The following is a 70,462-nucleotide window of genomic DNA, read 5'->3' on the forward strand; positions in this document are numbered from 1 at the left end:
GTGGCATTATCACAAAAAAAGTTTTAACGGCTTAACAATATTGTCTACTATTCAAGTCCGAAAATGAAGTTCTGTAGCCATAATCTATGAATGGTGGCCTCAAAGCATGCCACAAACTTAGCTTCCATAGTTGAAGGAGCAATGATTAATTGCTTTGAACTTTTCCATTAAATTGCTCCTCCAACTAATAGGAACAAATAGCTAAATTGGATTTTCTAGAATTCAAGCATCCAGTAAAATCTTAATCTTAGTATCCTATTACCTCAAGATGATCATATCTCTTGTAGCTGAGCATGTATTCTTTCATCCCTTGTAAATACCATAAAACGTTCTTTGCAGCTTTCCAATGATCTAATCCTTGATTACTTTGATACCTGCCCAGCATTCCAACAACAAAACTGATGCCTGGTCTAGTACAAGCGTGAGCATACATTAAGCTTCCAATGATAGATGCATAAGGAATTGGTACAATACTTGTAGACTATTTTTCCATCCTAAATCTCTCTAGAACTTTAGTAATATATGATTTTTGAAACAACCCTAACATTCCTTACGATTTATCACAAAATATTTTAATTACCATCACATAGAATGTCTCACTCATATCTTTCATTTCAAAGTTTTCTGAGAGAAATTTCTTGGTCTCATGTAATCAACCAAGATCATTAGCAGCAAGCAAGATATCATCAACATGTAAAATTAGAAAAATAAACTTACTCTCACTAACCTATAAATATATAAATCCAAAGGAAACTATAGTATCATTCAACGTAAGATATTATTGTCAGGAACCTCGTTTAAGTCTATATATTGACTTCTTAAGCTTACACACTATGTGTCATTTTCCTTTAATTGAAAACCCCTTAGGTTGGTTCATATAAACCATTTTATCTAAATCTCTATTCAAAAAGGTGGTTTTCACATTCATTTGATATAACACTAAATCATAATGAGCTACCATTACCATAATAATTCCTAGTGAATCCTTTTTTGAGATAGGAGAAAAGGTCTTTTTGTACTCAACACCATCTTTATGAGTAAAACCTTTGACAACAAGTCTAACCTTGTATTGTTCGATATTACCATTAGAGTCACGTTTGGTCTTAAAGACCCATTTACATCAACTGTCTTTAACTTTTCAAGCAATTCAACAAGGTTCCAAACTTTATTATGATCCATTGATTTCAACTCTTCAATCATAGCATCAAACCACTTAGAAGAATTAACACTTTCCATATCTTGTAAAAATGACACTAGATCTTCATCAATACTTAAGTCAAATTCTGACTCTTGTAGATAAACCACATAATCATTTAGAATAACTAATCTTCTTTCCCTTTCAGACCTTCTTAATGCTACTTCTTGTGGTTCATCAACATTAGGTTCATTCTGAACTGTTAGGACCGAAAAGTAGCTAGAGGGGGGGTGAATAGCTCTTCGCGTGCTCGTTGCTCGGCGTTGCTTGTTTCTTCAAGGATGCGCAGCGGAAATACAAAGAACAAATACAAACACGCTAACACTTGGATTTTACTTGGTATCCACCTCCAAGGGAGGTGACTAATCCAAGGATCCACACAACGCACGCACCCTCCACTAATGAAACTCTCCTTTATGGTAACTACCAAGGGCGGAGAAGCCCTACAAGACTCAATACAAGAAGAAGAAAGGGTAGTAAAGAAATACAAGCTTACAAGCTTACAATGAGTGCACAAACCCTAACCCTAGTTTCTTCTTCTTGCTTTGATCCGCCTCTTGACTTGGAAGAGCCTCCAAGAACCTTCAAGAACTGGCGATCTCGAGCTTGAGAAGAGTTGTGGAGCCGTGAAGATCCAAATGAATCTGAAGTGATGCAAGGAAATGAACGCTGCGGCTTAAATCGACTAATCCGAATCCAATCGATGGAATGCTCCCAATCGATCGGGAGGCTTTGGATCGATCCACGGATCGATCCGGCGCCTTCGCGGAAAATGCCCGGATCGATCCACGGATTGATCCAACGCTTGCTGTAAGCCGGCCCCAATCGATCCATCGATCGATTGGGACCTCTAGATCGATCCACCGATCGATCCGGAGGGTCCTCACGGACTCACCGGATCGATCCATGGATCAATCCGGATCGGATCGATCCACCGATCGATCAGATCTCTGGATCGATCCACGGATCAATCAAACCTTTGGATCAATCACGGATCAATCCAAAACCTGTTGGATCAATCACGGATCAATCCAGGATCAATGATCAATCGCGATCGATCTTGGTTTTGCCCAAAACCAAGTCCGAACCCCTAAACCAACATCTAGTCAACCATGACTTGTTGGTACATAAGACCTAGCATCCGGTCACCCTTGATCAGCTAGGACTCTCTCACCAAGTGTCCGGTCAATCTTTGACCCACTTGGTCTTTTCTCTTCTTGCCAAGTATCCCGGGTCCCTCGACCTACTTGGACTTTTCTTTCTCATGCAAGTATCCGGTCAATTTCGACCTACTTGGACTCTCACTAAGTCGGTCAACATTCGACCCATTCTCTTCTTAGCTTCACTCACCGGACTTTCCCAATTGCCTAGCTTCACTCACTAGGTCTTTCACCGCTTCAACTATCACGGATTTTCCTTCTGCCTAGCTTCACTCACTAGGACTTCCCAATTGCCTAGCTTCACTCACTAGGTCTTCCGGCTTCACTCACCAGGATTTTCCTCTTGCCTAGCTTTACTCACTAGGACTTCCCAATTGCCTAGCTTCACTCACTAAGTCTTCACCGCTTCACTCACTGATTTCCTCGCTTCACTTCACTCACTAGGACTTCCCAATTGTCTAGCTTCACTCACTAGGTCTTTCACCTGGCTTCACTCACCAGGATTTTCCTCCTGCCTAGCTTCACTCACTAGGACTTCCCAGTCAAGTATCCGGTCATCCTTGACCTACTTGACTCTTCTTCAATCAACCTTGCATTGTCAAACATCGAAACCTAAACCAAGACTCAAGCTTGGTCAACCAGCTCAACCTTGACCTGAGGGATGTTGCACCAACATGAACAACATCATAGAGTGTTTGGTTATTCATTTGTTCTTGTAGGTTGTCAAAATATCCAACATGTTGGTTGGTCCTAGGAAGATCGTACCAGTTCCACTGTACAAAATTATTGTACAAGTGTCGAACCTTTCCTAACAACCTATTGTGTTCTTTAGTAATTAAATTCGGAATCGCAAACGGAACTTAACATTATTGATTCCAAATTTAACTTATCTATTTTTAATGATTTAGACTTGGATCGCAAATGATACTTAACATTATAGATCCAAATCCACCTAGGTTACAAATTTAATTAAATATTTATTTCGAAAATCGGCTCCCAGGTCAAACATGGCGAGGCACTTGGCCTTCTTGGGTATAAGAACATCCACCACTGCCTCGACAAAACCTCTTAACGAAATTCAATATTTAATTTCCTTATATAACTCTAGGTTTAACCAAAAGGAACAATCGAATCACAAGATCGGAAAAATAAAACAAAAGAAACACAACTTCGAATATCTAATCCGAAAATCTAGAATCTCTAGCCTCTTGTGTTTGGAATTCATACAAAGAAAACTAGTATGACGCGTAAAACAATTACTAGTTATACCTTTCTTTGTAAGTAACGACCTCTTGATCTTCTACCATATTCCTTTTCTTATCTCGGATGTTGTGTGGGCAACGATCTACCAAGATGAGAATCCACCAAGCCTCCTTCCTTCTTCCAAGTTTCAGCCAAGCTAATTTCTCCAACAGAAAGCAAGTCCCGGCCACCTCCACCAAGCTCCAAGGGATGCTAGAAACAAAGTCACCTTTTTCTCCTTCTCTAAGCAAGATCCGACCACCTTCCAAGCTCCAAGAGATGATGAGGTTCGGCCAAGGAAAAGAAAGAAAAGGGAGAAGAGAGAATAAGAGGGTCGGCCACACCAAGGAAGAGGGGGAGGAAAATAGAAGAGAGTTCTCTTTGTGAAGGCACCCCCTCCCTCTCTTTTATAATCATTGGTCTTGGCAAATAATAAAAGTTTTAATAAAAACTTCCTTATTTTCTTTGTCATGAAAAGGAAAATTTAATTGATAAAAAATAATTTCCTTTTCTTTTATTAAAGTGGTCGACCACCTCTAATTCTCTAAGCAAAGAAAGTTTTAATCACAAGAATTAAAACTTCTTAATTTGTTTCCAAAAATTTTAAAATAAAAATTTCTCTATTAATATTTTCCTTCATGGTTGTTTATAAAAGGAAATTTTATAAATTAAAATCTCTCTATTAAAACATGTGGATGATTTTCAAAAAGGAAAGTTATCTTTAAAATTAAAATATTCCTCTCTATCTACAAATAAAAAAATATATCAAATCTTTTCTTAATCTTTTGTAGAAACTATAATAGGAAAAATTTAATTTTAAAACTCTCTTTTAAAATCATGAACATGGTTTCATAAAAGGAAAGTTTTATCAAAAATTAAAATCTTCCTTTCAATCTACAAATAAGGAAAGATATCAAATCTTTTCTTAATCTTTTGTAGAAACTATAAAATGAAAGATTTAATTTTAAAACTCTCTTTTAAAATCATGAGAATGGTTTCAAAAAAGGAAAGTTTTATCAAAAATTAAAATATTCCTTTTAACTACAAATAAGGAAATATATCAAACCTTTCACTTAATCTTTTGTAGAAATCTATAAAAGGAAAGATTTAAATTTTAAACTCTTTTTTAAAACCATGGTATCCATATAAGAAAGATTTAAAAAATAAAATCCTTTTTAATTTAATGTGGCCGGCCACACCAAGCTTGGATTCAAGCTAGGGCCGGCCACACAACTTGGCTCATCCTATTTGCTTGGTCGACCCATGCTTGGGTTCCAAACTTGGTTGGCCGGCCACCTTAGGATGGGTATAAAGGTGGGTATAAAATACTTTATTAATAAGAGGCTACGATAGGGGCCGAAAGGAGAAATTGGTTTTGGTCTCCCGATGAAATTAAGCTTCCCGTGTTCGCCCCGAACACCCAACTTAATTTCATCAATAATAATTCATTTCACTAAAGAATTATTATTGAACTACCGCACCAATCCCAAATTATATTTTGGGCTCCTTCTTATCATGAGTGTGTTAGTCTCCCTATGTTTAAGATGTCGAATGTCCACTAATTAAATGGGTTACTGATAACTCTCTTTAATTAATATCTTAGTCCAAGAGTAGTACCACTCAACCTTATCATCATGTCGGACTAAGTCCACCTGCAGGGTTTAACATGACAATTCTTATGAGCTCCTCTTGGGGACATTATCTACCTAGATTACTAGGACACAATTTCCTTCTATAATCAACAACACACACTATAAATAATATCATTTTCCAACTTATCGGGCCTTTTGATTTATCGAGCTAAATCTCACCCTTTAATAAGTCAAAGAAATAAATACTAAATATATGTGCTTATTATTATATTAGGATTGAAAGCACACACTTCCATAATAACTAAGGTCTTGTTCTTTTATTAAATTAGTATAAAAAGAACTTACCTTAAATGGTCCTGCTCAATACACTCAGAATGTACTAGTGTAATTTATCAATCAAGATAAACTAATACCTAATTACACTACGACTATTCCAATGGTTTGTTCCTTTCCATCTCAGTCGTGAGCTACTGTTTATAATTTATAAGGAATTGATAACATGATCTTCTGTGTGTGACACCACACACCATGTTATCTACAATATAAATTAATCGAACAACTACACTTAACTTATAAATGTAGATATTTGACCAATATGATTCTTATTTCTAAGTAAATGTTTATACAAAAAGTTAGGCTTTTAGTATACATTCCAACACAACAACCATAGGAACAACAACTTGAGAAGAAGTAATAGGAAAAGGTATTTGTACCTTAACTTCTTGAATTTCAACATCATGTGGTTTAACACTCCCACTAGTTTCACCATTCTCAATGAACTTAGTATTCCCAGTTTCAATTATTTTCGTAAAATGATTAGGGCAATAAAATCTATACCCTTTAGATTTTTTTGGATAACTAATGAAAAATCCACTGCTTGTTCTTAAATCAGTTTCTTTTCATGTGGATTATAAATTTTTACTCCCACCAAGTAACCCTAAATATGTAGGTGTCTTAAACTAGGTTTCTTCTAATCAACAGTTCAAAAGGAGTTTTTGAAATTGCCTTACTAGGAGCCCCGTTTAACAAGTACATAGCGGTTTTTAAATCATACATCCACAATGATAAGGGTAAAGGAGAATAACTTAAGATACTTCTAACCATATCCATTAGAGTACGATTACGTCTTTCTACAACACCATTTTGTTCTGGTGTCCCAGGTGATCCCATCCAAAAGTTGTGAGAGATGGAATGTTGGTGAGGTGTTGTTGGTGTTGACCAGGAGAAGACTTCAAGTTAGAAACCAGGAGGAGAGGGTGAGTTGTCCCCGTCGTCGAAAGAGTCTATGAAGAGTAAAATAGTGAAGGAGAGGTTGGAATGGAGACCGAGCTGCCCTGGGCTTCCACTCTAATGCTCAAGTTAGTGTCCGACGATCTCAAGAATGAAGAAGATAAACAGTGTTGGAGAATAAATAAAATCAATGACAAAATAAATGCATGTCGTAAGGAATCTCTCTCCCTCCTCTTGGCCTACGGGGGCAAGGCTTTTTATAGGAGGGGCATGTCCAGACAAAAGATGTTAAAGGGTCATGTTACTCATATCTAGATGTCAGAGGGTCATGTCTAGATAAAGATGGCAGAGGGTCATGTTACCCATGTCTAAGTGTCAGTATATAAGACAAAGGGTTGATGGGCCTAGCGATCTAACGAGCCTTTAATGGATCATCTCGGTTCTACTATGCTAGGCAGACTGGCGGATTAGCTTGGTTCTGTCCTGCTAAGTAGAATGGTCAGTTTGGCTCTACTCTACCAGGCAGACTAGTCGACTCTGCTCTACCAGGAAGACTGGTCGATTTTGTTGGTGCATATTGCACTAATAATCAATTTTGATGTATGACAAATAGGTTAAAATTAGATGTATTATTTGTCTAACCCTTTTACCAAGTGATCCTGTCGGGAATCTGGGAAGACGGGGTTGCCAAAATGACATGTCTGGAAGGTTGACCGCATCTCCATGACCTGGATGGTGAGTTGTCCTCTATGTTGACCAAGTTGTCCGGAGTCCTCTACTCAACAACACCTGCAGCCAGCAACCGGGTTGCCCCGATCCCTGGTACCTCGATGCTCGAGGTGGGTCCCACGAATATATGAGCAGCCAGATAATAATAGAGAAATAAATACGCGAGTAAGGAGTGTGAGAACGTACCCTGGCACCCGGGGGAGGGGGTCGCCCTCGGATAGGTGGGTGAGCTGATCGAGGCGTCATGACCCTGAATAGTAGATAAATGTCCACCAGGCGAGTGGCTGGCTTCGGTGGCTCAAAGCCAGGTGCGATATGGATCCGCAGGGCGACGCACGGTACGACTACAGCCTCAGCTCGCAAGCCGATATGCAACAATGGCACGATGGTCGAACACTCCATCGGCTCACAGGACGAGATACAATAGCGGCACGAAGGTCGAACACACTCTCGGCTCGCAGGCCGGAATATAGGGCATAATACGATACCTGAGCCCTCGGACGGGGGCTGCTCGGCAGGTGACGACGGCTACCAGGAGGTGTCGGCGGCTGCGGCAGTGGCTGCCAGAGGTGACGGCGCTGAACGCTGGAGACACTGGCCGCCAAAGGCGGCTATGGCGGTGGCGGCTAGAGGTGGCAGTGTTGAACGCCAGATACGGCTGTGGCGGTGGCTGCCAGAGGTGGCAGCATTTGGCTACCGGAGGCAGCTATGGCGTGCTCTCAGCGGTGGCTATAGCGCGAGGAGGTGTAGACGCCTGATGGAGGCGTCAGCAACGACATCCACTACCATCGGGGCGACGGGAGGCACCGATGTTAGAGGAGAAGGGAGGAGGTGACCCCTCGTCGCCGGCGGATCTCTCCAGCGGCAGTAACGAGGGATCCAGAAGAAGCCTTGGCTTCTATCCATGGTGGTGGTAGCAGACAGCAGAAGCACCCCCTGTGCGCGAGGCGGCGGAGAAGATCAGAGAGGAGAGGAGCGGTGGCGACTTCGACAGTGCTTGAGATCGTGGCCTTCGGCGAGGGAGGAAAAAGGGGAGAGCTCATGAGGATGTTGGCGAAAGGCGCGAGGACGAGGCAGAAGCCTCTCCTCTCTGCGGCGGCGGAAAAAAGCTCGAGCCGCCTCTCTTCCTGTTGACGGCGCTGAGGTGCAGGCCAGAGGGAAGGAGGGAGAGGAGCGGAGCGACCGGTAGACGGCGCTGGCAAGAAGGGAGGAAGAAGCTCCTCCTGGCGGCGGACCAAAAATGCGCCTCTCATCGCGTGAACAGTGCTCCCCCTTAAAACAAAAACCTAATCACTCTCAAATGTCCAAAATGCCCTCCCCTCTTATCTCTTCACCGTATCACAAGCCTCCCCCTCAACTCTAGTCGAAGGAGGCTCAAGTTCGATTGACTGGACAATCTATCACAAAAGGCTGACCCACTCTCGATAACCGAATCAAATCACTGAATCCATAGTGTACTACCACGTGAGCGATCGCTATAGTAATGGTGTCGCATGAGATGGTAACAGTGCTGAGCAGACTACGAAAAATAGTACCAAGCCAATAGCCGGATAGATGTCAAGTGGGTGGCAAAACGAGTGACGAGTAAAATGATAATCAACCGAACAACATGCAAGATGACGAGCAGACCGAGCAGACGAGCGATGCCGAGTGCGCGATCACGAAGATACCAACCAGACGATCGGAAGGATGCCGACCGGACGATCGGAAGAGTGTCGATCGGGTAGATAGATGCCGGGAGAACGACGCTGGGTGTGTGACCACGAATATGCCGACCAGGAGACTGTACCACGCGACTGGGCGACCTGTCGCTCGCAAAAGGCTAACCAGGCCATTTAGAGAATGTCGAGTGTTCAACTAAGTAGTTCATGCATGCGGCCGATCGGACGACCAAGTTATACCGGTCGAACGACTACGAGAGTGCTGACTGAGTAGCCCAGAGAATGCCGAATGGGCGATCGCAAAATGTTGATCCGTCAATCGAATAATAGCAAGCGAGATAGTGCTGCCTGGGAGATGATCACGGGAGAATGAAAAGTACAGAATTGGCATCTCGAGTGGGTGCGACGGCTCGACCCCGAACGGGGGAGATAGAAGATTCGATAAGCTGGTCCGAGACCAGTGAAGACACTCGACCCCGAACGGGGGAGATAGAAGATCCGATAAGCTGGTCCGAGACCAGTGACGACTGCTCGACTCCTAACGGGGGAGATAGAAGATCCGATAAGCTGGTCCGAGACAGTGAAGACACTCGACCCCGAACGGGGGAGATAGAAGATCCGATAAACTGGTCTGAGACCAGTGAAGACACTCGACCCCGAACGGGGGAGATAGAAGATCCGATAAGCTGGTCCATAAAGACGGTCTTCCGGGTGTTTATAGTCGCCGGTTCGACTCTAGGGTTTAACGTCGCCGCTCGACGGTCTTCAAGCCGGGGTTTTTATAGTCGCCAGTTCGACTCTGGCATTTAACGTTGTCGCTCTGGCGTTTAACGACGCCGCTCGACGGTCTTCAAGCCGGGGTTTTTATAGTCGCCGATTCGACTCTGGCGTTTAACGTCGCCGCTTGACGGTCTTCAAGCCGGGGTTTTTATACTCGCCGGTTCGATGTCGGTTTTATAGTCCATTCGACTCTAGAGTTTAACGCGTCGCTCGACGGTCTTCAAGCCGGTTTTATAGTCGCGACTCGATTGCGCTCGTCTAGCGCGCTTGTCACTGCGTCTTAATGTTGCAGGGGTTTTATAGTCGTCGGTTCGACTCTGGCGTTTGACATCGGCGCTCGGCGGTCTTCAAGCCTGGGTTTTTATAGTCACCGGTTTAATTCTGGCGTTTAACGTCGCCGCTCGACGGTCTTCAAGCCGGGGTTTTTATAGTCGCCGGTTCGACTCTGGCGTTTAACGTCGCCGCTCGACGGTCTTCAAGCCAGGGTTTTTATAGTCGCTAGTTTGACTCTGGCGTTTAACGTCGCCGCTCGACGGTCTTCAAGCATAACTCAAACCCGGTCGATCGGCACGGGGTCTTCGACATCGAGCCCGTGGCTCGGATAATATACGCCCGGCTGATCGACACGGGGTCTTCGACATCGAGCCTGTGGCTCGGATAATATACGCCCGGCTGATCGACACGGGGTCTTCGACATTGAGCCCATGGCTCGAATAATATACGCCCGGCCGATCGGTACGACCTCATGCCCGTGGCTCGGATAATATGTGCCCGGTCGATCGGCACGGGGTCTTCAACCTTGAGCCCATGGCTCGGATAATATACGCCCGGCCGATCGGCACGAGGTCTTCGACCTCGAGCCCGTGGCTCGGATAATATATGCCCGACCGAACGGCAAGGGATCTTTGACATCGAGCTCGTGGCTCGGATAATATACGCCCGGCCGATCAGCATGGGGTCTTCGACATCAAGCCCGTGGCTCAGATAATATACGCCCGACCGATCGACACGGGGTCTTCGATATCTAGCCCGTGGCTCGGATAATATACGCCCGGCCGATTGGCACAGGGTCTTCGACATCGAGCCTGTGGCTCGGATAATATACGCCCGGCCGATCGGCACGGAATCTTCGACCTCGAGCCCGTGGCTCGGATAATATACGCCCGACCGATTGGCACGGGGTCTTCGACCTCAAGCCCGTGGCTCGGATAATATATGCCCGGCTGATCGGCACGGGGTCTTGGACCTCGAGCCCGTGGCTCGGATATAATGGAAACCCGGTCGATCGGCACGGGAGTCCTTGCTCGAGAAATTATGATATACTCTATGACCGAAAGAGAACATAACTGAAAGACTAACCTACAGACCAGCGGAGGATCTGACTCAATTTCTCGACTTCCGAATACCCGTGGAGTGAGGAGGATACGATATACTCGTCGAAAACCACCAAGGTCATGAGGAAGTGGAATTTTTCGGGTCGTCCGTCTTCACGTTCTCGATCAAGTGCCTTCCCATAGACGGTGCTAAATTGATCCTGTCGGGAATCTGGGAAGACGGGGATGCCGGAATGACGTGTCTGGAAGGTTGACCGCATCTCCATGACCCGGATGGTGAGTTGTCCTCTATGTTGACCAAGTTGTCTGGAGTCCTCTGGTCAACAACACCTGCAGCCAGTGACCGGGTTGCCCCGATCCCTGGCACCTCGATGCTCGAGGTGGGTCTCGCGAATATATGAGCAGCTAGATAATAATAGAGAAATAAATGCACGAGTAAGGAGTGCGAGAACGTACCCTGGCCCCAGGGGAGCGCCCTCGGATAGGTGGGTGAGTTGATCGAGGCGTCGTGACCCTGAATAGTAGATAAATGTCCACCAGCTAAGGAGCCGAATCTGAGGACGACGACCTAGAATCCGGTGCGGCAGGGATCCCAAAAGGTTGCACGTAGGCCGAAATATGCTAGCGGCTCGCAGGCCGGCACACGACACGCAGGCCGAATAATACCAATAACTCACAAGCATAATAATGGTGCGAAGAGTGAAATATCACGGCTCGATGGTCGGAACCACATCGGCTCGCAGGCCGAACATCATGTTAGCCCGAAGGCCGGAGTAAACAAACCTGAGCTCGCCAGATGGCGGCTGCTAGAGGTGGCAGCGCTGAACGCCGGATACGGCTGTGGCGGTGGCTGTCCTCCTTTGTGAGGTATGCGATATATCCTGGGTTCCCTGTTTATTCCACTACTTCTTCACTCCTCGCCGCCACAGCGAAGGACTTTTTCACCTTCAGGCCCGCCTCCGAATCAATTTTTTTGCTTCCCTCCCTTCTTCATGCTCTGACTGGAAGGATAAGTATTTCTTCCTGAGCTTTTCTTGAGCTGTGGAATGGCTGACCCAACGGTGCATAGCTTTACCTTCGGTGTCAGTTCTGAGAGACTTCCAAATGGATCCTGACTTCATAGATGCCTTCGTACAGTTGGAATGCTAGCGTTTGGACCTACTCAGGCTATTGACAGAGGACATCCTGTTCCTATTCAGGCTGAGGCGCACTCCCTCAGAACTACCACGCTCCCTAGGTATGGTTTATTTTACTCCTGCTGACCCTTAGTTCCTTATTCTGACTTTACTATTCTCCTTGCAGCCGACAGCCTAGCCCAAGTGTCCCCGGTCAAGCCACTCCCCTTGAGTGATATAGAGATATAGCGTCGGGGGCGAATAATATTGGACCGGAGGAATGCATCGCATCTAGCTCCCCTCCCCTTGGAGGCCCCCGTTTCCGCTGCTCCCGGTCATCCTCTCGAGCAGCTCCCCAGGTTCATTTCGCTACAAGGCCTTCCCGACCTACTCCTACTGCGCCCCGCACTCACTGGCCTAGGACCCCGCTAGAGGAAACAGATTCGGATGAACAACCACTCTCACACCGTCCCAGATATCGACCTGGGAGACCCGACCTAGTTTCTAAATCTCATATGGCTGAGTCCGCATCCCGACCGACCCCTACACCTACTCCAGGACAACCTTTTCCATGAAATTCCGCAATGGCCTGTACGACTCGAGCTGGAGCTGGGCGGGGGAAGGCTTCAATCATTAAAGAAGAAGTTATTGCAGAGCCTTCTCCTGTTCCAGTAGCTCCTGCCTCAAATGTCCCTTTTCAGCCCTCCTCTCCGAAGATGCCTCACAGGACGAGACCAGATGACACCACTGTGACTCAGGCTGGACCTCCTACATCCCATCCTTCCACCTCTGCGCATCCTCCTGTCAACGAGACTGACGCTGGTCCATCAACCTTCCCTCCTCCTCATAAGGCCAGGGCTGAACCATCTCATTCGAAGTCATCCCAACAGTGGTCTGTAATAATCACCAAGGCTTTAGAATGGAACATGTGTGATCAGTTAGATGCTCCCACTAGTCATCTCAAGCTGAGGAGCCAACTGTTAACTCAATGGGAGGAGCGTCTTCGCCAAATGCAAGCTCTTCCTATACCTGCCCAACTGGATCAGTTATCTGAAGAGTCTGTTGCGGTAAGTTTTTACGACCCTTTATCATTCCCCTTTTCTCTTTATTTTGACCCTTCAATTCTATTTATTCGTTTTCCCGCCTAGACTTTTGTCGATTCCATGGCGTTGGGTTACGCACTCTCCCTCCTTCATCAGCAGAATAAAACCCTGAAAGAAGCGGTGGCTGACTTGAAACTTCAATTGTTTGATCCAACCTCAGCCGGGTACTTGCTGAGGGGAGAAGTGGCCACCCTGAAGAGAACAAGCGCTACTCAGCAACAGCTTCTCAAGGAGACCCAGCGAAAGGCTGATCACCTTCGGGATGAAAAGAGCAAGCTTGAATCTCTTTACAAACGTCCGAGATGAAGTATCAAGAAGCCCAGTCAAATCTCTCGAGAGCCTTGGCGGCCCTGGAGACTTATAAGGCAGGGGAGGTTGATCGGCTAAGAGCGCACCTAGAAGAATACTTACGTTCTCCAGAGTTTGGTATGCAAGTGGGGATCGCTTTGCTACGTTCGTGACTTATGGGGTGGTAAGAGCGCTTAGGCAACTCCACAAGGGAGGGTACCTATCTTTCATTCCTCTCGAGAATTTCCTAGATCACCGGTGCATCCCTAGAGAGATGCTCAATGATGTGTTTGATGCCTTTAAATGACTTTATGTGAAAACTATATGACAACTTTAATGTGCTATGATATTTGAATATTACACCTTTTACTTGGTGATGACATAAGAGATCCTGAGCTATTAAATCTCAGAATTTCCATGCCCGACCTATCACATTTTCCTCTCACCCTTATGCTTTACCAATCCTATCCTAAACTCAATAAGGCTAGAGATGGTTAGCGCTCCATGGGCGACTCAGTAGTCTACCCTGAGCATCTTGCCCTATCCTAAACCCGATAAGGCTAGAGATGGTTAGCACTCCATGGGCGACTTAGTGGTCTACCCTGAGCATCTTGCAAATAATAGGCCCCCGAGGTCAACTTTTTGACCACTTTATATAGGCTCTCCCACTGAGGTGACAACTTAGTCACCTCTCCTACGGGCTTTATCCGCTTCCAAACTAGATCCCCTTCTCCAAAGAATCAGGGGACCACCCTTTTATCATAGTTTTGGCGCATCCTTTATTGATACACTGTTAACCGTATAGCTGCCTGCTCGCGAACTTCATTAATAAAATCCAGCTCTGATATCGATGTTCCGTATTTCCTTCATCATACAGTATTCTTCTGACCGAGGGCACCCCAACCTCAATGGGTACCACCGCCTCGCTACCATAGATTAGATGGAATAGGGTGAGTCCTGTGCTTTCTCGAGGAGTTGTTCGGTGCGCCCAGAGGATACTAGGTAACTCTTCCACCCAATCACTTCCAACGTGATCCAATTTGACCTTCAATCCTCTGACAATTTCTCTATTAGTGACCTCAATTTGCCCATTGCTCTGAGGATAAGCTACAGATGTGAAAGCTTGAGTTATACCAAACCCCTGACACTAGGTTTGGATTTTGCGCCCTTGAAATTATCTTCCATTGTCAAAAACCAACTTGTGAGGAATCCTAAATTGGTAAAGGATGTTCTTCCACAGGAATTGGATAACAGCTCCCTCTGTGATCCTGGTCAGGGCTTCTGCCTCTACCCATTTGGAGAAATAATCCACAGCCACAAGTAGAAATCGTCTTTGTCCCAGTGCCATAGGAAAATGTCCTACAATATCCATGCCCCACTGATGGAATGGACAAGAGAGTATGGCAGTTTTTAGTGTGTCCGTTGGGCGGTGGGTTAGATTATGATATTTTGGCAAGATAAGCAGGCGTTTATCAGTCGTTGTGTATCCTTCTGTAGAGTGGGCCAGAAATACCCGGCCAGCAATACTTTCTAGGCTAGTATTTTTTTTCCCCCGACATGACTGCCACAACATCCCTGAGATACCTCTCGTAGAGCATATTCTACATCCTCTGCTCCTACGCACTTAGTAGTGGTCTAGAGAATAGTCGCTTGTATAGTTGGTCCCCGATCAGGGTGTACATATGAACCCGTTTCCTAACCAGCCTGGCCTCTTTCGGATCATTCGGCAGGATACCTCGTTGTAGATAATTGATCATCGTAGCCCTCCAGTCAATTGCTTTTTCAATATTATTCTACAAGTTTATTTGAACTATCAGGAAGGTCTGAGCTATCGACCTGTCCAGTACCCAAGTAGTTAAAGAGATAGTCATTTTGGCCAATTCATCAGCCCTTTAATTTTCCACCCGAGGAATCTTAGTGACTATGGCCTCCTAAAAGTCCTTCTTCATTTTCTCATAGGCCTCTCGGTATACTTGTAACTTATTACTAGTGACCTCGAAGTTGTCTGCCATCTGCTGAGCTACCAGTTGAGAATCTGAATATACAATGACCCAAGATGTCCCTACATGCCGAGCTGCTTGCAGACCAACCAATAGAGCCTCGTATTCTGCCTCATTATTGGTGACTCTGAAATTCAATCTGCCGACTAACTGTAAGATGTCTTCCTGGGGGGGATATCAAAAGGATTCCTACCCCGCTCCCCTGTTGGGTGGATGACCCGTCCACATAAACTTTCCAAATTTCTTCAGACTCTGTCTGATGAACTTCCATCAGAAAGTTGGTCAGGGCCTAAGCCTTAATCGTCGCTCGGGGTTGATACTGTATGTCATATTCTCCTAGCTCAATCGCCCATTTAATGAGTCAGCCTACCACTTCCATGTTAGTGAAAGCTTTAGCCATAGTGCTATTGGTCAGGATTGTAATGGGATGTGCTAAGAAATAAGGTCTTAAACGGCGTGCCATGAGTACCAATCTATAGACTAACTTTTCTAGGGATGTGTATTGAGACTCAGCCCCTTTCAATAGATGGCTGAAGAAGTACACCGGTCGTTGTACATCATCTTGGTCCTTGACCAACACCGCCCCCACGACCTCAGGGGTGGCTGACAAATATACCCAACGTGATTCCCCCGCTGTAGGTTTAAATAAAGAGGGTAAGGTCTCCAGGTGCTTCTTTAGTTCTTCAAAGGCCTAATTGCACTCCTCATCCCACTGAAACTTAGTTGCTCTTCTAAGAACTTCGAAGAATGGCAAGGCTCAATCTGTCAATCGAGATATGAATCTGGGCAACATTGTTATCCTGCCTACTAGCTTCTGAACTTCCTTTAAGTTTTGAGGGGCCTTCATGTCTCTAAGCGCCCGCACTTTCTCAGGGTTTGCCTCAATTCCTCGCTCAGTAACAAGATATCCCAAAAACTTTCCTCCCCTAGCCCCAAATAGGCACTTCAATGGATTCAGCTTCAATCCATATTGCCGCAAGGTGCTACAGGTCTCTTCAACATCAGTAATCAGATTAACTACTAGAATGGACTTGATGAATATTTCATCCACATAAACCTCTACATTACGACCTATCTGCTTTCTGAATATCTTATCCATCATTCTTTGACATGTTGCTCCTGCATTTCTCAATCCAAAGGGCATGACAGTATAACAAAAAGTGTCATTGGGTGTGATGAAACTGACCTTTTCTTGATCCTCCCGTACTAGAGGGATCTGATGATAACCTTGGTAGGCATCTAGCATGCAAATTCTTTCGCACCCCAAAGTTGGGTTCACCATTTGATCAATCCTGGGCAATGGATAACAATCCTTGGGGCTAGCACGGTTGAGGTCGTAGAAATCGATGCAGACCCTTTACTTATTATTGGGCTTAGAGACCAAGACCATGTTAGAGAGCCAGGACGGGAACTGTACCTCTCTAACGTGACCTTCTTTCCTGAGTTGATCCACCTCGGCTCGGATGATCTTATTCTTCTCGGTCGAGAAATTCCTCTTCTTCTGCTTAACCGGTCGGGCATAAGGCAGAATGTGTAACTTATGCTCAGCCACCTCTAGCTTGACTCCGGATAGCTCTTCAGGAGACCAAGCGAAAACGTCCCTATTGCGAGTTAAACACTGGACCAAGTTCATCTTAACCTCCCTGGGTAAATTGCTGGATATTCGGGTGAGACTTTCAGGGCGCTCAGGGTACAGTTGAACCTCCTCCCAGGGGAGGGGCTCCTCTGTTATAAGTAAAGGCTCTTCCTGGATGACGTGGATCCTCCCATCATGAGTTCTTTGGACTTTGTGAGCTTCTACCTTCACCATGTCTATGTAGCATCTACGAGAGACCAACTGCTCTCCTCTTACTTCCCCGACTTGGTCTCCTACTGGAAACTTGATCTCCTTGTGAAAAGTGGAGACTGTTGCTCGAAACTCATGTAACATCGGTCTTCCTAGGATGACGTTGTAGGAGGATGGTGAATCCACGACGATGAAGGTGCTCTTCCTTGTCCGCACCAGAGGTTCAGTACCCAATGATATCACCAGCTTGATTTGGCCCATGGGACGTACTTCATTATCGGTGAAGTCATACAATGAAGTGGCCACAGGTTGAAACTCGTTGGCATCGATCTACATGCTCTCAAATGCACTTTTGAACAACACGTTGATAGAGCTCCTGGTATTTACGAAAACTCTGGCCACGTGATTGTTGGCTATGATGGCCTTAATTATGAGAGCATCATCATGGGGAAGCTCTAACCATTCTAGATTTTGTGGCTCGAAACTGATTACGGATCCGGCCGCTTGCTTCCGACTATATCCCACAGCATGTACCTCTAGATGACGCTCATGAGACTTTTGTGCCTAGCAGAATCCCCATCAGTGGGCCCTCCAAAGATCATGCCGATCTCTCAGACGGCCGTGTTACCTCGATTTTCAGCCTCCCTGGCTTCCCTAGGCTCCTAGTTGTGACTGGGCTCCTTATTCCCTTGTCTGGCAAGATCAGGCTGAGGTTGGCTAGGTTGGCCTGCCCCGACCGCGTCCTGTTGGCTGGCCAGTATCCTTTGTTGAGTCTTGGGGGCAATTTCGGGCGGAGGTAGGCCCAGCTCAGTGGCAAGCCTAGAATCTCGGGCGAACTGAAAGTAGTCACTAGTGGCATGGGTGTGGGAGCGATGGTAAGTGCAGTAGTGCGGTCCCTACGACCCATGCATTGGGGCTTGAACAGCTGCCACACGTGGAACCGGTCGGGTATCCAGACCGGGATCAAAGGGGGGGTGCGAGCATCCCGAGTACACGGAAGAGGCTGGGCTGACAGTTGTGGTAGCTTCTTTTCTAGTTTGTTGGTGGAAGTAGACACCTTGTTTGCTTTCTGTCGAGCAGTCTGAGCCTCTTCCATGTTGATGTAGCTGGCAGCCTTTCCCAGCATCTCGTCGAAGTTCTTTACAGGGTCTCGAATGAGGTCCCGAAAGAACTCCCCTTCTACCAGTCCATGAGAGAAGGTGTTCATCAATATTTCTGAGGTGACGGATGGAACGTCCTGAGCCACCTAGTTGAAATGCTTGATATAACTTCATAAGGGCTCAACTGACCCTTGCTTGAGCGCGAAGAGACAATGATCCGTCTTTTGGTACTTCCTGCTACTGGCGAAGTGGCGTAGGAAAACTGTCTTGAAATCATGGAAACAAGTGATGGATCCGTTCGGCAACTCGTCAAACCATTTTTATGCCGAGCTGGATAAAGTATTAATGAACACTCGGCACTTGATAACATCACTATACTGATGCAATAGGGCAGCGTTCCTAAACTTACGGAGATGATCTTCCGGATCCTGACTACCATCATATTCACCGATAATAGGAGGCCTATATCCCTTGGGTAACTTTTCACCGAGCACCCTTGTAGAGAAGGTCACTTATTCCTCAGGGTCCATTTTGACCTCCTCCCTGAGAACTATAGCTTTATCATTCTTAGAATCCCTAGGCGGGGAGCTTTCTGCCTCAGAAGCCTACAGTTGCTCCTTCTTATTATAGCCGCTCGGGCCCTTATGATGGTAATCGAGGCCCAACTCTCGATAGAAGGCTGAGGGAAACTTATCGGGCTGCTTTCTTTTGGACCCTCTATCAGAAGCATGGGTTGGCTCCTTAGAAATTACCGGCATCTTGTAAGGTCGAGAAGCGGTGGTCTGCTTCTCAGAGGCTGCCCGCCTCTTGGCTTCTTTATACAGCTCATATTCTCTTGCCGTCATGGTTACGTTGATTCTGTCGGTGTCCTCCATCTTTACGCTCCAAAATAGGCGAAGAATAGTGTACAAAGGAAGAAGAAAAGTGTACGAAGGAAGAAGAAAAGTAGACAAGTGTGCGAGTGAGCGTACCTGCGCAAGGGAGAGAACATCCCTTTTTATATGACAATACATACCTTCTGGAGACTGACCCCTGTCAGAGGATGTCGGGTGTCAGGACTTGTTGAGTGGTGGTGGACACGTGGCCTTCTCCTATAGACTGGAGGAAGATTCTACTTACAGATGATCCTAACCGCTGGAATATTCCCTGACATATAGCAGATATTCTCTGACAGGTGGTTACGATTCCCTGATCTATTGTCGCGTAGTGCCTTCTATGCTACCCGAGTGCGATTGAAACAGCCCTGGTTAGTCTATTGGGTGTTGATGAATAGACTGGTCGAGCCCCTTCTGTCAGCCTTTATGATTTTGACCCCACTGAGGGTGATAAGTTTGCTCGTGTGGGCCAGCTTGACAGCCCCTGATCGGTAAAGTCAGGTCGGGTTTGGTCCTGACCGCGCTTCCTTCCGTAGCCCTGGTTTCCCGACTGGTAGACCCCTCTCTGGCTTCATACACCGGATGGCCCCGGGTGGGTTCACTCCATATATCGACTATCACATCTCCTTGTTTTTTAACTGTCACATCCCCTTGACTTCTGACTGCTATGTCCCCTTGACCAGATCCTACTACTATACACCGTATCAATATTCATATGAACTTTAAATGTATATTGAAGTTCTCCTTTGGATGATACTACAATACACATACATAATTGATGCTCAAATAAGATTTCATATAATAAGTAATTAAATAAGTTCTAATTAAATATGTTTGTTATCTTGGGATGTACTAAATATATCTAATAAAGCATATAAAGTAGTCACAATTATATTTATAATCATGAATAAAGTAATCAATTTTTGGATGATTCTTAATTATTTTATAATCAATGAACTTTAAATTATTTATAATAAAAGTTAAGTTTTTTCATCATATTATCTCATACTCGTGAATAATTTAATATTATTTAATTAATATCTAAACTTTTTAATTTAATCACTTTGATGACTAACATATTATGCATAATATAGACATTAAATTAAATAATGACAATAACTATTTAAAAGTTCATATGTGTTTAATTTTTAATTTTATGAACCGTCAAATATAAAGCATGAGTAAACATAATAATAATGCTCATAATGATCTAAATATAATCATACTCAAAGTAAGAAAACATTCATAACTCATATACTAAGCAATTATGTGATGGACATAATCATTCATTTCTAATGAATGAATATATTACAAAAGCATACAAAGATCTAATCAAACACAAAAAGTGTAACATGCTTAAAACATTATGTCCATTAGAAAGTTGAGATGCCAATAAAAACATACATAACTTTTAGTCCCAAAATTCTTTTTGCATAATTATTGGGCATGTGTAGTCATATAAGCTTTCTCAATTAAGTTATCATACATGTCAAGAACAATCATAATTACATGTTCATATTTATATATGTAAATCACAGTAGAAAAAAATATTAAAAAAACATTTAGCATATAATCGATCAAGAGAGAAAATATTTTTTAATGAAAAATCATAAGTCTTTAACAAGAGTTCTGATACCACATGTTAGCATAACATATATTGTCATGAATATAAATATGCATACTTAAATAAGTTTATCATATTGCATATTCCTTAATGCCTAAGATTTTGAACTAAATGACTTTCATAATATGATAATTAAAAGGAAAACATATCTTTAGCTCATGATGATCTTCAAGTATGAAGAAACTAGAGCACCTTAAGACAATTATGTTTCTCCCTCTTTTGATCTTTATTCTTAAATAACTTTTTTGATGGAGTAATGACCTATATATTAGATAGAGAGAGAACTATTTATGATCTTTTATTTATATATTTCATCAATAGATACATAAATTATCTCTTAATATTCATTCATTCTCATATTGCATAATGAGACTGATTCATTGCATCAATATAAAAAGAATTATCTTTTCATTAACCAATATAAAATACATTCATTAATTATAATTATAATTATAATTATAATTATTTAATCATACTATTTAATTATAATAAAATCAAAAAAATATAAAGCATCATACATGAACCATTAATAAAAAAATAAAATATTATTTTTAACATAGAAAACAAGATAAGTATTGATCACGAGCGGTTTGAATATTATAGGCGTATGAGTGGTTTAAAGGCATATTTCTTACTTTGATGTGTTTTTCACGTCATGTAATAATATGAAACTGATATTGGATTTATATTGTGATTGTATGTATATTTTTAAGAATAAGATATGTCTTACTAAATCTAAAATTAGGTATGTAGTTTGATAATTATCAAATTTGAAAATGGATTTTCATCAAATAAAAGTATGAATCTGACATAAGTTAAATTATTTTATTTTAAATCACCATCAAAACAATTATATTTATATTAATATTATTACAACAATAATAATTATGTTTTTATCTATTAAAGATAGATTATTGAGTTTGATAATCGTCTGTTTAATGATGATAAATTTTTTTCTAGACAATCCCTTTAAACATCTTTTATACATATATATTGATTCGACGGTAATGACGGGGGTCCCTTTGAGGGGGCCAATGACACGTAGAGGTCAAAAGTCAAAAGGGTCAGCATGAGGTCCCGTCGATCGAAGAAGGGTCGCCGGGCCGAGCGGGTAGTCCGCTCGGCCGAGGCATAGAGCAACACGGGCAGGAACAATATCAGCTGAGCACGCGACCGGGAATTTCCCCGGTCGGGCCAACACCTACGCCAGGTCGGAAGTGATGTGCTTGTCGAGCGGCTGGACGCTCAGCGCGGGGAAAAAGGAGATAAGGACAAGGGGACATTGGGGAACAGCTTCTGCCGTCCCATTAGAGAGGTGCTCGGACTGTAGCAGTATGGTGTCAGGCATGCTCCTCTGGTAAGCTCATACTAAAGTATGGTAAAGGACACGTATACGCCTTGGTAGGTGTGCATAAGCCTCCCCACAGCTCTATATAAGAGCCCTCAGACTTCGTCGGAGGGACGCGATCTCTCATCTTTGGAGCCACTTCATCGTTTTCGTCTTGCCTGACTTGAGCGTCGGAGGGTCGTCGCCGGGAACCCCTTCCCGGCTCGACCTGCATCCGAGCGGAAGAGATGGACGAAGCTGGACGACCTCACACCGTGATGCTCTCCCAGGAGGAGCTCGACGCTCTAATCGAGGCAAGAGCAGCTAAGCTCGTGGAGCAACAGAAACAGAAGGCACAAGCCGAGTGACTGGAGCAACAAGCGACGTCAGCGTCAGGAGGTCGAGCGGCAGCAGAGTTTTGACCGGAGAACATCTCAGCATAGGGCCGAGGTAAGGATCCGATCGGCATCCAAGGAGAAGCACCGCCTGCCCCGATTCCATTTCATCGGGCCCTATTCCGTACGCCTCCTGAAGTCGCACCAGCTAACCTTGATCGAGGATCTTCATCCGACGAGGCGCCCAGGCGAGACTACAAAAAAGGCAAGGCTCCCCGAACGGACGCCTCCCCTGAGCGGATCAACCGGCAGTTTTCAGAGGTCATCCTGCGGGACCCTCTGCCAAAGCATTATGTGCCCCCGGCGATCGGTAAGTTCGACAACACAGCTACCCTACATCAATACACAGATGGAGTAAAGTGCCGGGTGTTTCTCACTACCCTTTCGGGGTCGGCGCAACGATGGTTTCGGAGGCTGCCGGACGGATCCATTACAAGCTTCAAGGAGTTCCGCACGACCTTTCTCCACTATTTTGCAAGCAGTCGGCGCTACCAGAAGACCAGTGTCAGCCTGTTCGCCATCAAACAAGAGCCCAGAGAGTCGCTCCGAGCTTACATCCAACGATTCAACCGGGTGCCCATGGATATTCCAACGGCCACCTCAGAAACAATGATGAATGCGTTCTATGATCATATGTTGCACTGGGCCAATGAGTACATTAATGTGGAGGAAGCCCAAGCGGCCCGAAGAAAAGAAGCTCCAACTGAGCGGTTAGCCCTTGCCGAACAGAAGCTGCTCACTGGCCACCATTCGCCCAGAGGACCGCGAGCCGAAGCAATCCGCCCTCACCACGCAAGGTCCCACGCCATCCAAGAGGTAGCCGCCGAGTGGCCCAAACCAAAAAAGAAGATATGGACCCCTATGTTTTGCTCGTTCCACCGGACTGACACGCATAACACATGAGATTGCCGAAGCCTTCCCCTGATCGCCCACCCCGCTCCTCGGAGTGGCAGTCGTCGATCGACATTGCCCGACGGGCGACAGCGACACCATGAAGTCAGTCGGTGGATATCCAGAAAGTCTCCCGAGCGGTATCATCCTTAGAGGCACGAGGACAATCCCCGGATATCCAAGGAGCGGCCTAGGCCGTCCGCACGGGAGGAAGAAAATAGAAGCAACACGTCCCGGGGCGAAATCAACATCATCGCTGGCGGACTGACCGGAGGTGACTCCAACAGAGCGAGGAAGGCGAGTGTCAGGCAGCTCAAGATCCATGCGGTTGGCTGCAGTCAAGAACAGGCGAGCGGGCCCGAAATCAGCTTCGGGCCCAGGGACCTTGAGGGAGTCGAAGTGCCACATAGCAGTTCGGTCAACATCATATTCAAAAAGGTTTTCGACCAACTGCAAATTGATCGAGCTGAGCTGATGTCCATGACAACCCCACTCTACGGGTTTACGGGAAACGAAGTTCTACCGGTCGGCCAGGTCCGACTAGTCATTTTGTTAGGAGAAGAGCCGCTCAGGAGGACGAGGACCTCCAACTTTGTCGTGGTCGACTCTCCCTCGGCGTACAATGTTATTCTGGGGAGTCCAGCGCTCAGCGAGTTCCAAGCGGCCGTCTCCACCTTCTACCAAAAAATTAAATTCCCTGTCGAAGACCAAGTGGGAGAAGTGTAAGGAGATCAGCTGGCGGCTCGGCAATGCTACGTCGAAATGGTCCGAGCCGAAGCAAAGTCCGCACGGAAGGTGCCGCGGATCGAGATAAACGCTATAACAGATAAACCACCCTCTTTGGTTTATGAAGAAAAAGAGGAGGTACAGATCCACCCTTCCCGACCGGAGGCCACTACATTCATAGCGTCTGATCTGGAGGCAAGCCAGAAGGAGAAATTAATCAGATGTCTCCAGAAAAACTGTGACGTCTTCGTTTGGTCGACGCATGAGCTGCCGGGAATTTCGCCAAGTATAGCACAGCATGAGCTTCACGTCCGACCGGACGCTCGGCCGGTGAAGCAAAGGAAGAGGGACTTTAGCGCCGAACAAAACGCCATCATCCGAGCGGAGGTCGAGAAGCTCCTGGAGGCCGGCCATATAAGGGAGGTCCAGTTCCCGAGCTGGCTCGCAAATGTAGTGCTAGTCTCCAAGCCGGGCAACAAGTGGAGGGTTTGCATCGATTTTCGGGATCTCAACAAAGCATGCCCAAAGGATTTCTACCCTCTGCCCCGGATTGATCAACTGGTGGACTCCACAGCCGGGTGCGAGCTGATATGCATGCTAGACGCCTATCAGGGCTACCATCAGGTGCCGCTCGCCCGAGAAGATCAAGAGAAGGTCAGCTTCGTCACAGCCGACGACACTTACTGTTACAATGTAATGCCGTTCGGACTGAAGAACGCGGGAGCAACCTACCAGCGCTTGATGAACAAGGTATTCAAGGAGCAGATCGGACGCAATTTAGAAGTGTACGTGGATGATATTCTCATCAAGTCTGTCCGAGCGGCTGATCTTTTTACGGACATGGAGGAGACCTTCCAAACGCTGAGGAAGTATGGAGTCAAGCTGAACCCTCAGAAATGTTTGTTCGGAGCAAAAGGCGGGCGTTTCTTGGGCTATATAGTGACCGAGCGGACCAAGAAATCTGAGGGAAGTACAGCGCCTGACCGGGCGGATAATTGCATTGTCAAGATTCATCTCTAGGACTGCTGACCGGAGTCTTCCTTTTTTCAAGATCCTACGCAAAGCTACTAAGTTTCATTGGGACGAGGAATGCGATCGGGCGTTTGAGGAGCTGAAGACATACCTGAACTTCTTGCCCGTGCTAGCCAAGCCAGCTGTAGGTGAGCCGCTCTGTATTTATTTATCTTCAACCGAGCAGGCAGTAGGCTCGGCATTAGTGAGGACGAGCGGTGAAGAACAACCCGTGTACTTCTTGAGTCATATTCTAAAAGATGTTGAATCTCGCTACACTGGGCTCGAGAAGCTGGCTTTTGCTTTGGTCCTCGCCGCTCAGAGACTTCGTCCTTATTTCCTAGCACATACAATCATCGTCCGGACAAATAACCCATTGGGAAGAGTGCTGCTGAACCCAAAAGCGTCCGGACGGCTCATCAAATGGACAACAGAGTTAAGTGAATTTGACATTCAGTATCAACCCCGTTCGGCGATAAAGGCGCAGTCCTTGGCAGATTTTGTTACCGAAGTGCAAAATCCCGAGCCCGAAGCTATGTGGAAAATATTTGTGGATGGATCGTCCACTCGGCTCAGGAGCGGGATTGGTGTGCTATTACTTTCTCCCCAAGAAGAATGGATGCACCTATCCGTCCGGCTGGACTACAGAGCCACAAATAATGAAGCGGAGTATGAGGCCCTTATAGTCGGCTTGCAGGCAGCCCGGCATGTAGGAGTCGGTCGGGTGACACTCCATTCAAACTCTCAGCTGGTCGCCCAGCAGCTCTCGGGCACTTTTGAGATTAACAACGCTCGGCTCAAACTTTACGCTGAGGCCTTCGAAAAGCTCAAGACCCACTTTAGATAAGTCATTATCCAGAGGATACCCCGAGCAGAGAACCAGGCGGCAGATGAGTTAGCCAAGTTCGCAAGTTCAATATCACCGATCGTCATCCAACAGCCAATTGAGCAAGTATCCTTAGTGGCGCACGTTGACCGGATGGAGGGCCTCACATTCCCGAGCGATTGGAGGACAGCCATCATGGAGTTTCTGCACTCAGGTGCGACACCGTCCGATCGGGAGGAAGCCCAACTATTGAGGAGGAGAGCCGGCCAGTTCACACTCGTTGGAGACCAACTCTACAAGAAGGTTTTCTCCCGCCCATTTTTGAAATGTGTGAGCTCAGAGGACGCGGAGTACATCCTACAGGAAGTGCACCAAGGATCGTGCGGAGGACATCCGGACGGGCCATCGCTGGCTAAGAAGATCCTACTGGCCGGGTACTTCTGGCCAACCCTGCAAGCAGACGCCGCTCGGACCGTCGCGACGTGCCTCTCCTGCCAGAAGTACCACAACGTCTCCCACCGACCGGTGGAGGAGATGAAAGCATCTACAGTGTCCTATCCGTTCGATCAGTGGGGAATGGATATCGTAGGTCCGTTCCCTATGGCGACCGGTCAGCGGAAGTTTCTTCTAGTGGCGATCGACTACTTTTCCAAATGGGTGGAGGCCGAGCCACTGGCCAAGATCACCGAGCAGATGGTCAAAAGGTTTATCTGGCAGTATATAATCTGTCGGTTCGGCATTCCTCGCCGGCTCATATCTAATAACGGGCGATAGTTCGTCGGGAAGCAGCTCGAAGAATGGTGCAAAAGTTATGGCATCGAACAACACTTTATTTCCGTGGCGTATCCCCAGAGCAACGGCCAAGCTGAAGTAACCAACTGAGAAATCCTCAGAATTCTTCGGGCTCAACTTAACCATATAGGAGGAAGCTGGGTGGACGAGCTGCCGGGCGTCCTATGGGCTATCCGCACGACCCCAAAGGAGGGAACGGATGTCACGCCATTCCATTTAGTGTACGGCGGCGAAGCAGTTATCCCAGTTGAAGTCGGCGTAGAGTCCGTCCGGATCCAGAACTATGATGATGACAATGCTGAGCGGAGAAAGATGGAGTTGGACTTGATCGACGAAGAGCGAGCCAAGGCGTCTGTCCGGCTGATGGCGTACCGACAGAGAATGAGGCAGAACTACAATCGGCGCGTGATCCCTAGAGCAAAGCTGGAGGCTCCTTGGGCGGGCCCCTTCAAAGTCATCGAAAAGCTCCGCTCGGGTGCCTATTATTTGGAGGATGAAGACGGACGACAGCTGGATCGACCATGGAGCGCAAATCATCTCCAGCTGTACCGAGCTGGGTGAGAGGTGCGCCGATGTAATTCATTTTATGTATGTCTTGGTCGCCTATGTCCTTTTAATACAGGAAGCAAAGTGATAAAACGCATTTGGCATTATTCGCCGAACGGCCGACTACACGAAGACCCCGTGCCGCTCGGCAGGGTGTATATCATTCGTGTTGAAATTAGCCTTGAAGGTCGTCGAGCTCCGACGTTAAAAATCGAGAGTTGAACCGGCGACTATAAACCCTCCGGCCGGAAGACCGTCGAGCTCCGACATTAAATATCGAGAGTCGGACCGGCGACTATAAACCCTCCGGCCGGAAGACCGTCGAGCTCCGACGTTAAATATTGAGAGTCAGACCGGCGACTATAAACCCTCCGGCCGGAAGACCGTCGAGCTCCGACGTTAAATATCGAGAGTCGGACCGGCGACTATAAACCCTCCGGCCGGAAGACCGTCGAGCTCAGACATTAAATATCGAGAGTCGGACCGGCGACTATAAACCCTCCGGAGCTCCGACGTTAAATATCGAGAGTCGGACCGGCGACTATAAACCCTCCGGCCGGAAGACCGTCAAGCTCCGACGTTAAATATCGAGAGTCGGACTGGCGACTATAAACCCTCCGGCCGGAAGACCGTCGAGCTCCGACCTTAAATATCGAGAGTCAGACCGGCGACTATAAACCCTCCGGCCGAAAGTAATGCTGTTTAGCGGTAATTCCAGTAAAAGCTATGCATGTATTCAACTAAGCGGGTCCGGCCGACCAAGTGTGCAAGCGGGCGGGTTACCAAGAGTACCTCGTAAGCATCTAGCGAAAATCCCATTTGCAAGACGAGATATATTCAGCCGAGCGCCCTAGCTATACAAAATACTTCGTGAAAAATCCCGTTCAAACACAAGAGAGGCAGGATGAGAGGCGAATAACGAGGAGAAGTGAAGGAATGTAAACGATGGTAATTGATGAGCCGAGCGGACAGCACGCGTATTGATTAGCAAAAGAAAAAGCAAGCAAGAGGATAGCATATCATTAGAGGCCGTTAAGGCCGATCGGAGTGGTTACAAAATGCCTTCATTCCAAGAAATCATAAAGGTCTTTTGGGATGGTGCTGAGGAGTGTCGCTTGGTCTTGGGCCGGGATGAGGACGGAGTCGGGAAGCTGACCCTTGGACTTCAGGTAGGTTGTTGTGGCAGTCATAGCAAGCTCAAAGGCAGTGTACATCCGTTCGCAAACTTTCTCCGAGAATTCGTCCGAACGGATGTGCTTCAGCCTCAGGGCTGTGACTCGGCCGGGTTCCGCCTCTTGATATTCCTTGAAGGCAGCTTGGGAAGCTTCGAGAGACTCTTGCAAAGTCTTCAGTTCATCCTTATGTTTAATCGCCTCGGCCGAGCGGCTCGCCTTCTCGCCGTCCAGCTGCTCCATCAGCTCTTTGACTCGTTGCTCCAGGCCCCGGGCCTCGACGTTTTTCTTCTCCAGATCGGCGATAGCCGTTTTCTTTCGATCGGTTGCCAGACTTATTTTTCGGTCCAGTGATTTGACCTGTCGTTCGAGTTCGGCCAGAGTATGGGCCTGGTCGACCATCTTCTTTTGCTCAGCCGCCAACAGATCTTGGGTCTTCTTGAGCTCTTTCTGCAGCTCGGCGTATGAAGGATCCTGGGAGGGCGCGCCGCTCGAACTCCTTAGCCTCTTTAACTCTTCGTCCACCATGGCCAGACGATTGGAGACAGCGATCTCCTCTACCCATCTCTGACATAAATAAAATCATTAATAGCCGATCGGAGAAAGCGCGTAGAAGACTCCAAAGAAAACATAGTTACCCCAGTGGCCTGTTGCATATGGCTGTTGGCCAGATTGCCGAGTGGAATCATTGCGACACGTGCCCGAGCGTCAGCCCACATCTCGGCTAGGGGCCCCTTCATGGTGATCATGCGCTTAGGCGCGGTTGGCCGATCGGACTCGGGCATCAACTCTTCGGTGGGGAGATGCAGGGCGACCCTGATGGGACTCGGCGGGGAGAGGGCGGAAGGGCGCTGACAGGTATGGCCTCGAGGGGGTCCGCGGACGCGTCCAGTTGGGATGGGGTCCGATCGGACGAGATCGCCTCAACCGCTGGGGCTTTGCCGCGAGAATCGGCGGTGGTCCTTTCGGACGGCTGGACCGCGAAGTGGCCGATCGAAGTGGTGTCTCCGTTCGGCGCCTCTTTTGTCGGAGTGGGAGCTCTTCCTCCTGAATAGAACCTTCCTCCCGGACGGAAGGCCCTCGGCTAGAAGTTGCGCCAACCGCTGGCTCCGGGAGAGAAGCCTGAGCGGCCGACTCCCCCGCATTCGTTTTGCTCTCTTCTTCGTGTGAGCCGACCAGCCATCACGGACTCCATGACAATGTCCGCTGCAAAGGAAAAAGGAGAAAATCAGTTAGCAATCAAGGCAAATGCACAAGTAAAATTCTTACCGAAGCTGCTCGGGAGGGGAGTCCGGATCGGACTCAGACCAAATATGTGCATCACCCCTTCAGGTAAGAACTTATTGATGTCGAACTTCAGACCAGCTAGCATGTTGGCAGCGTGAAGATAGTCCGGTCGGGTCTTGAACCTCTTTAGCTCAGGGGAGGTTGGCGGTCCGACCTGCCACTGGGTTCGGAAAGAGGCCCGTTCGGGAAGACAAAGATAGAAGTAGTACTCTTTCCAATGTTTATTGGAAGAGGGCAGTTTATTAAAGAAGACTAAACCGGACCGAGCCTAGAACATGTAAGTACCCAACTCGGACTGTTTAGGATAATAAAAATAGTAGAAGACCTCCGGTCGGAGGGGAATGTTGTGGATTTTGAACAAGACAACAACACCACATAGAAGGTGGAAGGTGTTAGGGACTAAGCTTCCGGGCGGAATGCCGAAAAAATTACAGACTTCTACGATAAAGGGATGGAGTGGAAAGCGCAGACCGGCTATGAACTGGTCGCGGAAAAAACAGATAGCTACGCGCGGTAATCTGTGTGGCCGAGCGGAGGGGGAAGGTAAGATAAGTTCAAAGTCAGAGGGGATGTCAAAATTGTCCATCAGAATATCGACATCGCTCCGATCGAAGCGCGACTCCGTGGTGGTATACCACGGGCCGAGGGCAGGGTCTTGAGGTTGAGAAGAGCTGGCCATAAGCCGAGCGGGAAAAGGAGCAAGAGATGGACGAAAGGGAAAAAAGCTTAAGAGAGGGGACCGAATCGTAACCAGGAGACGAGAACGCGAAGAAAAGAAGAAAGCACGAGGAAAAACAAGAAATGAAAAGAAGATGGCAGAAGGACCTTACGGAAGCAGACGAAGATCGAAGGAAGAATGCGAGAGGTCACGGCAGGGAAAACTTCTGGGCACGCGAAAGAAGGAATGCGGCGGAGGAAGAAGGCGAGAGCTTTATAGGGTTGGGCCCGAACGACCTCAGCCATCGGATGTAGGTCGCAGAAACCAAGGACTCTATCTGGCCGTCCATTTCAAACCGCCTCGGTCTCGTCGCCCGTGACGCCGCCGCCGTACGATGACGGCAACAGCGCCACGTGGCATTCGGCCACTGGAGTGCATTTAATGAGCGCCTTCACAAGGCACAGAAATATAATTCCCCCTTTACTAACTAACTTTGGTAAAGCCTAAAATAAATTTACGTTAATATCCTTTTTTCTATTCATACTAAATATAATTCCAAGGTTTATTAGTAATTCCACGAGCGAAACAATCAGTGATCTAGAGTTCGAGACTCAGCTGCGGCATATTATTATGAATTTTTCTCAACATTAATTTTCTCTGGTTGTTTTATATAAAAAAATATAGTTCTTTTTAGTCCCACATTTTAGAATTGACAACACTATGATCAAAGAAGGTGACACTCGAAAATCCAAACAATTCGTATTTTCAAAGATTCAAATAATTCAGATTTTCAACAGTCAAGTGCTTTACCCTAATGACTATACTTTAGTATTTTAATACTAAAATACTTTAATTAATATAATTTCATTATAAAGGATTGATTTCAATGTATTATATTACACACACGACGCGTGTGCATGATCACTAATTATAAATTAAAAGTTCTCCGTAAAAAAAATCAAAAGAATATTATTTAAAATTTAAAAACAAAATAAAATTTCTATCGCTAACTTTTTGATTTTTTTTTTGGGTACTATTGAATCCAAAAGGTTAATAATAATTTTATTATTATTATTTAAAAAAAACAATTAGGGGCTCCATCCTCCATGGCATCGAAGCTAAATCCACAGAACTTGCCCTGGTTCTATCGTGCCCGGTAGCCGTTCAACGCAACCCACAACGCCGCCAAGCGCCCACTCCGCTTGCCTCCGAGTTCCGCCGTACAATCGAGCGATGCCATCGAGAGAGTCTTCGTCGCTTGGGATTCCTGCAGATTCAAGGGTTTCAAGAATGGACGAATCGGGCAAACCTGTGATACTTTACTCAAATCACGGTGATATGAGTTGCAGCTTTTCTAGGGCTTATTATTCCATAACAGCATCATTGGTGGCTTCCATTATCCATATCGGTATCGTTTGATTCCCAAGTTTTTTTTTTTAAAAAAAAATTGTATGGCTGAACTGATGCTATCTCACTCACTAGTGGATGAGTTTGTCTCTGCACTTGTTTAGCTTACTGTTACTATGTATTTGAGAAAATTCAACATTATTTGGTGTTCATGGAAGGAAAATGATGCACATTTCTTTTTCCCTTTCATACTTCCTACCTAGTCTGAAACAAAGATGCACATTAGACATTCGGATTCGTGGCAATGAGTGGTGGGTGGCATATTGCATGGTGAATTTTGCTAAGTCGTTGATGTACCAGCTGCATTATTGTCCTATGGTGAGTTGAATCTAAAGGAAAGCTGCTGATTTTGACTTCCAAGTATCTTGGATATCTTTCTATCTATCAAGTTGCCCCTCGCCTTCTTCAAGAAATCATTTTGGTTCTATTTTGATACAATTTCATCTTCTTTTATTTAACCTTTGTTGTGTTCCTTATTTTCTATGTTCGAAAGCCAGACCTTTTTATATCTAGCCCCTGTACCCTCCTTTACTATAATGGAGTGTTAGATACAGATCACTACTAATATCAAATGTTTATAGTTGATTGTATATGACAGGAAACCTACAATTCTCTTAACCTTACAGATGTTATTTAGTTATTTTATCCAACTTGCACCAACATACACTTTTTCGGGTAAAAGGCAGATTTGAAGAATTTTTTTTTCATCGTGCATGGTAAAAATGGCAGATTTAGCGTATGGGGTTCTTTAACATGTCAATTTTGTTTTCATAGAACTATTTCTTTTGGCATGATGCCTACAACTGTCAACACTGGAAGACCCACTTTATTCTTGTCAATATCTGGTAGCTTCTTAGATTTTTCCCAATATGCTGCAGGTTACTCGAGATGCAAACTATAAGCGGAACATTGGAAGACCCACTTTATTTCCAGTTCTTCTTTTGTCCTCCTCCACTTGTTTCTTGAAGTCACCAAAAGTGAACTGCTTGTAGTGGGAAGGCTCACTGTAGCTCCCTATTATGGAATCCATTGATGGGCAAAGGAAATAGGCAACTGAGTATCTATCTGCCTCAGAATTGCTCATTACCTTGTGCTCTACACTCTTGTAGAAATCATTGCTCCATGCCTGGAACGAATCAGATTAATCAACATATAGTTGAAGGGTAGATTCTCATCTGCATCAGTTAAAATAAAAGGTGGCTGTTCTGTGGTTAATTCTATGCATGTGTGGATGGAACTACTATTGAACTGATGTCATTAGCCATGGCTTGTCGAGCTCTGGTGCAATTATTAACTATGTAGTTCCCTACCACCGCAAAAAAGTTATCTCAAAGAATGCTAATCAATGAAGTAATTTGAAACTTGAAAGTGCTGCCTTGAAAAGGAATGGGATGGCCAATATTTTGTGTGCAGAAGATACCTGAAAGAGATCACCAATGTTGACTATAAGAGCATCTTGGTTAGGTTTCACAGCATACCAACTAGAATCCTTCCTCAATTGGAGGCCTCCAACCTGATCTTGACTGAGGATGGTGAGGAAGTCACTGTCTGTGTGAGGCAATAGGCCAAAGGTGCCCAGTGAATGAGGGCACGGAGGATAATGGTTCAGGCGGAAATAGTTTGTGCTCATACTGCATTTTTCGGCAATAAAATCCCCTGGAAACCCCAAGTTCTCAGCTAGAACTCTTGCAAGCACGTGAGCAAGGTCTGTCATTGCACTTCCCAGCTTTTCCATTGTCTCCCTGAAATAAGTTATATGCTACTATCTTTCGGTATTATGATTTATCATAGTTTGATCATATTGATCTTACACTAGAGTTATTTTGTCATTTATTGGTTTTGGGGGGCAATTATTCTAACTTTGGAAGCAAATGATAAACATTACTACTTAATCATCATAGTTGTCAAATGAGTGTTACCCTAACTCTGATTATGTTTTCTCATATTCCAAAGAAAAGATGAAAATGTCTAAACACAAACAACAGATTAAGAAAAGAAAAGATGAAGATAATGTTTCATGGGTGCAATAGGTTGATGGTAAGCATTTTTGAATTTAGGTGGATTCAGGAATGCATACCTAAGAGAACTGAACTCCAAGCTGCACCATTCTTGGTCTTCAATAATCATTTTGAGAGGTACAAGGAAGTTCTCCGACCATGGGAGTTGAGTGAGAGATTTTGCCATGGGGTTTCCCCAACTATAGGTTCCTTTTAGGATTTTGGAGCTCTTTTCTTCAAATGGCTTGGCGAACAATCTCTGCTGCTCCTTCCTCATCTCCTTGAGTAGTTCAGATCTGATCCCATGGTTTATCACAATGAAGAAGCCCCATTCAGTTGCTGCCTTTGCAATGGCCGAAGCACAAGGCCGCCTCTCTTCTTCATCATCCGTCATCCTCAACGTGCTTATGTCGATCAGTGGGAGCTCACACTCCTCCATGACTTCTGAGCATTGAAGGTTGGAGGAGTTGGAGAGGAAAGCTCCATACCTTTCTTTGAGGGGAGGGTCAGACAAGGCTTTGGAGTATTGCATCACGGTTAATTTTCCTATAGTTTCACACTATACTCACTGAATGGTGAAGCTTAGAAATCTGGACGAGTGGGTGGTCTTTATATAAAGAGAAAAATCTGAGGGAGGATAGAGAGAAATGCCAAGAAAATGGCAATTCACTTGACAAAACAAGGGGAAATTGTAAAAATGAAAATAAGATGGTAAGGGAGACTGTAATGTAAATTTTATATGCTAAACTGAGTGTGGTGACTTGTCCACCATAGCTGGCTGGAATAGCAGGATATGCTTCATTTGTCATATCAATATCAGATTAATTGGGATAAGGTGAGGGCATAGGATGATATATCTTGTATCAGAATTCTGCTGCAACGGTTCAACAAGTAATCATTGGAGAAATGGTCTCAAAAACTAGAGTACTATTTATTTGGAAACACGGAGAGAGGGAAAAAGGGTGCAAATGGGGATGTGGAAATGGAGGGGTCGAGGGGAGGTATTTCTTTTCTCATCAATCAACTGAGTTCTACACTTTCCCTAAAATATATGACAATGTATCTAACATATTTTGATAAAGGGGAAGGTTGGATTTGATTTAATCAAAAAGATGTACAGGGGAAGAGTTTAGGATTCATACAAGACATTTGTATTTCCAAGTATATAATGCCTAAAACTAATTGGGATCAATACGAGACTTTTTAAGAAATCTATTATCGAATAGTAGTTTGTTAAAATTGTCATGCAATTGTTCAAGTGTACACCTTTTGGTGCACCGGGAAGCACACCTTGGGGCTCCCCATACATCCAGGATTCAAAACCCAAATTCGCCTCCTGCATTTGAACCACTGGGACCGCTAGGTCATTGTGTGGACCTCCACGTGTTTCTAGATTTACCCCCGGTGGCCGGTGGGAAACTTTCGTGAGGTTAGGCCAGTCACTTTCATGATTAGTCAGATCATAAGACTTGGATACCTAGATTACGAAAAAAAATGTGCACCTTTTGTTAATACATGTGGGTCATTATTTTAGCAACTTCTAAGATTATAGAGTTGTGTTAGAACCATTATTGAACAAGTAGTTACGTATGAATGGGATGTAAGAATTCCAGAAGTTAAAACTTGCCAACAATACTTCCATTTTGCTTATTTGGGTGGAAAGCTGACAGGGGAAGAAGGAAGTGACTTTAAATTTTGTTTATTTGGATAAAAAGGAAGGATTGAAATATTGGAAAATGCTTTGATTAAGGCCAATCCATCATTATTTATAAACACTATCCATAAACCGCCTCTAAAATCAATCTCATTGAACATTCTATGTAGATTGTTATCAATGTGTTTAAAATATAGATGTCAGCCCATTGTGCTGGTTGTTAAAATTGGTATTGTTATCCATATGTGACTTTCCAAAAACTTAGGTGTTACAATATGGAATCAATAAAGATTAGGTAGATCAAGTAAGAAAAGTTTTAAAAAAATTCAGAAAATATAAACTAATTTTTTTTTTACTTTCTTCATTTTAATTTGATATCATATTAATAATTAATATAGAGAAGGAAATAAATTATCATAATAGTCAACAATTGAAAAAAAAAAGAAATTGAAGATAATCTCAATTTGGCACCTCAACAATAAAAGGAAATAAATTGAAAAAAATTAAAAAATAAAGCGCCTGCAGTAATTAGAGATTTGATTTTTTGTTATTTGGTAATTAATATTTTTTATTTAAATAATTAATAGGAATTAATTATAAAATACCTACTAAATTATCATATTTTCTTATTTATAAATTTTATTTCCTTATTTACTATTGAATTAAGTTTATAAAAGGAGTTTAAAGTCTTATTCTTTAATTAGATTTTTCACTTTTCTTCTCTACGTGAGAATTGACTCCTTCAGGTGAAGATCATGTTTTGCCATCCGTGTCACATCAATAAAATTTATAGTAATCGAATAATAATTAGATAAAATAAAATATTTTTAATATGCAAATCAAATTTGAAAGAGGAAGAACAAAAAAAAGACTTATTTAGGAACAATAAAATAAAATTTATTTAAATATAGATGATAATATAATAGGGGATATAATCCAATGAAGTAGCAGGATCTATATAGCTGATACCACCTAGTGGGATAAGACTTAGTTGTTGTTATTGTTGTACAATATTGTCTATTGTATTAACCAAGCAAACAATATGATCAATGATTTTATTATTTATAATAATGATCTGATCATTCAATGAAGAGATCAAAGTCTAATCAAGCTTTGCAGATCATATTTTCTCTTCAACTTAGCTAGCTCATACACAAGTTTGGAAAGCGTTCAGATGCTTCTTTAGAATTTCATACTTTTTCTTGAGATGGATCTAGTTAATGATATAACTCAGCATGTAACACCTTAGATTTCTAGGTAGCCTAACTCTTATATGATAGTCTTTCTAATTTTCAAATACTTGCATATTCTACAGTATTAATAAATTTTCTATCCTTAATTTCCAAAGTAATCAAATCTCTCACTGAGATTCTGAAAAAAGAGTCAATATTTTCTAAACTTGTTTTTATGCTGGGAACACATTTATCTTTTACATCAATTGATCCACCCATTACAAAGCCCTAGATACCAATCACTGCAATCTCAACAAACACCTTGCTTGCCATTGAGAATAGAACCTCGCACGAGAATTATGATTCAACTTAAATCTTCATCCATGGAGCGAATCAATGGCTATATGATACTAGAGAAGAAGCACAGAGAAAAGTGTACAACTTGTTGGCTGGACTGTGTAAATAACTGTCTTCCTAAATTCTCTAAAACTGAAAGAGAAAAACAAGCAAACTTTCACCTCATGCCCTTCGGACACCACAATCTGTCTTCGAGAAATAGACTTTTCTCACCTAGGCACTCTAATCTCCACATGCTTCTTAGGAGCACCATCACAATCCATACCTCCAAACCTAGGTGAAAATGCTCAAGCTATCATTTTTCCTCATGGTCCTAAATGAGCCACATCAACCAAATCCTTAAGATATTTCGTCCTAACAAAATTTGCCAAAAAAATAGTTGCTATTTGTTGATTGATTAAAGATTGATCTTCTTGACGAATCAGAGGCATTTTGATAAATTTTTTTAACAATTCTGTTTTTTCATCCCCCTAATCAATTAATAGAATGCCTTCAAACAAACATGAGGAAAGAAGTTGGTTTCTTTTCCTCTTAACTTTCCTTTGCCTCCTTCAATCCCTTGCTATCTATTCTCTCCACTTCCATGTGGTATGCGCAATGTTTGACTTGGTCTTCCTTTCATGTCAAAACTAATTTTCACAGGGCCAAGAGGACCGAGATAAGATAAAAGTTAAAGGGTGATTGGGACATGTAGATATGTAGATAGACCCGCGATTGATTTATTATCTCATTCTTCTACAGATGTCATTTTCTCTTTCTTTCACAACTTATTCCTCCATAGCCTTTTGTTATTCTACTAAAATATTCTTTACACCTCATGTTGAAATTTTCATGGAAATAATCTCTAATCTGTTCAACCTCAGGAGAAAGTTTGCTTCTTATTTCCCTTTGAATTAGTATTCAATTATCAGGACAGATATAATCTAGACATATTTACATTACCTGACACTTAACTAGATTCGGAAAACTATAAGATTCTTGTTTCAGCATGCACTAAGATTCTAAATTCAGTTAATGAATCAAGTGGTAGGGCAAGAACTATGTTGGAAATTCTATCTCCACATAATATGGACTCTTGTCTCAGTGGAAACACTATTGAAAACTGAAATTTGTCAAGGAGGGGGCAATAATCAAACTGTTTGCAAAGCTGCTTTAATGACCCTGATCTGACTCACTGACTTTACACGACTATAGAGCAACTAAAAACACTCGATCACAACTTTTTTGACTTTGCTTCAAAAGATGATTGTACTGAGGCCACTTGCAGGATTTTTCTGGAAACGGTGAGCAATATCTTATTCTATGGCTTGAGAGATATGTTTTCCATTTGGGATGTTGAGTCTTCTACTTTTGTTTCTTAATTAAGATCAGAATATTCCTGTCATGTCAAGGCAGATCATATTTGCAATGTTATTTCCCTTCTCAGCAGCATGCCATTCTTGATCCCTTGGCAGATTCATGGCTCCTATCATCATCATCCTCACTGACTTTAACTGTGTCCTGTCTTTTCCTTTTCACCTTCCCATTGAAAACATATTGTTGCTGGGGCAAATAACATGTGAGATTATGAATCTGATTTTGAAAAGAGTCCTAATGCTGCACGACAATTATCCTTTGTTGAGATCTTATCTCTTCATTGCATTGCATGAAAGAAATTGAAATTTTTATGTGACTTATCCAGGGTTCATTCTTTGAATTCCTTATGTAATTCATGCATCTATTTAGCATTACAGAACGTTAATGAAAAGTTGCTGTTTTATTGATGTTACAAATTAAAAAATATTGATTTCTTTTTAATCTTTTAATGAGCTTTCATATGGTTGATTTGTTTACAATAAAACACCGTAAGATGTAAATTTGCTGACTGCTATCTAGTTTGTGCCACTAACTTTCAGTTAACATTGAGGTCCTTCTATCTCATGTTCTTTCTCATGGTTATTATCGACTATGATCTCGTACTCGCAACCAAATTATGTGCCTTTTTATTGCCTTTGCTGGAGATCAACGGTAACCCAAATTCAATCAAGACAATGCGATTATGGTTCTCCTCAACCTTGCATCAAAGTGCCCAAGTGCAAACTCATCAGCTTTGATCATATACTCGGCCACAATCATGTAACCCTACTCAGTCTTGAAATAGTGGAACTTGGAAAATTTTGTGGCACTTGATTTGTCTTGTGTGACGGTTATATGTAACTCGATCAAGAGTTATCGAGTAGGCATCATGCTCTTGTTTGTGTTCTAGAGCTTGGCCTGAGAAAGTAAACATGAACAAAGTATTCAACCATGGTAGAGGCCCAATCTAAATATGTCATGTGGGTCTCTGTTTTCCAATCAAAAGTGGGCGATTCAAGTTTATTCGCAATGGAAAAGAACTTCTTATGATCTTGAATAGCAGTTCATAAATGCTTTAATTGTCGCTCAATTCTTCTGATTCGGACTTTAACTTGTGCTATAGAGATCCTAGTTTCTCCAACTTGCCCAGTCAAGTTTTCAAGCCTTCAACTATTGTTTACATTTCTTGGTTTATATATGATTTTGTGGAATTGGTTTCAGTTTGAGCCAATCTAATGTGATGACCAATCCTTCCGTTCAGATCGATGAAGAGAATCATAGTTCAAATCGTATGAAAGAAATTTATACGCAGAATATTAAAAATTTCAATACTAATTTAGTTCAAATCGTTCAAATTTAATTAAAATTATTTTAACGTAGTCAAATTCGCTATTAAATTATTATAATAACTATTAATTAACTATCGTGGCAACCATTAATTAACTGTTATAATAAGATTTTGATTAAGTTTTAATAATTTTAACTAAGTTGTTCAAATCGTTCAAATATGATAATTCAGGGTGCAAAGTAAAATTATGGCAGAGTTTTGAGGGTACTGGCCGAACCGAGCAGACGAGGATATCGAATGCCTCCTCGTTCGACGGAGAGACCTGATCTCTATCTCGCTGGAGTCCATGGAGATGGAGGCTCTCTCTCGAAGAAGCTCGTTATCCATTTCCGTTGCGTCTCTTTCTAGGCCAAGCTCTCGGTACGGCGTCAGTGCTCGCCGCGACTTCCCCGGCGCGCGGCGAAGGAAACCCTCCTTGCGACTCCGGGTGGAAGCAGAAACGACCTTGGGCTGCGCGCGCATTGACCGGAGTGAGCCGGTTGAGGTCATAGGGATTGGCAGTAGGAAGGACGCGCTCATCGAATTCTGCTTGAATTCGCCCTCGTTCTCCGAATCTCGCCTTAGGTTCTGGTGAGTGGCCAGAAATGCTTCTCGCTCTCTTTGTTCCTTTCTCTTGTACCAATTTTTTCGTAATTCCGATGCAATGTAGGCTAGAATTGGCGGTTAAACAGAAATATATTGCAGTACGATGATTTTCCATAATGTATTAATCTTTCACTTTATTGTAGGACTATACAAACGAGAGGTTCTCTTAAGCTCCAGAGGTGCCGTGGAACAGGTTCTTTTAACTGCCATCTGTTTTGGAAACTTTCTAAATCACTTCGTTGCGCCTTCGTAATCCTAATAGAGTTAACTTTTCAGCTTAATATGATTTCAAATGAACTTAGATTTTTCAACAAAGCAGTAGATCTACATAATGTTGTACATTGATCATTGAATCATTGTATGCAACGAATGAGTAAGGAAATAAATTTGTTCTACTCAAAGTTAACATATACAATGTTTTCTTGGTTACAGATATTTTAGAAGTGATACTTACTGGAAATGAATACTATATATTTTTTTTTTGTTATACTAGGTTGATTGTTCTTGGTTGCCTTTCAAAGTTAAACTGACTTAACCAACAATTGGTTCTTTTGAGAACTTGAGCATTTTTGTCATGTGATGCCAACGTTGAGGAATAACAAAGAAGAAGGGGAGAGAACAACAGATGAGAAAAGAGAGGTGAAGAAGAATTAGAGAGAAAGGAAAATTTAATCATGATAACATTGCAAAATAATATTACACATAAAGACTACTAATCTACCCATTACTATTAACTGAGAATAAAAATTGGTAGGGTATAAATGTATAGACTGGGTTCATTCATAAAAGCAGGAAATTTTGGGATGAATGGTTAGTCGATCAAATTTAACATTATATTAGTGCCTTGACTGGTAAGTGACTATCACTGACCTTATAGCATTGTGATGTGGAGAATACTATTGAGATTACTTAGTCTTATAGCAGGTGAAGCCAGTGGAGGGAATTAGTAGTTGGTTAGGTTGGCAAATGCAGCTTCAGTTCTGTGAGAGGTGACAATCATCCATGGTGTTGCTGAAGGCTGCAGTTGGTTGACCACTAGGGAAATACATGGGAAAAGATTGGCATATCTGGTGGTGATTTATTGGTTTTTGGTGCATAGGAAGAGGCTAGGTGGCAGATCTGATAGGTGGTGAAGTAGAGCTGTGAACAGGTTGTGGTTTAGCAGTTTTGAGACAGGCCAATACCTGATACAAGTAAGCTCTCATACCAAATTGACACAAAACAAGGAAGATGGTGACAGGATAGAAAGAAAGACAATTAGAGAAGATTGTTTTTTAATCATGGAAAGATACCATATAAATACCGTAGATGAGAGTATAAAAAGAATTACAAATATATAAAAGAGAGACAAAAGAGGTCATTTTGGATCACTTTAAACTTCTTTCCTGTTTGGAGGAGTTGGGCTGTCCATGGTGATCCCAATAGATAAGAAGGATAAATAAATATGTTGTAAGCATGATGTTTTATCAATTGAATGTCTGTAGCTATGTGAATTAGTCAAATATTAATCTGTACCCAAACACAAACTATTTGTACACTGCACACTTATTATCAATATGTTTAGTGGAACATGTGTTGCCCACAGTTCTGCATTTCACAGTGCAATTTAACTTCTATTATGCTCTTCATATGCACTGTAATTATGATCTGAATGTGCAAAATGTTGTTGCTTTTTAAAATTGATTTTGATGGTTTTCTTTTTTAGTACAATTAGTCTTCAGCGTTACATATAACTATCTGATTGGCTTGCATTTGGGAGACTAATAAAGTAATTTATTTGATGACAGATATGCTTCAAAAAAAATTGGAATTTCCGCTATCACATCCATGCCCTCCAGCTATTATTCTTGTCTGTACACTTATCTTTTGACCTTCAATATTTTCTTTTAGTGTTTTCTAGCATATGATGATGATATTATTACATGACTTGTTTGAAAAGTGTGAGTGGTAGCATATGACAATGATTGTATTGCTAGGAGAGATAATTGAAAATAAAGTGTAGCCTTAAGTTTATCCTAGAGGTAGGAAATGGGAATGAATAGAAGGAAAGGAGAGAAGGGAAAGGAAAGTGAGAGGAGGGAAAAATGTTGGTTAGTTGAGCAAAGGGAAGGGGAAGAGGAAGAGGAAGAGGAAAGAGATGGCATAAATCAAATGACAAGTTTTCCCCTTGTCTTCCTCGTGGGATCTACAACCTCCTTTCTTAATGCGAGTTTGATGTCTCCTTCACCATAGCTCACATTGTTGAGCTCTTCATCATGAACCATCACCAGCATCATGCTTGCTCTCATCATCAACCTCCTCAACACTAATCAATGCTTCTACCCATACTGTTACCCTCTTTAGTGAATTGATTCCCTCACAATGTAGGTTTCCTTGGCATCATCAAAGCCCTTACCCTCATGGCCAACCTCCACAGTGTTACCCTTGCTCACACCATCAACCTCCTCAGCCCAACCTCAGAGTTGGGCGACATTGACACCTACACAAGAAACTTCCTTAGTGCCCACCAACGCCGGATTTTAGACTTTTACCATGAGGTTTTGGGATCAAAGAAGTCATTTTCTCTTTTCTTTCATAGAAGCTAGTCACTTTTGCTTGATTTTGGGTGGAAGTTTTTTGACCAAAATAGCTTTTGTGGAAGCGGACTGAATCCTTCATCATGGTTTCTTTACAAGCAGTTGGAGGAGAAGAAGCTGAATTCTGTTCCTCTCTCTCTCTTGCACACTTTGGCAGAAATCCTTTTCTTCTGCTAGTGTAAACAGAACTTTAGAAACTGTCTAATTATGAGTAAAATTAATTAGGTTAAGTATTCTCTAAGAAAGAAAACTTTACTTATAACATAATCAAAAGAGGTCTAAATGAATGGCCTGGTATTATTGACCATGTTACATAGCTATGATATCCATGTGGCTAATCCTAATAGTTGGGAGTTTTGGTTTACTGTGGTTGTTTGTTTTCTTACCACTTTTGGTTCAAATGCAAAATATGGTTACTTGGAACATTCTGACATATGAAACATGAAAATGCTTCTTGGATTGGAACTGAAGCACTTCACAGTTACTAAAAAAAAAAGGGCGGCCCGATGCACGAAGCTCCCGTCATGCGGGTCCCGGGAAAGAGTCCATTGTACGCAGCCTTACCCTGCTTTTTGCAAGAGACTGTTTTCAGGATTTGAACCCGTGACCTTTTGGTCACAAAGTAACAACTTTACCGTTACGCCAAGGCTCCCCTTCCACTTCACAATTACTATTTTTCTATTTTAATTGTCGACACAATTCATGGAATTGGACTTTGTTCAGGGGCATGTCCAAGCCCCAGAAATTTACTGCTCAAAACAGGTTGGCTGAGCACCACCTAGTTTTCATACTTCAATCTGAATACATGGAAGTTCTAGTTTAGGCTTTTATGTTGTATAAAAATTCCTCCATCAGAGACTAAGCATCACCGAGAGACTAAGCATCATCGTTCTAGTGCTATGCATAACTTCTTGCCACGAAAATGTGCCACTTTCTTCCCTACACTGTATAGGCTTATCATGACTAATTTAGGCTACTAAAATTTTCTTCAATATCTCTTCAAGTCTTGTTGCCATGTGACCAAGATCACGGGTTCGAATCCTGGAAACAACCTCTTGCAAAAAGCAGGGTAAGATTGCGTACAATGGATCCTTCCCTGGGACCCCGCATGACGGGAGCTTCGTGCACAGGTTGCACTTTTTTTTTTATCTCTTCAAGTCTTGTTGGAAGGGGAGCCTTAAAATTACTTCCATGTGACCTTAAGGTCACGGATTCTAGTCATGAAATAGTCTCTTGCAAAATACAAGGTAAGGTTGAGTACAATAGACTCAATGTGATCCGACCCTTCCCTGAGACCCCACATTAGCAAGAGCTTCGTGCACCGGGCTGCCCTTTATCTCTTCAGGTCTTGTTGCATGTGTGTCAATTTTGTGTGTGGTTTGCCCCCGATGTTAGAAATTACTATGGTTATCTCATGCCCGGTCTATGCATGCATATTAGCATGTCAAATTGTACCAACACATGATGCAGTCTCTAGTTAAGTACTCAAATGTACTACCACAAACTGGCAAAAATTCCTACATTAACTGCTAAAGCTCAAAGTTTACATTGTTCATTTATGTACATCAGTCTAAGCAGTAAATGGTAGTGTGCTGCACATGAAATGATAGGTTAATAATATTTACTATCATGCTTTTAACATCAGAGTGAACTTGATGTCAGTATTGTATATTTATTGAATATCAAATTTTATTCATGGATAACTATCTGTGTTTTATGCCCCTCTTTTTAGGTAGCAAGTTCAGGTCATGATCTCGATCATGTTACAGCTTTAGAACTTTTAGATGCTGTTAAGTCAGCTGGTGGCCTAGCTGTTGCAATTTTATTAAAGCCATTTATGTTTGAGGGACAAAGACGGCTGAAGGAGGTATTGTATATTTGCTTAATTTTGAACATTGACACTATATTCTGGTAAGCTGTATATAACAAAGAAGATTTCCTTACAAACATTCTGGAGGGTTATCCTGCAATTGATAAATGAACAATGAACTATTAAGTGGAAATTGTACGCAAGAAAGCAGTCATGTGTTTGCATTGGAAGTTCTTGTTCAGCGCAAGATATATTAGCCTGATCCTGACACTTGCTTTGCTACTGGATCTAGTTACTGGTCGTCCTGGAATGGAATGCTGAGATTGGAAGTTTGCTTCCTTTCTGAAATGGGAAGAATTATCAGATTCGTTACTGATCTAGTTTGTTCCCTTTGCTTCTTCTGCTACATGCATGAATCCATTGTCTATTTTTCTGTATAGCTAGGGTGCTACATTTGCAGTGGCAGACAAGTCCAGTGGACATGTTAGCTACTGCCAATTCAGATCCTTGAAGTTGAGTAGTTTCTCATATTTCATCTAAGAAGGAATAGTGTTTGTCTCATGAAATGGGCTGTGTGCCGTGGTAACATGTTGCAATGAGTTTAAGGTTGTTCTTGCTATTAACAATAGCTATGTCAGTTTGTTGTCAACCTTTTTTATGGAAACTATCATTGTTATTTCAGTGCCTAATTGAAAACAAGAAGTCAGTCAGCTACTTGGAATTTTTCCCCTACAAATGGTTCTGATTAGTGTATTTCACTAATCAACCTGAGAACCAAAATCCTCACTAGATGTTTGGTATTGCACACGATAGTGTAAAAAACACTTGATGACTCTCAAAACAATTCTAAGAACTCGCCAGTTGCTACTTTAGCTGGTTTCTGGAAGTTATTGAATTCCAATGGAAGTTGAAAGTATCTGGATCAATCTGCAGGTAGAATATCTGGAGCGTAAACTGAAAGCTTGCTCACACTTTTATATTGGTAAGTTGGTTTTTATTTTTTTATTTGTTCTAGAATTTTATCTCATTAATGTTTAAACCTTATAATATAATCTTCTATTTATCAATTTAGCTTTATGCCACTTATATCCACTCAAATTGATGAAACTTACTTGTGTTTTGACGTGAAACTAACCTAATCTCTTTGAATCTAGTATATATGAATTCAGAATTGTTTTTATTATATTTTGCATATTGGTAAATGCATCATAGATCAATTAGAGTAAAGCCTATCCACTTTTTACCGTCAGTATTACTGACTGATATTTTCAAGGGCATTTCAATAATTTTGTATAGAAACCAATGTGCTGACCAACTTTGTCGGTATTGAGATTCTACCTACCTAGGAACAATGTAGGTGAATAGAATCAGAGTGTAGGATCAGAAGATCCTACAATTTAACATATTACTTTCCAGAAAATAATACTTTTCCAAAACATACTCGACCTTTAAAATTTATTGTAGCATTAATTTTCAGTATCTGATATTATGATTAGCAGTTCAAACACACATCATTCTAATATCTAAGGCATAATTAAGATTATTCATTTTGTAAATATATGATCAATCAATATAATTGTTAAGACACTGCACTTTTATGACAAATACAAAAGAGATTCTTCTAATTAGAAGGTCGAAAGATTTTTTATCATCATCTTGAAACCTTGTTTGTCCCAATTATTTGAGTTTGGATACATGAATCGATTCAGCTTTATATAAAACAATAACACTGCTAATATTCTTCCGTAAGACACCTGCAGTCAAGAGCCTGGCGGACCTCATATTTGTGGGCAAAGAGCTTGTGAGATAGATGTTAAGTTTATAGAATTTCAGAAATTCAGTGGATGCTAAAGGTAGCTGGATTTGATGGAAAGATCAGGTTAGTCTATACGTAGAAGAATCACAGCACCATTCATTTTTATCCAGAATTGAAGATGATGGCATAGATTGGTGGCGTTTGGGGTAAATGGGCATCCTAGATTGAGAAATAGATCAGAGCCTGTGAAAGATTGCAGGTTAGATTTCTGCTCCAAGGGTTGCTATAGCCTCTGCTCCTTGGGTTGCTATTGTTGATTTTATTGATATCAGAAGTCTTGAAGAGCATCAAGGAGGTGAGCACTCAATCATCAAAGATATTTAGCTTTTAACAAACTTCTAGACGACTGTGGCCTGGAGTTATCTACACATGGTCCAAGGATCACTTGGAGGATAGTAGATTGAGAACGAGGAAGTTTGTTTCAAAGGTTGGATTGATCAGTGGCTAATTCAGATTCGAGCAGTTTGTGAGGAAGCTTTTGTTAGATTCTTCCTTGAGTCACATCTGGCCATCATCCACTGCTGCTATGGACACCCACTAACACAGGAATATCTAGAAGTGCACAATCATTTCTATTCTTAGCGTGTTAACAGTCTCATGAGCCCTTCTGGATACTGCTAATGGAGAATAGGAGTCTACATGAGATCTCCAATTGAACCTACAAAATTTGAAGGATTCTCTTTTGAAATGGTTGTGTTGGTCTTTGGAAATATTTCTTTAGTGAAAGCCACATATTATTGCACACTAAATGGAATTCAAAAGGTTTTGAATTTCTGGAATGATAACCATTGGGCGTGTGAACTAGCACAGTTTGCTATACTTTATCTGATTACTTGCAGTATTTTCTCTAACTCTTGATTTACAGTGGTTGAAGTGGACGTCTAGTGCTAAGTGACACAGTATGATGAACACTTTTTTGTCGCAGTATCATTATTCTTGAACCTTTATTGAAACAGGATTGTTAAACATAGATTAGCTAACATTTGGCTTCTGACAATGGTGAAGAATTCAGTTGTTTTTCATTCTTCTATCTTGGTAGCCAATTATAGATCATACTGAAATTTGGTTTTGTTTTTAATCATATGATTGTTCACTGAGTTTAGATTCGAAGTATCCTGCAATGAATCTGGTGTTTCTTAGCATCATAGCCATTGGGCATGTGTAATTAGAATAGTTTTCTATACTTTATCTTACTACTTGCAGTATTTTCTCTATCTCTCAACTTGCAGTGGTTGAAGCAGATACTTTACTGAAGAGAGAAGTAGAAACTCTAGCTGAAGCTATGGAAACTGCAAATAGTGCTGTCTTCTTTGCCCTGTGGACAATATCTGTTATGATATCTGTAAGTTTGCATCCAATTGATCACATATTGAGCTCTGGCAAATTTTACTGATCATTTTGTTCATTTCTGATTGTCAGGAGAGCTTTGCCAAATATCAGAGTTTAACAAATTTGCAAATGAGAGAAGTTAAATCAATGGAAGTAGTAAAAGTAGGGCATCATTCATTTACAATAAATTTTCATTTGTTTTCTCACCCCTTATCTATGTGTAGCTTTTGTGAACAGATTTTACGCAGAAATGGTGAAGCTAAATCTGGTTTTGGAGCTGGTTATGATATTAAATCATCAATTAAACAGGCCATTTTCCATTGTCCTTTTCTTCCTGGTGGTATAAAGGTACTGGACTTACTCGAATGGTTTTTGATCATTTGTGTATTGCATTTGAATCATTAGTCTCTTGACAGTTTTATCTCTGCTCTTTCTGGCTGTTTCATGTGAATCATTAGTCTCTTTAAAAAAAATTCTATGCTCCTTGTTTTTATTTGAGGGTTACTGAAAATAATACCACTTCACAATTGTTTTTTAACATTTTTCCCAAAAAAAATTAGGCAGGACTTCATCATGTTTAGATGTTATGGTTTGGTTTGTGAGTGCCACAATTGGAATGCCATCTGCTGCAATCATATGTCATAATACTCGTATTAAATTCTGACACTAAATGTAAGGAGAAGACAAATGAACGATCACACTGTAGCTGTTTCCAATTTGATTCATGAGTCTACAACTTGATGCATATGTAATCCAATAGTTTATCCTATATCAGGTTGATTATGTGATGGAACTTATATATATTGACTTTATGGTCATTGTTGATGAACAGGATTTGAATGGCCTAGTTATTGTTACCTTTTCAAGTGCTTCTTATTTGGACCAAAGTGATCTGCACTCTGCCATTGTTATGTTCCGTGAAATTTCTCGGTGCAAAAGTGAAATCATTGTTTCCCAAGTTCAAGAACCTCAACTGGAGTCGAATTTAGTCATAACGACTCTTCTGATTGTGGGGTATGGATATGGGAAGTGAACTTTTTCTACTTATCTATGTATGCAGTGCTTTATGTATGCCAGATTTTATTCATTTATTCAATTATGCCTCTAATACTAGAGTTTATCCTAGATGTGTTGTATTAGCTTCAATTTCGGATCTTGTCTTTCATAATCATCAACATACTAAGACACATGACTAGCCAAAGGAACCAGATCTTGTCTTTATAGGTATGAAGAACCTATTTTGTTAGAAGACCTTGTAAATATCTGTAACAAGCTATTATAGTCCCATATTTAGAAGTATGGATCAATTGGATAGATCTATATGTCTAGACGAACGACCTGATTTAGGTTAACATTTTGGCTAAGGTTTCAAGGCCTAACAAGCTAATGCATCAGTTCTCTAATCAGGCTATGACTTGTCAATGTCTTTTTTAATATATGTTGTTTTGGTTTCTCTTCAGTAGGGCCTGTTTGTAGCAATGTCTCTCTGAAATGTTTACTTTTCTTTATTTTGTCATCAGTAATCAGAAAATATCTTCTCCTAAGAGGGGAGTATTGATGAGTTTAGCTCTTCGTCTTCCATTCCTGTCCTCCCTCATGGGTGGTGGGAATTTCTTTGAATCTAAAGAAGATATGACAGTTTGTGCTTCAAAATCCACATCCAACCCATCAGAGAACTGGGAGATCTCAAATTTTGAATTGGCTAGTAGTGCTGTTGATTATCATAATCAATGCACTCAAGAAATAGAAAATACATTATCTGGAAAGTATGTAAAACATCAAATTTATGTATTTTGGCTATATTGGAGAATATAGTAATTGATTTGGTCTTTGTCGCTTTGTTGCAGAGAATCAAGAGTCCTACATAAAGTTAAATCATCAGATTGCAATACCAATTTTCTGCACAAACATAGTTATGAAACAGAACATGGTATGCCAAATTCAAAAGTGTCTTCTCCTGTCAAACCCTAACTTTATTTTGAATATGTTTGTTTATGTTTTTTAGGCAAGTCCACTAATCAAACTGCATTGTTTTTGTTCAACAGATGCAAATATTCAGAATGAACCACCTAGCAGTTTGAGTGATGACCCTGGATTCCATATTGCACAGTTGTGGGCTAAGGAGCGTACTTTACATTTAAATGGTAAAGCAACTGAAACAGAAATCTTGAGTCTTCCAATTGGTATAAAAACCTCCATTTTGTGCTCTGGTTATTCAATGAATGTTGATCTGAGTGTTTTGGAAAATTTTGACAATAATAACAATGCCAAAGAATCCACAAGTGGACAATCTATTGCTTCTGGAAATGTACTAACAGAAGCAGGTATGGAGGCTGTACTAGAAATCTATAATTCCGCATTGGCATTAATAAAAGGCAGAAATCTGAATGGATCTCAAAATGGTGGGCTGCTTTCTGCCCGTGCTGCTTCTATGCTGGTAATTTCTAATTTTCTTTGACAGCCTAGAATGATTTGATAAAAATAAATAACAACAACCAAGTTGTGACTAAGCATGCACATGGCATCTATTTATCAACATGTTTGACCCACAGTGAAAGGTGATATCTATCTGATAGCCATCAAGTGAGCATACTGTTGTATCTCTATTAACCAATGTCGCCCCATAAGAAATTTTGCAACTTAAAAACATTTCGTGCTTTTGATTCTTTTCTTTTTTGCAAATATTTGACATTGAAAGGTTCTTTTAGGTTCATTTGATTGGAGCATAAATGAAGAAAATAAAGTAATTCATGATCTAGTGCAAGATAATAACCTCTTTGGCACAAATAGAAGAATCATTTAACCATCAACGAGATAACCAAGACAGCTGAAGGCACAAAAAATAAAGATAATTCTTATTTGGTTGCGACAGGTTGTTCGGTTGGCCATGTCCTTTTGACCTGAATAAGGCTAGGGTCTTCCGATCAGCATATAATCCAGTAGGAAAAAAATTGTGGTTATGAAATTAATCTTTGTAAATCCAATTTAATATCAATAGACTTTGAAACTCAAAATTCATAAAAGAAAAACAAAGACGGGAGAACTATATCCTAAGATCTAGTCATACATCATCCTAGCAGAGACCTGATACAAGGGTAATTCTGGTGAAGTTACTAGACTTTAAGACTGACCTTGAAGACCTAATACAGCAGCAATTTATAAATAGTTGATGAACCTTACCCTATATAGAGACGGTTCTATTGGAGATTGAGAAGACTCACCCCCTCCCATGTCACCCATAAACTAAGTGATGGGGAGTCACTTGAGTTGACTGAAGTATGTTTCACAATTATTTTGCAGGAAGCTGAAAGAGAATCACAGAAGAGTTGGACGCCTGTCCTGGAAATACAATATAGAGGGGGGAGCTATAAAGGACGATGCCAGGGAGGTTTACCTGAAGGAAAGGTATATTTCTATATCAAAAGAGTAGCTCGGTGCACGAAGCTCCTGTCAATACGGGGTCTCGGGAAGGGTTTATTGTATGCAGCATTACCCTACTTTGCAAGAGGTTGTTTCTGAGACTCGACCCCATAACCTCTAGGTCATACGGCGGCAACTTTATCGTTGTGCCACGGCTCCCCTTCTATGAAATGGAATTCATGTTTTGTTTTGCTAAACTCCAATTAGATTTTTAACTTGTCAACTTTATCTAGGGTCGGCTAATGTTCAAGGATGGATGCTTTTATGATGGCATGTGGCACAATGGAAAGAGATGTGGTCTTGGTTCATTTTACTTCAGTAATGGTGATGTGTACCAAGGATCATGGAGGGATGATCTTATGCATGGGAAGGTAACTTTTGACTTAGCTCTATATACAGTCCTGTACTATACTATCTTGTGCCACCTAGTTTCAATAGTAATGGCAATAAATCATCAATGGTGTAGTAAGGGGTATAAAAGTTGTCTACATAGCAATAATCAATACTTGTTAGGCCGGAGAATAGATGGTTCAGCTTGTATTTTATTGACAAGTCAATGAATTGATATTTTTTTGCAAATGCCATAAATCCTTCATTATCCAACTGTTCATACTATGTAGTTGCTAACAGGTTTTTTAGCTATCTAATAAGGTTTCTGCTCCATAGTCCTTTATAAAATAATCTGTACACTATACAATAATAGAAAAGACACTTGTCACACTGCTATGTAAAATATGAATATAGATATCCATTCATATCAATGCAGAATAGGAGTTTCCTCTGGTGGATAATATTATCTTCCTCCTTTTAGAGAAATACTGTCTATTGCCCTACTTTTCTTTCGTGAATTCATTTGTTCTATAAGAATGTATTAAACAGTTTTCTCAAAGAAATTTAAATGCCTCCTAGTGCATGTGAAAAACAAGCTGAATAATTTGAATGTTTTGGCAGAATAAGAATCCATCTTAGTTGTAATCTTACTTTGTGAAGATCAAAGTTTACAGTTTCGATTTGTGTTGAGGCTTTGGTGCCTGCAAGGAATGGATTTTTTTTGCAGACCAGAATACCATGTGTCAATATGAGTTGGTATCAGTTGGCACCAGTCAACTATACAAAGACCAGAAACATGATGCATCTGCATCTTCAAAATCGACTTAGCACTGTTTAATACTGAACCCTATAGGCATATACTAAACTAAAATAGCTAGTCTAGTTTAGTAAAAAGTATAGCAACCTAAATCTGATATTTCCTTTTTTATTAATATAGTACCTACTTAGTATTTTCTGTGACCAGTACACTTAAAACTAATATATAGATTTTTTTTCTCCTTGATGAAATCTTTTATGCATTTGTGCAGGGTTGGTTCTATTTTAGTTCCGGAGATCGCTGGTTCGCAAACTTTTGGAAAGGGAAGGCCAATGGTGAAGGGAGATTTTACTCCAAAAGTGGTAGTATATATTTTGGTAACTTCAAAAATGGTTGGCGAGATGGACATAGCTTGTACATAGACACAGACGGATCAAGGTACTTGTAAGCCCTTATTGATTAGGTTTGGCATTTGCATCTAATTTTGAATTAAAACAGTTCTAGTTTTATACTTATTTGACCTGTTATAATTTTCATATGCAACTTTAGTTGCAGTTCCATTTGGTGTTCTGCGAACAAATAACTCTTAAGTGCTATTTAAAAAAGAAAATTACATGTCATTAGTAGAAATGTCAAGTGTCCACTTGAGGTGGCACCATCCAACACAGTTATGATGGAGGTAGATGAAGTGTTAAGTGCATACGAACTGGTTTTAGAATCTTAGGGGGATAGATATTCACCTCTACGAGATATTTGCAAAGATGCAACTGCAGTTCATGTTACATCATTTTTCTCTAAGTCAAGAAACACCTCGTTTCATAAATTTTTTGTTTCCGTAGATAATTTTTGTATGGTGTTTGCCCCTTCATAGGTGGAACGAGGTATGGGAAGAAGGTACCCTTGTTAGCAGGACTCAGCTGGATGATGCAGCTTCTGGCTGATGCGTTTACAAATCTAGTAGACTAGTTCGGATGCTTACATTTTGATAAAACGATGCCCTATAATTGCTGAAACGTGCTTCTGTATACAGCGAGCAGTTTTTGTACAAAATTTAAGTTTGCAATTCTTGATTGCTAGAAATGTAGTGTGTAAATTGTGTCGTAGGGAACAGAATTAGAACTTCGCCATCAAAGAATGGATATCTAGTCATTTGCTCAATTGCATTTGATGTTTTGTTTGACATTGGTGTATCTTTAGATCGATGAACTTATGCTGTTAAGGAATCTTGCTTGCTTTGTTGTAAAGACAGACAATACCGCACCATTCCATTTATAAGCACTGGTTCCTCAGTTCAATCTATCTAATTGTTCTAGATGTATACTGATAATTGTTTTTCATTCTTTAATTTGGTTTAGAAAATTCTTATTTTCTTATAAATATGGAAATTCTTTATAATTCTTGACAGTGTATTCTTCCTTTTAACTTGAGCTTCTTACTAACATTATTGTAAAAAAGGTGCTTTTAATTTTTACTGCAAAAATAATATATATATTTTTATTTTTCCATTAAAATATAAATAGTATTGTACTGCTTTATTTTCATCTTTTTGTTTAGATTAAATTCTATCTAAGCTGCCATTTTGATTATCTTTAAGCCTTATAGCTAGGGGCAGAGGTGAATTCGTTATCTTAATTAACGGCTCTTCCAGAATCGTCTTACAGACTGTAGAAGAGAGTAAATTACCGGGCAACTTTTCTAATCAGGAACACGGAATAATCCAAAGCAGCAGCATTTGCATCCGTTGAAAATCAAATTATGTTTTACTGGTGGCAAATCCTACCTGAATACTAATTCGATTACATCAGTAGGCCATCTTTTAAGCCTTATAGCGATTTAGACTAAAACTGCTGTGGCAAAAAGTGATCAAACTTTACATTCAAGCGTATCATTACGTCCCCTACATCCCACTATCTCAATCATACTTTTAGTCACTAAATTCTAAATTTTTCATCCTAATCTTTTATTACTGTTTTAGTTTTGATCAAAATTCTATCTCCCAAATAGAGTCTTAAGGAGAGTAGGCATCCTCTTATCTAGGTGTTACAATTCAACTAATATTAGAAGTGATTAATTCAGTCCATGAACTTTTTTTATTATTCATCAAAATATAACCGAAAGCGTAAGTGGCAGTCCACACAATAGGTCATTGGTCTTAGTGGTTTAAAAGCAAAGGCAAATTTTTTTGCTCTCTCAAGGTTTTGAAGCCTGGTGCATGGGGAGCTTCAAGGTGTGCTAACCCATGGGGAGCTTCAAGGTGTGCTAACCACTATACTATAATCTAGAGCGAATAGGTACCTTCTTAATCATTAAGTAAAATATAAATCTTAAATTAAATTATCAATAATAACAACAATTAAGTTTTATTTCACTAGATAAAATCGATTATATGAATCAAAATTATCGAAAAAACCATAATTTCTAAATATACCAAAGTGTATAAAGTTTTATAATTGATAATTTAACCTAAATAATACACATGAGAAGAAGTTGAACTATGAGTTAATGGATGAGAAAAAATATATGACTTAAAAATATGAGGATACTTATTTTTAGTATGCCCTATTAAACAAAGAAAAAAAACAGAGGGATGATTTTGAATATTTGAAAACGATTGCTCAAACCAGTTTTGAGATTAAACACAACGGAAAATATAAATAAATTAAATGCCATCGGACTCTATTTTTTACCATCGGACTCTACCCGAGGAACTATAAATTAAATGCTTGCTTGAAGGTTTTGTTGAGAAATAATTGAATCATAAAAATTATAAGAGTTCTTAAGTTGAGGGTCAAATTCAAAAAGTAAATGATAGTGAAAAATATACTCCAAGGATAATTATAGCCCATAGGTATTTTACTTCCGCACTGATAGCGGATTAGCGGGCATCGAATTCAGTTTTATTATATATATATATATATTTTTTAAAAAAAAGAAGGGATTTATACCTGTCCGAGTGCTGAGTCGACAGTCGCTGGGGACGTGGTGCTCTCGTTGACTCCGCGCAGCCCTGTGAGTGACGTAGACCTTCGGTGAAAACCCGCAAGCACAAAACCGAGCCGGGCAGGGGTTCCCGGAGACGATCCTCCGGCGCTCAAGTCAGCCTCCGGCAGTAAGAAATTGAAGTAGAATGACGAAAACTGTAGCTACAGTGATGAATCGCCCATGCCTCCGTTGGAGTTTGGGGGCCCTTATATAGAGCTCCCCGAAGGCGCGTGCACGCTTACCGAGACATGCACGCCTCTCAAAGGATACCTGTAATGAGTGTGTCAAAAAAGCGTGTCTGACGCCATACCTCAATAGCGCGAGCATATCCCTGACGGGACAGTGGAAACTTCCGTCGTACGATTCTCTGTCTGATCCGGCCGCCTACCATGCTGCCTGTCGGCGACACTTGTCTCGAGGAAGATAGAGTTACCTGCCCCTTTTGTCTCATACTAAGCCGGACGGAAGAACCGCTCGGCTGATGTCGCGGTTGGCTGAGCAGGACATCTGCTCAGCTAATCATACGAAGGCCTTGGCGCTGCTCGCATGAACGGGAGAACCTTAGTGGCCATGGTTCTCGTTCGGTCGAGATGAAGATCGCTCAGACTTCATCCCCTGCTGTTAAGCCGTGCTAGTCACCCGCTGGGCGTCAGGAGCTCGGGCCCGAGTCAAGCCGATCTGTCGAGATGCCGGGCCGGCATTCCGTCGATTGGGGAGGTGATTCGCCAGGTCGGGCGCCTACAGGGTGTTGACCACCTTGACCTCCCGCCGGACGGGCCCTTGTTGACCACCTTGACCTCCTGTCGGTTGGCCCCCCTTTACCACCGGATTACATGTCTTCCCTTCAAGTCTAGTCGAAGGAGGTTGAAAGTCCGACTGATTGGACAAGTAGCCTGGAGAGGAATTGGCTGGTCGACTAGCCGATGAGCTGGATCCTGATGGTTCCCGTAGGACTGACCTTTTTCTCCCGGGCAGTGCTTCGTGCATTTGTACTTGGTCATTTTTGGATACTTTTCCTTACCACTGTCGAGGGGGCGCAGACCAATCGACTATTACTGACGTCGTCCGAATCTCCTTGTGATATGTGCAGATCGCTTCCATTAAGGCCGAGCATGCGACCATTAAATGCTGACCCGTGGGGGGGAGGGGGGGCGCCACGTGTCGGTGATACAGTTGCCGCACGTCCGAGGTGACAGCTGCTGATGTGACGTTTGCCTGTTTGAATTCAACGGTCAGATGTGCACTTCGATCCTTGCGCCCTAGATCAGACGACTAAGCTCAACCGTGCCCATCTTTATAAAGCTTTGGCGTCGCCGCTTCCCCGGCGCTCTATTTCTGCTTCTCCCCCGTTTACTCCGACGACTTCGTTTACTTCCAGCGATCCTCAGCTTCCTTCTCCATCACTCCATTTTCTTGTAAGCTCTAATCTTCTATTTCCTTGTCTTTTCTCCTGGTCTTGACCGCTTTACGGAGCTCCGTCGCCTCTCGTTGATCCTTTTTGCTTTCCCGTTGAATTTCCTGGCGAATCCCTTTGTTTCTGTTTTCCGACTATGCCCAGTTCCTCCCAGCCAGTCGACCCAGTCCCTGGTCCTTGGTACACCACCATGGAGACTAGGTTTGACGCGGACGACTCGACGCGTCTCATAAATGCTTTTGACCTTCCGCCCGACCACGAAATTGTCCTGGCCGGACCGTCCGATCGGCCACATAACCCGCTGACCGACACTATCTGTTTCTTTCGAGACCAGTTTGTAGCCGGCCTTCGATTTCCCATCCACCCGTTCATTACCGAAGTTTGCAATTTCTTTCACATCCCGCTCGCCCAGCTTGTTCCCAATTCCTTTCGCTTGTTATGTGGTGTAGTTGTGCTCTTCAAAGTGCACAGCATCCCGCTGACCCCTCAGGTCTTCCACTACTTCTACTATCCTAAACAGTCCGAGCTGGGCACCTACCTATTCCAATCTAGCATTGGCCTAGTCTTCTTCGATAGGATGCCCACCTCCAATAAGCACTGGAAGGAGTATTTCTTCTACATCAGACTCCCCGAGCATCCGAGCTTCCGGACCAAGTGGCAGGTCGGACTTCCCATTCAGCCATATTTGAGAGGTACAAGACACGACCGGACTATCTTCATGCTGCCAATATGTTGGCCGGCCTGAAGTTTGATATTCAAAAATTGCTCCCCGAGGGCGTACTGTATATCTTTGGGTTGAGTCCGAGCCGAGTGCAACTTTCGAGCAGCCTAGGTACCAGATTTCCTTATCCTCCTTCCTTTGAGTCTGACTGATTCTGTTATTCTTTTACAGCTGACATCATGATGCGAGCCCGAGCTGTCGGATAATGAAGGCCAAGTAGGCCAAGAACGAGGCGGCTGCCGCTAAGGAGATGGAGCGGCTCGGTTTGACCCCGGTCGTCTCCCAGGAGGTCACGGTTGGAGAAACTGCCACTGCGGGCGATGGGACCGCCGAACAGACGCCAAGTGTGGGCGGGACTACTGGCCTAGGGGTGGCCCAAGAGGTGCCCCTCGTCATTCAAGCTGAGGGATCAGGGTCCTCGAGCGACGATGTGCTGCTCACCCGCAAGAGACGCCAAGCCGAGGTGCCCTCCCGGTCCGCCACGTCGGTCGTACAAACTTCTGCGGGAGGCGTCCCATCTACAACCCCCACAACAGTGGAGGCTACATCCTCCGATCGGACCCCCTCATTGGTCGAGCTGCAGGAGCCACTCCCCGTGCAGCCACTTACCTCCCTTCCTCCGGCTGGGAGGAGGATAACTCGCTCAGCCATTCATCCTGTTCGCACTGCCCAGTCCTCCGACCCGTCTGCCTCTGCCCAATCAGCGCCAAACGGAAGACGATTTGTCACCGCCACCCTTCGTCTGCCGACTGAAGACCTTCGCTCGCCAGGCGACCAGGCCGAATCTCCCCAACATTAGGTCTACATCCGGGGTCGGCTCGGCCGCGTATGGGAAGAGGCGAGGGTGTGAGTGGCCTTGCAGTCCCCGGGCACGCTGGCAGACAACCATCTGGAGATGTCCACGGGGGTTAGTTCTCTTAGCTATCACTTTGTGAATTGCCTCCGATCGGCACTAATGTTTGTTTGCAGTAATGGGTGGAGAGCATCGCCATATGCCAGTGGCTGGCGTAGGTGGAGAATGAGCTGAAGAAGCTCAAACTCTCCGGGGAGGCTTCTTCTTCTTAGGGACCGTCGGTTGGTCGTCTGAAGGCCGATATGGAGAGGTCACAACACTCCTGTCTGAGGAGCAGTAGAAATCAGCCGAGCAGGCCAGCAGGCTGGGTCAAATAGAGGCACAGCTGAAGACCTATGATAGGAAGTTGGAGCTGGCCTCCACGAGGAAGTAGCGGGCCATCGCCGACTTAGAAGAAAAGAACCAGGAAGCCAGGCGACTGGCCGAGAAGCTAAAGGCAGCGGAGAATTCCCTGGTTGCTGAGCGGGAGAGCCGCTCGGCCAAGGAGACTGAACTGCAAGGCCACGTGAAGTGCCTTGAAGATGAGTTGCTGGCATCATGGGCTGCTCTGAAGACCTACCAAGAGGTTGAGCCGGTTCGCTTTGTTGCCATGAAACATTAATACCTCCGCTCGGAGCCATTTCTGGAGAAGGCGACAGACCATATCGTCCATCCGTTCGAGATGGCCATTACCGCCATGATCACCCAACTGAAAACGAACGACCACCTCCCTGAAGGTTTTTCCGACCAGGATGTCAATCGAGTCTAGCTTCTGGAGGGTATCCCTAATGAGGCGTTTGAGTATATCGAGTGAGCGAGCGGTCAGTAGAGTTTTTTGTTTAAGTCTTAATGTAATTCTGCCGCTCGGCAGTGCCTATCAATGAAATCATTTTGCACCCTCCTTTATGTGTTATGTGCTGTTTACTTTGCCAAGTATTTGGATGCGTAGTTCCGTTCGGCTACGGAACCCATGCCATTATTGAAGTATTCGCCAAGGATCATACCTCCGGGGTTTAGAGTAGCCGCTCGACTTCCATTTAGCGCATGCGTTGGATTATTTCCCACGACCGGGTTTTAATGTTGCCGCTCGACGGTCTTCAAGGCGGAGTATTTATGGTCGCCACTCCGACCCTGGGGTTTATAGTCGCCGCTTGACTCTTAGGTTTAATGTCGCCGCTCGACGGTCTTCAAGGCGGAGTATTTATGGTCGCCGCTCGACGGTCTTCAGGCGGGGTATTTATGGTCGCCGCTCTGACCCTGGGGTTTAATGTCGCCGCTCGACGGTCTTCAAGCGGGGTATTTATAGCCGTCGGTTCGGCTCTGGCGTTTAACGTTATCACTCGACGATCTTCAGGCCGGGTATTTATAGCCGCTAGTTCGGCTCTGGCGTTTAACGTCGCTGCTCGACGGTCTTCAGGCCGTGTATTTATAGCCGCTGGTTCGGCTCTAGCGTTTAACGTCGCCGCTCAATGGTCTTCCGAATTGCCCAGCCGTTCAACGATGATCTTGCAATCCTTTGCTTTTCGATTTTAACCTTGCAATCAAAAGGCGTAGGGCAAAGAAGAGATACACGACACTAAATACATCGGCGTACCTTTCACCCAGCTCGGTACGGCTGGAGATGGTTCGCACTCCATGGACGTTCCAGTCGCCGTTCGTCTTCTTCTTCTAAATAGTAAGCTCCCGAGCGGAGCTTCTCCACGATCTTGAACGGTCCAACCCACGGAGCCTCCAGCTTGCCGACGTCGCCAACCGGCTTCACCTTTCTCCATACTAGGTTGCCGACCTGAAAGGATCGGGGGATCACCCGCCGGTTGTATCTTTACCTCATTCTTTGCCGATAGGCCGTCAGCTAAGCGGCCACCTTGGCGCGCGTCTCATCCACCAAATCAAGCTCCAGTTGTCTTCGCTCGGCGTTGTTCGCGCTTTTCAATTTTAACCTTGCAGTCAAAAGGCGTAGGGCAAAGAAGAGATACACGACACTAAATACATCGGTGTACCTTTCACCCAGCTCGGTATGGCTGGAGATGGTTCGCACTCCATGAACGTTCCAGTCGCCGTTCGTCTTCTTCTTCTAAATAGTAAGCTCCCGAGCGGAGCTTCTCCACGATCTTGAACGGTCCAGCCCACGGAGCCTCCAGCTTGCCGACGTCACCGACCGGCTTCACCTTTCTCCATACTAGGTCGCCGACCTGAAAGGATCGAGGGATCACCCGCCGGTTGTATCTTTGCCTCATTCTTTGCCGATAGGCCGTCAGTTGAGCGGCTGCCTTGGCGCGCGTCTCATCCACCAAATCAAGCTCCAGTTGTCTTCGCTTGGCGTTGTCCGCGTCGTACTATTGCACCCTGTCAGATTCTATTCTGACTTCGACGGGAACGACTGCCTCGCCCCCATACACCAAGTTGAAAGGCGTGACACTCGTCCCCTCCTTTGGCGTCATTTGGATTGCCCACAATACGCCTGGAAGCGCGTCCACCGAGCTACCCTCGACGTGGTCGAGTCGAACTCGAAAAATCCGCAGGATCTCCCGATTGGCTACTTCGGCTTGCCCATTGCTCTGGGGGTAAGCCACTGAAGTGAAGGCCTGCTGGATGCCGTATCCTTCGCACTACTCTCTAAGTTGCTGACCGACAAACTGCCTTTCGTTGTCTGAGATGAACCAGCGCGAGATGTCGAACCGACAAATAAGGTGCTGCCAGATGAACTTCTTGACCATCTGTTCGATGATCCTTGCCAGCGACTCGACCACTACCCACTTGGAGAAGTAATCAACGGCAATGAGTAAAAACTTTCGTTGACCAGTTGCCATGGGAAAGGGCCCCACTATGTCCATGCCCCACTGGTCGAACAGACAGGATACCGCGGACGTCTTCATTTCTTCCGTCGGGTGGTGTGAGAGATTATGGTACTTTTGGCAGGACAGGCAAGTGGATACGGTCCGAGCGGCGTCCTCCTGAAGGGTCGGCCAAAAGTAGCCAGCCAGCAAAATCTTTCTTGCTAGCGAATGACCGCCCGGATGTTCACCACAGGAGGTGTACCTCCTACAGTATGTAGTAGATGTCTTTTGGGCCGACGCATTTGAGAAGCGGTCGGGAGAAAGCTTTCTTGTACAGCTGGTCTCCGATTAATGTGAATCTGCCCACTCGCCTTCTCAGCAGGTGAGCCTCTTCCCGATCAGAAGGCGTAGCTCTTGCTCGCAGAAACTCTATCAGCGTCGTTCTCCAGTCGCTGAGAAAGGTGAGTCCCTCCATCCGGTCGATATGGGCCACGAGGGGCATTTGCTCGATCAGCTGCTGCATGACAATCAGCGATATGGAGCTAGCTAGTTTTGCCAGTTCGTCCGCCACTTGATTCTCCGCTCGGGGTACCTTCCTTATAACCACCTCCTGAAAATTGGCTTTCAACTTTTCAAAGGCCTCGGCGTAGAGCCTGAGACGAGCGTTGTTGATCTCAAATGTTCCGGAGAGCTGTTAGGCGGCTAACTGTGACTCCGAATGAATCAAAACTCTGATGGCGCCCACGTGCCGAGAGGCTTGCAGCCCGACTATGAGAGCCTCGTACTCGGCCTCATTGTTGGTTGCTCAGTAGTCCAGCCGAACAGATAGTTGCATCCGCTCTTCTTTGGGGGAGATAAGTAGTATTCCCACGTCACTCCCTTGCCGGGTGGAAGACCCATCCACATACACCTTCCAGGTGACTTCGGGCTCGGGGTCTTGCACCTCGGTGACAAAGTCTGTCAGAGATTCTGCCTTTATGGCTGTCCGGGGTTGATATTGAATATCAAACTCACTGAGCTCCGTGGTCCACTTGATCAACCACCCTGATGCTTCTAGATTATGGAGGACCCTGCTCAACGGGCTATTGGTCATTACTATGATGGTATACGTGAGAAAGTACGGACGGAGCCTCCGAGCGGCGAGGACCAGTGCAAAGGCGAGTTTCTTGAGACTAGTGTAGCGGGATTCAGCGTCTTTTAATATATGGCTCAAGAATTATATAGGTTGTTCCTCACCGTCTGGCCTTACAAGGGGCGAGCCGACCATGTGATTGGTCGAGGATAGGTAAATCTTGAGGGGTTCACCAGCTATCGGCTTGGCTAGCACTGGTAGGGAGTTGAGATAGGCTTTAAGCTCCTCGAACGCCCGATTGCACTCCTTATCCCACTGGAACTTCGTGGCTCGGCGCAGGATCTTGAAAAATGGTAGGCTCCGGTCAGCAAACTTTGAAATGAACCTTGATAAAGCTATTATCCAGCCGGTAAGACGCTACGCTTCCCTTAGGTTTCTCGGTGGTAGCATATTTTGTAGCGCTTTAACCTTGCTGGGATTAGCCTCAATGCCCCGCTCTGTCACAATGTATCCCAGGAAATGCCCGCTCTTGACGCCGAACATACATTTCTGGGGGTTGAGCTTGATTCTGTACGTCCGTAGCGTATGGCAGGTCTCCTTTATATCTGCACAGAGATTGGCAGCCTGGAGCGATTTAATCAATATATCGTCTACATACACCTCCATATTGCGCCCGATCTGCCACCTGAATACTTTGTTCATAAGACGCTGGTAAGTGTCCCCAACGTTCTTTAAGCCGAACGACATCACGTTGTAGCAATAGGTGCCGTCTGCCGTGATGAAGCTAACCTTCTCCTGGTCCTCGCGGGTGAGCGGCACCTGGTGGTATCCTTAGTATGCATCCAACATACTGTTAGGGTGTATACTAAAAGCCTAACTTTTGGTATAAACATTTATCTAGTAATAAGAATCACATTGGTCAAATGTCTACATTTATGATAAATGTAGTTGTTCAATTAATTTATATTGTAGATAACATGGTGTGTGGTGTCACACACAGAGGATCATGTTATCAGTACCTTATAAATTATAAACAGTAGCTCACGACCAAAATGGAAAGGAACAAACCATTAGAAGGTCGTAGTGTAATTAGGTATCAGTTTATCTTGATTGTATAATTACACTAGTACACTTAGAGTGTATTGAGTAGGACCATTTGAGGTCGTTTCTTTTATACTGATTTTATAAAGAAACAAAGACCTCGGTTATTATGGAAGTGTGTGCTCTTAATCCTAATATAATAACAAGCACATATATTTGATATTTATTTCTTTAATTTATCAATGGGTGAGATTTAGTTCGATGAATCAATAAGCCCGATAAGTTGAGAAATGATATCACTTATAGTGTGTGTTGTTGATCATAGAAGGAAACTGTGTCCTAGAGATACTAGGTTGATAATGTCCTCAAGAGGAGCTCATAAGAATTGTCATGTTAAACCCTGCAGGTGGACCTAGTCCGACATGATGATAAGGTTGAGTGGTACTACTCTTGGACTAAGATATTAATTAAATGAGTTGTCAGTAACTCACTTAATTAGTGGACATTCGATATCTTAAACACAGGGAGACTAACACACTCATGATAAGAAGGAGCCCAAAATGTAATTTGGGATTGGTGCGGTAGTTCAATAATAGTTCTCTAGTGGAATGAATTATTATTGATAAAATTAAGTTGTCGGGGCGAGCACGGATGCTTAATTTTATCGGAGACCAAAACCAATTCCTCCTCTCGGTCCCTATCGTAGCCTCTTGTATATAGAGATTTATACCCACCACATACCCACCTTCTTACCCAACCAATAGGGGTCGGCCAAGCTAAGCTTGAAGCTCAAGCTTAAGGCCGGCCAAGCCTAAAGGTTGGCCTTAAGGTGGCTGGCCAATAGCTTGGAGCCCAAGCTTAGGTGGCCGGCCACATCATATTAAAAAAGATTTTTTATTAAAATTATTTCTTATGTGGATATCATAGTTTTAAAAGAGAGTTTAAAATTAAATCTTTCCTTTTAAAAGCTTTCATAAAAGATTAAGAAAAGATTTGAAATCTTTCCTTATTTGTAGATTGAAAGGAGATTTTATTTTTAAGAAAAACTTTCCTTTTTAACCATGATAATAATTTAAAAGAGAAGTTTAAAAATTAAATATTCTCTTTTATTAGTTTCTACAAAAGATTAAGAAAAGATTTGATATCTTTCCTTATTTGTAGATTGAAAAGAGATTTTAATTTTTAAGAGATAACTTTCCTTTTGGTTTTTTTTATCCACATGTTTAAAAGAAGAATTTTAATTTATAAAATTATTGGAGAAATTTTATAAATTTCTGGAGACAAATTAGGAAGTTTTAATTAATTAAAACTCTCCTTGTTTATAGCTTTGGGGTGGCCGGCCATGTAAATTGAGAAAAGGAAAATTGTTTTAATTAAATAAAATTTTCCTTTTCATGGCAAAAGAATTAAGGAAGTTTTTAATTAAATTTCCTTATTTGCCAAGACCAAGGATTATAAAAGAGGGGGTAGAGGTGCCTTCATGGGTGATCAACTCTATTATTCTTCTCCTCTCTTTTCCTCCTTGGTGGCCGGCCCTAGCTTCTTCCTCTTCTCTTCTTCTTATGGCCGGCGGCAACCTCTCTTGGAGCTCTTGATGGTGGCCGGTTCTAGCTAGGAGAAGAAGGAGAGAAAGGTGGTTTTGTTTCTTGCATCCCTTGGAGCTTGGTGGTGGTGGCCGGACCTCTACTTCTCTTGGAGAATTGTGGTGGCCGAAACTTGTAAGGAAGAAGAAGGTGCTTGGTGGTTCTCATCTCAGAAGATCGTTGCCCACACAACGTCCGAGGTTAGAAGAGGAATACGGTAGAAGATCAAGAGGTCTTTTAGAAGGTATAACTAGTAATTTTTCCTTTCCGCATCATGCTAGTTATTTATGGAAATAATACTAAATACAAGAGGCATACGATTCTAGAGTTTCGAATTTGTTTTCGATATAGTGTTCTTTTGTTTTTCTTTTCCTTGTGATTTGATTGTTCTTTTCGGTTAACCTAAAGTTATTTTAGGAAATTAAATATTAGCTTTCTATAAAAGGTTTTGTCTAGTCGGTGGTGGTTGCTCCCATATCCAAGAAGGTCATGTGCCTCGCCACGTCAGTACTGGGAACCGATTATGGAAATTAATATTTAATGGAATTAATAACTTAAGGTGACTTGGGTCGAACGTGTTAAGTTCCGCAGGAGATCCAAGTCAAAACCTAAAAGAACAAATAGATTAAGTTTTGGATCAAACGTGTTAAGTTCCGCAGGCGATCCAAAATTTAATTTAAAAGAACACATGGTAGCTAGGAAAAGGTTCAGACCTTTGTACAAAATTTTTGTACAGTGGAACCTCTAGGCTTTCCGAGTAGCAACCAACACATACATATTAGCTCGCACCCGGTGGTTGAATCTACCATCTAATCGATTCTGGGCAGAGTATAAAAGTCCTTCGGGCATGCTTTGTTCAGGTCCCGAAAGTCGATGCAGACTCTCCATTTGTTGTTTGGCTTGGAGACGAGCACTATGTTCGCGAGCCAGCTCGAGAATTGTACCTCGCCTATGTGGTCGGCCTCTAGGAACTTCTCAACCTCTGCTCGAATTATTTGATTCTGTTCGACACTGAAGTCTGTCTTCCGTTGCTTTACTAGTCGAGCGTCCGGTCGGACGTGGAGCTCGTGATGAGCTACGCTTGGGGAAATGCCGGCCAGTTCGTGCGTCGACCATGTGAAGACATCGTGGTTTTGTTGGAGGCATTTGATGAGCTCTTTCCTTTATTCTCCCTCTAGGTCAGATGCTATGAAGGTAGTGGCCTCCGGTCGGCAAGGATGAATCTGCACTTCCTCCTTTTCCTCATAAACCAAAGTAGGAGGTTTCTCTGTTATAGCGTTTACCTCGATCCGGGGTGTCTTCCGTGCAGATTTGGCTTCAAAGCGGACCATTTCCACGTAGCAGCGTCGAGTTGCTAGCTGGTCTCCTCGGACCTCTCCTACCTGGTCCTCGACGGGGAATTTTATTTTCTAACAAAAAGTCGAGACGACCGCTCGAAACTCGTTGAGGGTGGGGCGCCCCAGGATCACGTTGTAGGTGGAGGGGGCGTCTACCACGATAAAGTTAGTGGCCCGCGTCCTCCGGAGCGGCTCCTCTCCCAGCGATATGGCTAGTCTGGTCTGTTCGACCGGCAGAACCTCGTTTCCTGTGAACCTGTACAGTGGGGTTGTCATGGGCAACAACTCAGATCTATCAATCTAGAGTTGGTCGAATGCCTTCTTGAAGATGATGTTGACCGAGCTGCCTGTGTCAATAAATATGCGGTGAATGGCATAATTGACTATTACCGCTTTGATGATGAGAGCGTCATCATGCGGTACTTCGACTCCCTCGAGGTCCCTCGGACCAAAGCTAATCTCGGGCTCGTTCGCCTTCTCTTCGCTACAGCCCACAGCGTGGATCCTTAGCTACCGAGCATGCGACTTCCGGGCCTGGTTAGAATCCCCGTCGGTGGCCCTCCTGCTATGATATTGATCTCCCCCCAGCGATGTTGCTTCTGTTTTCTTCCTCCTGTGCGGATAGTCTAGCTCGCTCGTGAGAGGTCCGGGGCTGATCATCGTGATGTAGCCGCTCGGATGATCGCCTAACTTCTCGTCGCCCGGCGTCCCGGTGCCGATGCCGCTGGTTGGGCGAGGGCGATCAACGACAATAGTTTCTTGGCGTCGGCGAGACAACTGGGGCGAACCCTCAACAATCGCAAGTATTGTGGCTAGCCGACTGGTGTAGGGAACAAAACATGGGAGTCCATACCTTTCCCCTTGCCTTCGGCCGTTCGGATGTCACATGCTGAACGGCGCGTGATCTAGCTTCTTGATATGGCCTCATCCCCTCGGCTCGAGGCCCTCTTGGTGGTTGACTGACTGGCTGCCTCTGCTTAGTTGGCGCTGGTGGGTCCGTAGGTATATCTTTCCTTCTGGCCGCCTGGGCTTCCTCCACGTTGATGTACTCGCTTGCCTTTTTTAGCATATGATCGTAATCACGAGGCGACTTCCGGATGAGCGAACGGAAGAAATCCCCCTCGGTCAGTCCTTGGGTAAAGGCGTGCATCATGGTCTCGGATGAAACTGTCGGGATATCCATGGCTGCCTGGTTGAATTTCTCTAGGCCCTGCTTCATGGAGAACAGACTGACGTTAGTCTTCTGTTAGCGCCTGCTGCTTGCGAAGTGGTGGAGGAACGCCGTCCGGAAGTCCTTAAAACCCCGAATCGATCCGTCTGGCAACCTCCGGAACCATCGTTGCGCCGAGCCGAATAGGGTAGCGAGGAAGACCCAACACTTAAATCCGTCAGTGTATTGATGTAGAGTAGCAGTGTTATCGAACTTACTGAGATGGTCGTCTGGGTCAGTCGCACCATTGTATTCTCCAATCGCCAGGGGGGTATAGTGCCTCGGGAGCAGATCCTGCAAAATCACCTCTGAGAACTGGCGATTGATCTGCTCGGACGAAGAATCGGTCTGAGGCGCCTTGCCTTTCTTAACGTCCTGCGTGGGTGCTTCATCGGTTGATGATCCTTGGTTGGCCTGCGCGAGTTTGAAGGGGGTCTGGAATAGGGCCCGATGGAAGGGAATTGGCGCGGGTGGTGCTTCTCCTGGTGTGCCGGTCTGCCCTTTGTTCTGCGCCCAAGTAGAAAGTTGTTCTGGTCCATCTTCCAACGCCGCTTGCACAGGATGCCGAGGTGGCTTGCTGTGAATGACGTAGACCTTCGGCGAGAACCTACAACCACAAAACTAAGTCGGGCAGGGGTTCCCGATGACGACCCTCCGACGCTCAAGTCAGCCTCCAGTAGCAAGAAATCGAAGTAGAATGGCGAGAACTGTAGCTACAGTGATGAATCACCCATACCTCCGTTGGAGTCTGGGGGTCTTATATAGGGCTCCCTGAAGGCGCATGCATGCTTATCGAGACGTGCACGCCTCTCAAAGTATACCTATAATGAGTGTGTCAGAAAAGCGTGTCTGACGCCATACCTCACTAGCGCGAGCATATCCTTGACGGGATAGTGGAAACTTCCGTCGTACAATTCTCTATCTGATCCGACCGCCTACCATGTTACCTGTCGGCGACACTTGTCTCGAGGAAGATAGAGTTACCTGCCCCTTTTGTCTCATACTAAGCCGGACGGAAGAACCGCTCGGCTGACGTCGCGGTTGGCCTAGCAGAACATCTGCTCAGCTAATCATACAAAAGCCCTGGCGCTGCTCGAACAATTGGGAGAACCTTAGTGGTCATGGTTCCCGTTCGGTCGAGATGAAGATCGCTCAGACTTTATCCCCTACTGTTAAGCCGTGCTAGTCACCCGCCGGGCGTCAGGAGCTTGGGCCCGAGTCGAGCCGATCTGTCGAGATGCCAGGTCGGCTTTCCGTCGATCAGGGAGGTGATTCGCCCGGTCGGGCGCTTACAGGGTGTTGACCATCTTAACCTCCCGCCGGACGAGCCCCCCCCCAGATCAGGTACTTTAATAAAATAAATGCATCTTTGATAAATTCAAAAGTTGAATACACTTTTTAAATATTTTTGAAAGCTGAGTTTTGATTGATAATATTTTTATTATGAAATACATACATTCTGTTAAATTTTAAAATAAAATTAATGAAAAATATTATTTTAAAAAAATGATTTTTTTTAATTGTTTGAATGTGATAAAAAAAAATGTGTTTGGTGCTATTATATTAGTTTATGCTATGAAATTATATACTATGTGCTATAAAATGTATTATTTCTTTATCAAATAAACTTGGTGTGCTTGAATCTCTCTAAATGCAGTTTTCTGCCTTGTTTTTTTTTCTTTTTTTTTTTTAAAGAATTCCCATAAATTTTAATTCGCTCCCCCCATTAATTACTAGGTTTTATTTGAAACAAACTATTGTTTTTTTTCATTTAAACTGAACTACTTGAACCGAACCGAACCAAATGGAAAATAAAAATAAAAACTTAATTATTTAATTAAGGAGCCTTGTACTAAAGTCATTGATGACCTAAAAAAGTTATGTCATTAAACTCATAATCTCTTAAATTTATCCATTTTTTATTTTAATAATTTTTTTAAAAAAATATTATTAATAAAAAGTATAAAAATAAAGGAACGTTAATAATAAAAAACATAAAAAGAAAGCAAAATTAAAAATAAAAAAAATAAAAAAATACTTTAGTATTGTTTTCGTTAAAGCATCATCATCTTGGTATTATTTTGGTCAAAGTATCGCCATATTGATGTTGATTTGATTAAAATATCACCGCATTGGTGGTGATTTGGTCAAAACATCATTACCTTGGTGCTGAATTCTTAAAAACATCATCACCTTTATCTTGATTAGTTTAAAGCATCAACATTTTGATGCTGATTTTCTCGAAACATTACCACCTTGATGTTGTTTTCATTAAAGCATCATCACTTTGGTGATCCAAAGATGAAATATCAAGAAATTTGGTTCAATAAATTCCTTTCACTCTCCTGAGTCTCATCATATACTAAAATACTCTTGATTCATAATCCTCTATTAGTTTAGAGAAATTATTTTAAAAAATCAATTTGCTTTATTTTGGGTATAATGTCATTTTTGGACTTTAACACATCTAATTTCCTGTAGGACAACATCAATAGCTTTCTTACCCTCTCATAATCTTGTTTGTGCTAAAATTTGCGAAACATCTAAGCATCAATAAATTTTGACCAAAACATATTAATAGATATAGATAAGTTAATTTCAATCCAATTTTTATCAATTGGTTTCTTTTACTCCGCTGAGTCTCATAATACTCGAAAACTTTTAATTCATGACCCCTATCCGTTTAGAGAAACTTTGTTGCGATTTCTCTACCATATTATGATTTCTCTAATACATTGGCTTTAGTATTTGAATAACAGTACGACATAAGTTGTGAACTTTCGAAACTAACACCATCATGATCATAAACCTTAGAAATCAGTGCACCACAGTGTTTTAATTTCTCCAACACAGTGATTCAGATTTTTAAAAACCAACACAATAATTCTATCGAAACCAACGCTACCATGTTGCGATGTCTCTAACACATTTGGTTTTCATCTTTAAACAATAACACCATACAGATTCTGATCTCTCAAAACTAATCCACTATGTTGAGATTTGTCCAACATATTGGTATTGATTTTTGAAAATCAACACCACGATGATCCTAATCCTTTGAGACCAACACCACTGTATTGAGATTTCTCTAACACAGTGGTACTGATATTTAAAAAACAATACCACAATGGTCTTGATCCTTTGAAACCAGCATC

At 43.1% G+C, this 70,462-nt stretch overlaps 2 protein-coding genes across 8 annotated transcripts; one reads left to right on the plus strand and one right to left on the minus strand.

Moving 5' to 3' along the window:
* Positions 1-31,546: 31,546 nt before the first annotated feature.
* LOC121980637 (protein ACCUMULATION AND REPLICATION OF CHLOROPLASTS 3-like) lies at positions 31,547-53,637 on the plus strand. 7 transcript variants are annotated; one of them, XM_042532756.1, is made up of 18 exons: positions 31,547-31,853; positions 32,731-33,557; positions 39,887-40,285; positions 40,444-40,493; positions 42,088-42,149; positions 44,609-44,743; positions 45,620-45,668; positions 47,732-47,844; positions 47,922-47,993; positions 48,069-48,179; positions 48,664-48,845; positions 49,679-49,761; positions 49,877-49,975; positions 50,105-50,268; positions 51,132-51,236; positions 51,485-51,622; positions 52,610-52,776; positions 53,210-53,637. In XM_042532756.1, the coding sequence occupies exons 3-18, from the start codon at positions 40,002-40,004 to the stop codon at positions 53,277-53,279; spliced, it is 1,884 nt and encodes a 627-aa protein (XP_042388690.1). In that variant the 5' UTR covers positions 31,547-31,853; positions 32,731-33,557; positions 39,887-40,001; the 3' UTR covers positions 53,280-53,637. The 7 variants fall into 7 exon arrangements, 6 of the variants coding, with proteins under 6 accessions (XP_042388690.1, XP_042388686.1, XP_042388689.1 ...); XM_042532752.1 differs by having other exon boundaries at positions 49,877-50,268; XM_042532755.1 differs by having other exon boundaries at positions 47,744-47,844; positions 49,877-50,268.
* On the minus strand, positions 32,748-34,561 carry LOC121980638 (gibberellin 2-beta-dioxygenase 8-like). Its single transcript, XM_042532759.1, has 3 exons — positions 33,930-34,561; positions 33,273-33,594; positions 32,748-32,978 (listed from the first exon to the last, which is right to left on the minus strand). Exons 1-3 carry the CDS (start codon positions 34,379-34,381, stop codon positions 32,748-32,750), a joined length of 1,005 nt encoding a protein of 334 aa, XP_042388693.1. The 5' UTR covers positions 34,382-34,561.
* Positions 53,638-70,462: the final 16,825 nt, after the last annotated feature.

Source organism: Zingiber officinale, chromosome 5A, assembly GCF_018446385.1.
Source record: "Zingiber officinale cultivar Zhangliang chromosome 5A, Zo_v1.1, whole genome shotgun sequence".
Taxonomy (NCBI): Eukaryota; Viridiplantae; Streptophyta; class Magnoliopsida; order Zingiberales; family Zingiberaceae; genus Zingiber; species Zingiber officinale.

Bases quoted from the DNA above. Each gene is read 5' to 3' on its own strand.
- LOC121980637 (XM_042532752.1), top strand. From the start codon at position 40,002: ATGGAGATGGAGGCTCTCTCTCGAAGAAGCTCGTTATCCATTTCCGTT. The intron at 48,846-49,678 runs GTATGGATATGG...GCTTTGTTGCAG, and splicing joins ACGACTCTTCTGATTGTGGG to AGAATCAAGAGTCCTACATA. The intron at 52,777-53,209 runs GTACTTGTAAGC...GCCCCTTCATAG, and splicing joins ATAGACACAGACGGATCAAG to GTGGAACGAGGTATGGGAAG.
- LOC121980638 (XM_042532759.1), bottom strand. From the start codon at position 34,381: ATGCAATACTCCAAAGCCTTGTCTGACCCTCCCCTCAAAGAAAGGTAT. The intron at 33,595-33,929 runs GTATGCATTCCT...AACTTATTTCAG, and splicing joins TTGGAGTTCAGTTCTCTTAG to GGAGACAATGGAAAAGCTGG. The intron at 32,979-33,272 runs GTATCTTCTGCA...GATTCGTTCCAG, and splicing joins ACATTGGTGATCTCTTTCAG to GCATGGAGCAATGATTTCTA.